We start from the raw sequence: 72,089 nt of genomic DNA, 5'->3' as shown, positions 1-72,089 counted from the left end.
ACTCTTAGGTCATTGGTTCACTGTTTAATTTGCATGGCATAATACCATCCTTTCAAGCATACAAAATAGGGAACCCTTAGTCCCATTATAGATATACAACCAAGTGCAGTTTTCTTACCTTTAGTCTCCGAGTTCACTGATTACGAGCGACGCTCCTCGAGCATGATCGGTTCTCAAGCCCTAGTTTTTATCACCTAGTCACAACCAAGATATTGGGTTCCATTAATATTCAGATATAGGTTTTCGGGTACAAAACTAACTTCCGGGAAACCGAATTCCACCAAGCACGGTGGTGAAATCAATCCCGAGCACTCTAGGCTAGATTCCCGTGCTTTAAAACCCTAAATGTTCAAGTACACACCCAAGGGCTGCGGACCTTGAAGCTTAGCCTCGGCCCTGCCCTAAAACAGAACCAAGGCCACCCTTGAAAGAAGACACGCGCGGCGGCCCTTGCTTTGGGCGCCGCGGCGCTTACCCCTAGCCGAGCCTCCCTGGTTCCTTTGCATCCTAGGGCCACATCGCTCTAGAACAAAGCTGCGACCCTTCCATTTGTGCCCAGAAAACCCACCATTTCCAACATCTAAACCTCATCCAAAGCCATCCCAAAGCTCCCTAATTCAAAACCCATTAATCACAACACTTTTATCATGACTCTAACAACATATCCCAACAGAAATCCAGCTCAAAAACCTACTAGAATCCCATTTTCAATTTCTGAAACTCAAGAACCTCAAATACTAAAACCAGCCATACAAACTCAGATTGAAACCGCTAAATCATGAATTAGAGCTTACCTCTTCTGTTGAACCACTTCTCTAAGGAAAATCCAAGTCAATTCCCAAGTTTTTCCACCTTAATTCTACCTTTAACATCAAAACCACAACTATCTCATTACTCAGCCATAACTCAGAATTTCTAACCAAAAAGAAAGGAATTCAATGCTTACCTTAGTACTGATCAAGTTTCCTGGATGATTATTGAGCTAAGCCTCTAAATCACTCCTTCAATCCACTGAATTCCAGCTGAATTCCTCTAAAATTTTCAGTGTTTTTCTTGTGTTTTCCTTGAGAGAGAAGAAAGAGATAAGGGCAAAGAAAGAGAGTCGGTCTTATTTTTGTTCTACTGTTTTCCTTTAATTCAGGTTACCCTTATCCCGTTAATTCAATCCCGAGGCTCGGGGTGCCGGAACCGTCCCCGAGGGCAAAACGGTAAAATTCCCCAATATTCCCGCCTAGACTTCCTAACCTCAAATATATCTCCATATATTTATTTTCAAAACCCTATAGTCTAAATAATTACCCAATACCTAAAAAACCCCTGACTTATCCAAAGTCAACTGCTAAGCCCCGTTGTGACTTTTCCCGCTATCTAGCCCTAGGATCGCCTCGAGTCGTGCTCTGCCAACCTATCCACATAATAATGTGGTTCTCACAAATACCACATATATATCACATTAACATCACTATAATCATACAAGCATTATTAATCATATAATTATGCATTTAAATCAATAAAGTCATTCAAATCACATTTAACTCAATTATGCCATCCCGACATGCTAATCAAGGCCCTTAAGCCTCATTATCGAATTTGGGTCGTTACAACTATCCCCTCCTAATGAGAATTTCGTCCTCGAAATTTACATGAATAACTCTGGATACTGATCTCGCATTGCTGATTCAAGCTCCCAGGTCGCTTCTTCGACCTTGTTGTTTCTCCACAACACCTTAACTAACGGAATTGTCTTATTCCGTAAAACTTTGTCCTTCCGATCCAAAATCTGAACTGGTTGCTTTTCATAGGACAAATCTGTCTGTAGCTCTAAGTCCTCTTACTTTAGTACATGTGTTGTATCAGAAACATATTTCCGTAACATGGAGACATGAAAAACATCATGAACTCCTGACAGTGACGGTGACAATGCCAACCTATAAGCCACCTGTCCAATCCTCTCTAGGATCTCGAAAGGCCCAACAAACCGAGGGCTCAGCTTGCCCTTTACTCCAAATCTCCTCACCCCTCTCAATGGTGAAACTCGCAGAAACACGTGGTCCCCAACCCGGAACTCCACGTCCCTACACTTAGGATCAGCGTAGCTTTTCTGTCTACTCTGCGAAGCAAGCATTCTGGCTCGGATTTTCTCAATAGCCTCATTAGTCCTCTGAACCATATCTAGCCCTAAATATCTCCTCTCACCCATCTCATCCCAATGTATGGGTGATCTACATTTTCTCCCATATAACATCTCATAAGGGGCCACCCCAATCGTGGACTAATAACTGTTGTTATACGATAATTCAATCAACGGTAAATACTTACCCCAAGACCCCTCTAAATCAATCACACACACCTTAAGCATGTCCTCCAATACTTGAATCGTCCTCTCAGACTGTCCATCAGTCTGAGGATGAAAAGCTGTGCTAAACTTCAACTGAGTCCCATAGCTCTCTGCAGAGCTCCCCAAAACTTGGAGGTAAAGATGGGATCTCGGTCTGACACAATGGACTTTCGAACCCCATGGAGACAAACTATCTCCCTCACATACAACTCTGCATACTATTCCACTGTAAAGGTCGACCTTACTGGCAAAAAATGAGCTGACTTGGTGTATCTGTCCACTATCACCCACACCGAGTCACAAAGTCCCACTGTTCTGGGTAATCCCCTACAAAATCCATGGTGATGTCCTCCCACTTCCATTCTGGGATACACAAAGGCTAAAGCAATCTCGCTGGTCGCTGATGCTCAGCCTTTACTTGCTGCAATGTCAAACATCTAGACACATACTCTACCACATCCTTCTTCATCCCGGGCCACCAATATAATGTCCGTAGATCCTGATACGTCTTCGTGGTACTCGAATGAAGCGAGTATGGCGTAGTGTGTGACTCATCCAGTATCTCTCGTCTGACCCCCTCATCTGCTGGAACACAAATCCGCTCCTGATATTGAAGCATACCAGTCTCAGAGACAGAATAATCCTTAGCTGTCCCCGCGAAAACATGCTGCCCGATTTCCTGCAACTGCGCATCCACCAATTGTCCCTCCTTAATCCTCTCTAGCAGGGTCAACTGCAGGGTAATATTAGCTAACTGGCCCACCACCAATTCTATACTTGCTCTGGACATTTCATCAGCTAACTCCCTCAAGATCTGGGTGGAGCTATACAACTGCCCTGGGCCCCTCCAGCTCAATGCATCAGCCACCACGTTGGCTTTCCCTGGGTGGTAAAGGATATCACAATCATAATCCTTAACTAGCTCTAACCAACGCCTCTGTCTCATGTTCAGATCCTTTTGAGTGAAGAAATATTTCAAACTCTTGTGATCAGTGTATATCTCGCACTTCTCCCCATATAGATAATGCCGCCAAACCTTTAGTACAAATACCACTGCCGCCAGTTCCAAATCATGAGTAGGATACCGCTACTCGTACTCCTTTAGCTGCCGAGATGCATAGGCTATAACTTTCTCATTCTACATCAGCACACAGCCTAAACCCATCCTTGATGCATCACAATAGACCACAAACTTTCCTTCCTTCGAAGGAAGACTTAGCACAGGTGCAGAAATAAGTCGTCGCTTCAACTCTTAAAAATTGTTCTCACACTTCTCTGACCAAACGAACTTCTGATTCTTTCTCATCAACTCTGTCATTGGTGAAGAAATCTTCGAGAACCCTTCTACGAACCATCTGTAATAACCTGCCAATCCAAGGTAACTCCGCACCTCTGAGGCATTCCTTGGCCTCGACCAATCCCTTACTTCTTCTACCTTGGACGGATCCACCTTAATCCCTTCTGCACCAACTATATGCCCAAGGAAAGTCACCTCTGGCAACCAAAACTCACACTTCTTAAACTTGGCATACAACTGATGCTCTCTCAACCTCTGTAAAACCTGTCAAAGATGAAACTCATGCTCTGCCTATGAACTGGAGTACACTAGAATGTCGTCGATGAAGACAATGACGAACTGATCTAAGAAGTCCTTGAACACCCTGTTCATCAAATCCATAAAACCTGTTGGGGCATTGGTCAAACCGAAAGACATGACCAAGAACTCATAGTGCCCATATCGCGTCCGGAAGGCCGTATTTGGTATATCCTCATCTTTGATCCTCAGCTGGTGATAACCAGATCGTAGATCAATCTTTGAGAACACCGTCTTTCCCTGCAGCTGATTGAACAAGTCATCAATCCTTGGTAGAGGGTACTTATTCTTTATGGTTAGCTTGTTCAATTCTCTATAGTCTATACACATCCTCAGAGTCCCGTCCTTCTTCTTAACAAACAACACTGGTGCGCCCCATGGTGAATAACTAGGTCTGATGAAACCCAGATCTAGAAGTTCCTGCAACTGTATCTTTAATTCCTTCAACTCAGCTGGAGCCATCCTGTATGGTGTCCGTGATACTGGTTCTATCCCCGGTGCTAACTCAATCCCAAACTGAATCTCCCTGCGCGGTGGCAACCCTGGCAGATCCTCAGGAAATACAACCAAAAACTCACACACCAATCTGGTCTCTCCCGACCCTGCCGGCATAACTCTAGTAGTATCCACTACACTGGCCAGAAAACCCATGCATCCTCCCTGCAACAAGTCTCTGGCTCTCAATGCTGAAATCATGGGTACGCGGGGTCCACATACCGCACCCACAAAAACAAAAGGGTCCTCGCCCTCAGGCTCAAAAGTCACCATCTTCTTCCTCCAGTCAATAGTAACCCCATATCTGACCAACCAGAGTCCCAAACCCTACAGTCCGATATTCACTAGGTTTACACAATCTATCAATCACTCTACTAGAAACAAAGGAATGTGTAGCACCAGAATCAATCAATACTGTAAAAGGAGAGCCATCGCTAGAAAGCTGACCTGTCACTACCGGGGAACTAGCCTCGACCTCTGCCTGAGTCAAGGTGAAACTCAAGCTGGAGTCAAGCTATCCACCTTTCCTGCTTCACCTTTCTTCACTGTTGGGCAGTCTTTCCTAAGATGCCCCACTGTTCCGCACACAAAGCAAGCCTTGGCCTGACACTCGCCCAGATGGCATCTTCTACATCTTGGGCACTCCGGATAGGTCCGCCATGCCTCGCCGCCACCCTGACAGCCACCCTGACAGCCACCCTGACCACCCCGACCCCTCCTATCAGGACCAGCAGTGGTCGAAGTGTCAGGAGCCTTTCTCTTGAAGTCACTGGGACCTCCGCCCCTGCCTGTCCCTGAATAAAGAGGCACCACTCTGCGGCCTTCATGCCTCACCGCACTTTCCCTCCATATTTTGTTCTCCGCTTCCTCAGCGGTAAGAGCCTTCTCAACGGCCTGGGCATAAGTTGTTCCTCCAGGTACCGTTGTGATCTTGACATCCCGAGCTATCATAGCATTAAGCCCCCTGATAAATCGATCTTGCCTAGCAGCATCAGTAGGCACAAGATCTAGTGCAAACTTCGCAAGCCTATCAAATTTTAGGGCATATTCTGTAACAGTTATATTGCCCTGAACCAAACCCACGAACTCATTGACTTTTGCTGCCTTGACGGCAACATTGTAATATTTCTGACTGAAAAAATCTCTAAAACCTTCCCAACTCAAAGTGGTAACATCCCTTGTAACGACCCAAAATTGCTAATAAGGCTTAAGGGCCTTGATTAGTGTGCCAGGAGGGCATTGATGGAATAATTGTGATTTAAATGAGTAATTATATGTTTAGTAATGTTTATATGATAATTGATGATATTATGTGGTAATGTGATATGTATATATATGTGATAAATGTGAGAACCACTTTATTATGTGGTAGGTTTGTAGGGCACGACACAAGACGATCCTAGGGTCAGATAGCGGGGGAAAAGTCACAACGGGGCTTAAGATGTGACTTTTGACAAGTCAGGGGTATTTTAGGTATCAGGTAGTGAATTGGACTATTGGGTCATGAAAATAAATATATGGAGATATATTTGAGGTTAGGATGTCTAGGCGGGAATATTGGGGGATTTTTCCATTTTGGCCTCAGGGACGGTTCCGGCACCCCGAGCCTCGAGATTAACTTAACGAGTAAGATAGACATAAGGAAGCCTTTAGAAAATATAAACCGACCTTATTTTCTCAGCCTTACCTCTCTATTCTCTCTCAAGGAAAACAAGGGGAAGAAACACAGAAACTTAAAGAGAATTTGCTAGAATTCAGCTGGAGTTTGGAGGATTGAAGGGGGGTGATTTGGAGGCTTAGCTCAGGAGTAAATCAAGAATTAAAATAGGGTTAAGGTAAGCTTTTAATCTTCTTCTCTGTGATTAGAATTTTGGGTTTTGGTTAAGTGTTGAAGCAAACATGGTTTTGATGTCTTAAGGCAGAATTGAGGAGGAAACTTGGGGACTTAGCTTGGTTTTGGCTTGGTGAAGTGGTTCATCAGAATAGGTAAGTTTCAACTCATGGTTTAGAAGTTTTAAACTGTATTTGAATGGCTGGTTTGAGTGTTTATAGCTCTTAAGTTTCAGAAATTGAAAAGAGAAGATTAGTGTGTGTGTGGCTGTGTTTTTTGTGGAATTATGTTGTTTAAGTCATGCTAAAGGTGTTGGGATTAATTGGTTATGAGTTGGGGAGCTTTGGGATGGTTTAGGGTGAGGTTTCAATCTTAGGAATGATGGTTTTTCTGGGCACGAAGGGGAGGGCCGCGGCTCTGTTCTAGAGCACTGCAGCCCTAGGATGAAAAAGGGCCAAGGAGGCTCGGCCATGGGAGAGCGCCGCGGTGCCCAAGGCAAGGGTCGTGGCGCATGTCTTGTTCAAGATGGGCTTGGTTCTATTTTGAGGCTAGGGCCGTGGCTAAGCTTCAAGGATCGCAGCCCTTGGTTGCACACATGAGTTTTTGAGGGTTTTAGGCACAGGGAAATGGTCTAGTATGCTCGGGATTGGTTTCACCACCGTGCTTGGTGGAATTTGGATTCTCGGGAGTTAGTTTTGTAACTGGAAACCTATATCTAAGTATTAATGGAACCCTATACTTTGATTGTGACTAGGTAATAAAGGCTTAGGCTCGGGAACGGATCGTGCTTGAGGGGTGTTGCTCGTAATTCAATAGCTGTACAGACTAAAGGTAAGAAAACTACACCTGGTTGGATATATGTGACGGGACTAAGGGCTCCCTATTGTAAACGCTTGAAAAGATGGTATTACACCATGCAAGCCATTTAGTGAACCAACGGCCTAAGGGTGCCAAGGGTTTCACTAGCGCACAGGGCGCGGCTCGGCCACTGGTAGCCGAGGACAGCTTATTATGCACTGAGCTCGGTTTAAGCGGGCCGGAGTCAGTGGGTTAGACAGAGGGTGCGGCCTAAGTCGTCGGCTCTGAATATTATGTGATATGAGGGTAATATGTGATAGATTGTATCTTGAATCTGAATGTATGTGATGAATATATGTTGTGGATTATCTTATGGGAATACATGCTTAATGAGTTAATTGTCTGTTATCATTGATTGAGTTGTATAAGATGTTTTCTTGCTGGGCCTTGGCTCACGGGTGCTACGTGGTGCAGGTAAAGGCAAGGGCAAGTTAGATCAGCCTTGATTGGAGAGCTCAGTGAGCAGAATGTACATAGCCAGGTGCCCGGCCGCGGACCTTGAATTCTATCAATCCGGGTGATAAAATCCATCCTGAGCCTTAACCATTAAGTTCCCAAGCTTAAACACCCTTAAAAACACAAACTGGCACTAAGAGTCACGGCCCCACCCTCAAGTGTCGTGGCTAGCCTCAAAACAGAGGCTAGCACCCCCCTGCAGCGCACACGGGCCGCGGCGCGCCCCTCCTAGGGCCGTGGCCCTCACCTCCAAACCCAGAATTCTTCACCAATTTTCTACATTTTCCTCAAGCCAATTCACCCTAAAACTTATCTAACAATCCCAGATAATCAACACAATCATTCTAGCTCAATATCAACATCAAAACCCCATTAAAACCTGCTCCAAAGCCCAACTAAATACTCAAGACAGATCAAACTTAACCAACATGCAAACTCTTAACAAATCAGCAGAAATTTTAAACATAATCCTTATAATTAAAGCTTACCTTTGCAGAGCTTAGTCCCTGTGTTTGATCCTTAATCCTCAAGCTTTTAGCTCCTAAGTTTTCTCAGCCCAATTCCTTGCTTTATCTAGCTTACACCAGAATTTCCCTTTGATATGCCTTTGAGAAAGAGAGAGATATGAGAAGCTATCCTTAGCTGAAAAGAGAAGTATGTGTCGGTTTCCCAAATTTTCTAAATAATTCCCCCTTTTTGTTTTACTTAACTTAAGTCTATAGGGTTACCTCAAGGCTCGGGGTACCCAAAACGTCCCCGAGGGCAAAATGGTAAATTTCCCCAATATTCCCCCCTAGACATTCTATCCTTAGATATATCTCCAAATATTTATTTCCATAACTCGATAATCCCATAACACCTAGTACCCAAACTACCCCTCGACTCGCCCCGAGTTGGATTCTTAACCCCGTTGTGACTTTCTGGCTAACCGCTCCCCAGGACTGTCTCGGATCGTGCTGCACAGATATATCACTTATATATAACATTGATCACATCTATCACATTTATACCCCTAATATCCAGATGGGGCCCACATGCACATATAACTCAACTAAACATGCATCGTTATCATATATTCACATAAATCCACATATTAACATATTAAATCATTTATTTCCCTCTAGGCACACTAATCAAGGCCCTAAGCCCGATTAGAAAATTCGGGTCGTTACAAATTACCTGTCTGTGAATCTTGTCTTGAAGGCAAACTGACCAAGCGCCCATTCTCTGCAAAGGGTGATAGGACCAAGGAACCACTTGGACTTGTTCATTCAGTTGTTTGTGGACCTTTGAATGTACAAGCTAGGAGTGGTTTTGAGTATTTCATCACTTTCATTGACGATTACTCTAGATACTCATGTCTTTAACTAATGCATAGGAAATAAGAAACATTTTCAAAGTTAATGAGATTTCCTAGCTATTGCTCAGAACCAATTAGGTAAAATGTTAAAGATCTTGCGATCTGATAGGGGTGGAGAATATTTGGATATGTAGTTCCAATATCATTTAACTAAACTTGGGATTTTATCACAACTTACTGCCCCAGGTACTCCGCAACAAAATGGTGTAGCAGAATGCCAGAACAGAATTTTATTGGAAATGGTTAGATGCATGGTTAGTTACTCAACTCTACAAAATTCATTCTGGGGACATGCAATTGAAACTGCGAACAACATTCTCAATGTCGTTCCATCCAAATCAATCCCCAAAACACCTTTAGAAAGCTAGAGTGGTCGTGAACCTAGTTTACACCATTATAGAATCTGGGGGTGTCCCGCCCATGTCCTAAGGAAAAAGGAGGGAAAGATAGAAACGTGAACTGAAGTTTTCATGTTAGTTGACTATCCTAAAGGCACTCAAGGTGGACTTTTCTATAGTCATTCAGAAAAGAAAGTGTTTACTTCTACGAATGCTACTTTTTTAGAAAATGACTATGTCCAAAACTTCAAACCGCGCAACAAAGTAGTTTTAAAGGAGATGGTTGAAGAATTGACTCCAACCAATGTTCCATCGTCATCAATGCAAGTTGATGATGAAATTCCCACTCTTCATGTCCAACCGACGCAAGTCGATTTAAATGAAGAAAGTGTCATTGTTCCTAAGCAAACAGTCACAGAGCCTCGTCGTGGTGTGAGGGTTTCTAGGAACCCAGTTCGCTATGGTTTGGATGGTGAAACAAATATGGTTGTTGGCGACACTGGTGATGATGATCCATTTTCCTTCACACAGGTAATGGCTAGCCTTGAAAAGGAACTATGGCTCGAAGCCATGAAACAAGAAATTAAGTCTATGTACTGGGACCTTGTGGAAGCACCTAGTGACTTTAGGGCCATTGGGTGCAAGTGGATCTACAAGAAGAAACGAGGTGTTAATGGAAATATTGAAACCTATAAAGCTCAATTAGTGGAAAAGGGTTATATCCAAAGAGAAGGCGTGGACTATGAGGAAACTTTTAGTCTTGTAGCCATGCTCAAGTCCATTCACATCCTCTTATCCATAACATCCGCTCTCGACTATGAGATCTGGAAAATGGACGTCAAGACAACTTTTCTTAATGGGAAGCTTGACGAAGTCATTTATATGGATCAGCCAGAAGGATTTAAAGTAACTGGACAAGAAGGAAAAGTTTGCAAGTTGAATAGGTCCATTTATGGACTTAAGTGGGCTTCTTGTTCTTGGAACCTTAGGTTTGATGAAATAATCGAAACCTATGGCTTTGAACAAAATATTAATGAGCCTTGTGTTTACCAACTGAAGGCAAAACAAATAGTGGTATTCCTAGTTTTTTATGTAGATGATATCTTACTCATTGGAAACAATGTTAAGAAATTGTCAGATGTGAAGAATTGGCTGAGCACTCAATTCCAGATGAAGGATTTGGGTGAATGTAATGCCCCGGATTCCCTAATATGGTTTAATGGCTGGATTAGTAGGCCGGGAGTGTAACGCCCCAACTCCTGGGACCGTTACGGTGTGCCTTGTAAATAGTGCTAAACTCGCTAACCGAGTCATTTGGCCAAAACGTGATCTAAGTATGATTAGCGGTTTAGGGTTTAAACACTCTGGTTATGATGTAACGTTTCATTAGAACGTTTAATATATATACTGGGATCCCAAAAATATAAATTTCAGAGTTTATTACAGAAAATATTTACAACAAGCCGTTCTAAGCGGCAAAACAGGGTTCAACCCTAGTTCCACTTTAAACCTCGGCCGTGGCGAACGAGCAGCTGCATATGTACACGTCATCACCCAAGCTCTCCAACTCAAGGATGGTCCAGCTTCCTCTTGCCTTTACCTACACCACATAGCACCCGTGAGCCGAAGCCCAGCAAGAAAACATAACACTTTTCATAAACATTATCAAATGATTATCATTATAATCACACTGAACATAAAGCTTTCAAACCAATGGGTGATCATCACATGATTCTAGCGGGAGAGTGGCTGTTAAGTAAGCCACCAGCCTCCAAGCTCTGCTTTCTAGCGGGAGAGTGGCTGTTAGGTAAGCCACCAGCCTCCAAGCTCTGTTTTGTAGCGGGAGAGTGGCTGTTAGGTAAGCCACTGGCCTCCAAGCTCTGTTTTCTAGCGGGAGAGTGGCTGTTAGGTAAGCCACCAGCCTCCAAGCTCTGTTTTCTCATCGACCCTCAGGGTCGGTCAGGCATTAATGCTCCTTGAGTCATTCAATGCTAGTAGTCAATTAGATCTAATCTCCGTTGGCTTGCGTGATACACGCTAAGGCCGTTCTGGCTAATAAGTCAGCGCTATGTGACCAGTGTCCAGTATCACTGCCGAACCTGACTCATAAGTCACAGCTTCACAGCTGATACCAACACCTTTGCCAATTCTGACTGATGAGTCAGTGCAACGTGACCAGTGCCCAGTACCACTACCGAACCTGACTCATAAGTCACAGCTTCACAGCTGATACTAGCCCCTTTGCCAAATCTGACTAATTAGTCAGTACCATGCACAAGTAAGCAATGCTATCAATATGTATCATATGCCAGTTATCCAAGAATAGGGCATTCAACATGCTTACTAAACAGTTGCTAGCATAATCATGATCATGCACAAACTCAGAGACTCAAGCTCTGGCCAATCTCATATTCATCACTCATGGCATGCCCTAATCATATGTTTCTCGTGCATCACATGCATCACACTTAATCATCCAGCATGCCTCAACAATAATCATATGCAAATGGGAAAGTTTGTCAAGCATTCATTATGCTATCAATGTTTACATTTAAACATCCACACATGCAGCAATCATAGCCATGCATGTCATACTCAATAGCCCACCAACATGCATCATAATAGCCATGCATGTCATGCTCAACAATCAACCAACATGCATCCATAATAGCCATGCTTTTCACATACACACAAGGTGCAGTTTTCTTACCTCATATTCGAGCTAGTACCAATATAAGAACGATCCTTGAGAACGATCAACCTTTAAGTCCTTAGCGGTCACCTTCGATTGGGTTGTTTCTCATCAAATCCTTTGGTTAAGAAGCTTTTAATCTTTCCTAGGATCGCTATGCCTCGACCCTCGCTTGATTCCGACTCCTAGAACTCAAGATTCCCTCATAAAGGCTCAAACGATAAAACGGACTGTTTTGAGAGAGAACGAGAAGTTTCTAACGTACGCTCTTATCTGTCAAGCTACTTCAAACTTAAGTAACCTCAAATAAAACCTAGTGCTCGGGGTCCCGAAATCACCCCCGGGGACATTATAGTCAAAACTTCCAGAATTTCACTCTGATCTCAAATATTCCCAATCTATCACCAAATAAACATTCCTATTACCCCAAATTTGACCCCGTTATGGTAAAACCGCTAACTCATAACCTATGATCGTCTCATGCCAAATAGCTCGAATATATCCCCATAATAATAAAATCTCATTCACAGATTTCGATATGAACCCAATAGGCCAAATTACCAAAATGCCCTTATCATTATAAGTACACCCATATGCATGCATTTATCATCATATAATAATATAATTCACATCAACATGCATATATTCATTTTATAACATATTAAATCAATTATGGCCCTCCCGGCCTCCTAATCAAGGTCCTAAACCTTATTAGGAAATTTGGGGCATTACAAGGAGGACCATAACTGTTTAATTATGCCACTAAATGTGTTTATGCATGTCTATGGGAATTATATTATAATATGATGTTAAATGCATGCATGTGGGTCCACATTTGTTTATAGGGGTGTTTTGGTAATTTGGCCCATTGAGGGCATAATTGTATACTTGTTTGCATGTCAATGATATATTGTGAGACCACATTATAATGTGGATTGGTTTGAGTATCTCGGCATGAGACGATCTTTAAATATGATTTATCGGTTTGGTCATAGCAGGTTTGAGCTCAGGGCTCGGGGTGAGTCTCAGGGCGATTTTAATGACTAGGGCGTTACCGGGGATTTTAGGGTAACGGGATATGAATTATTGGTGTTTGAGAATATTGAGATTAGCGGGAATTGGGAAGTGTTAATTATGGTTAACGATGTAAGTGGAAAGTACCAATTTTACCCTTGGAATGGTTTTAGAAGCCTTAAATGACTTAAGGGTATTTTAGTCATTTGGATGGATTTATATAACCCTTTTAGTTGGCTGTAGAAGGATATAGAATAAACAGAGCCAAAACAGGGTCTTTCTTCTCCAACCCGTACACTATCCTTCACCATTTCTGTAATGCCCCGAATTCTCCGTTGTGTTTAACGGTGTGAATAGTAGGCCGGGAGGGCCATACTTGCTTAATTATGATATTAATTGATAAAATGCATGTATATGTTGATTATATTATGATATGATGTGAAATGCATGCATGTGAGTCCATATTTTTAATTACAGGGGTGTGATGGTAATTTGGCTCGATGAGGGTAAATTGTTTATTTAGATGCATGTTGGTGATATATTTTGAGACCACATTATGATGTGGGTTTGTTCAAGCCATTCGGCATGAGACGATCAAGGAATGTTAATTATCGGTTTGGTCATAACAGGCTTAAGCTCGGGGCTCGGGGTGAGTCTCGGGGTGTTTTAATGATTAGAGTGTTACCGGGCATTAAAGGGTAACAGGATGTGAATTATTGGTGTTTGAGAATATTGAGATTAGCGGGAATCGGGAAGCGTTAATTATGATTAACGGTGTTAGTGGAAAGTGCCAAAATTACCCTTGAAATGGTTTTAGAAGCCTTAAATGACCTAGGGGTATTTAGGTCATTTGGCTAGGATATATGTGAGGTTTAGATGGCTGTAGAAACAGAATAGAAACACAACAAAAACAGAGACATTTCCTTCTCCTTCCCGTACGTTCTTGTCCCTCATTTTCTTCTTTGGAGTTTTGAGCTCAAAGGGTGGAATTAAGCTAGGAGATCAAGGGGCTAAGGTTGTAGACTTAGTTCAGCCATTGAAGAGGGTTTGGTTTCGAATTTGAGGTGAGTTTTATCCATCAATTTTCTAGTTATACTCTGTTTTCGTTTTAAGTTTTCAGCTCTAGAATTTGGTGAGGAAAGTTGGAATCAAGGAGAGTATTTGTGGTGTTTTACTTGGGTTATGATGAGGGAGAGTTATGGGTGATGTCTAGGGGTTTAAATGGGTGTTTGGAGGAGGTTTTGAGTTGATTTGAAGGGCTGAGTTGAGAGGAAAAACGCAGGAGGAGGTTGCTGGTGCGTGCTGATTTCTGGGCTGTTAGGCATAATGAGCCGCGTCCTGGCATAGGTGAGCCGCGGCCCATGGTGCCTGTCAGGAGGGTGGCCACCTCTGTTTGGAGGCACGCCGCGGCACGGCTAGGGCGGGCCGCGGTCCAACAGGGCATTTTGGTCAGAATAGTGTTTTTAGCATGGGGATTCAAACCTAAGGCCTCGGGGTTGAACCTACTACCCGGTTGAGTAGTGTTTGATGTTCCGGAGGTTAGGTTTTGGTTTGGAAACCTTTTATTGTTCATTTTATTGATGGAATCCCATAATTGGTTATGATCAGGTAACCGCTAAAGGACCAAAAGGTTGATCGTTCTCAGGGTCGTTCTTTTATTCACTCTAGCTCGAACCAGAGGTAAGAAAACTGCACCCCAAGTGTGACATGCATGGACATTCATGAGGCATGTTGGTTGTGTAAATATGGACTTGGATTGAATATGGAATGTTTAGCATATGTTGCTCACTTGTGCATGGTACTGACTCATTAGTTAGATTTGGCAAAGGTGCTAGTATTAACTGTGAAACTATGACTTATTAGTCAGGTTCGGCAGTGGTACTGGGCACTGGTCACATTGAGCTGACTCATTAGTCAGGACGGCCTTAGCGTGTTAACGCAAGCCAATAAGGATTAGATCTAATCGACCATCAGCGTTGAATGACTCAAAGAACATTAATGCCAGACCGACCCCGAGGGTCGATGAATGAAATAAGCGCTTGGAGGCTAGTGGCTTACCTAGCAGCCACTCTCCCACTTGAAACAGTGACATGCTTGACAGTCACTCAGTATGGTTTACCAAAACCTGTTGAAGGCTAGTGGCTTACCTAACAGCCACTCTTCCATCTGAATTAGTGACTTGCTAGTCAGTCACTCAGTATGGTTTATCAGGACCTCGCGTGATGTTTACTCACTTGCTTGAAAGCTTTATGCTCAGTGTGGTTATAATGACAATCATTTGATAATGTTTATGAAAAGTGTTATGTTTTCTTGCTGGGCTTTGGCTCATGGGTGCTATGTGGTGCAGGTAAAGGAAAAGAAAAGCTCACCTAGCCTTGAGTGGAGAGCTGATGTGGTGATGTGTACATATGCGGCCGCTTGACCACCACGGCCAAGGTGTTCTCAGAGGAACTAGGGGGTTTACCCTATTTTTGCCGCTTAGGTCGGCAGGATTGTAACTTTAAAACAGTAGTGATCGTTTTGTACTGAGAACAGCTTGTAAATGTTTTGGTTAGCTCTGCAGAGCAGTTTGTAATGAAAATCTCCATATCCTTTTTATTGGTTTTATACCTTAACTTGTTAAGTACACTTAGAGCACGTTTTTGACCAAAGGACTCGGGTAGCGGGTCAAATTTCCGGTCCACCATTCACCGTAACTGTTATGGGGTAGCCAGGGCGTTACAATTTCTTCTTTGGAGTTTTTGAGCTCAAAGTGGGGTTTCAAGCTAGGAAATCCAAGGGCTGGGTTTGTGGACTTGGTTCAGCCATTGAAGAGGGTTCAAATTTGGATTTGAGGTGAGTTTTAGTCATTGGTTTCTGGTTGTGCTCTGTTTTTCCTTTAGTTTTTCAGCTTATGGATTCTTGTTGATAGTTTGGATTTGAAGAGGTTTTGATTGAAGCCTAGCTTGGGTTTTGATGAGGGTGAGTTATGGGTGATGTTTAGAGGTTAAATTGAGTGTTTGGAGGAGGTTTGGAGCTGGTTAGAGGGCTTCATTCCAAGGGAAAACGCAGGGGAAAATTTGGTGTTGTGTGCTGTCATTTTGGCTGGTCTGGGCTGGGCGTCGCGGCATGGCTGTGGTGCGCCGCGGCTCATGGCGTCTGTCAGGGAAGGCCCCCTCTGTTTGAGGGGTGTGGCACGGCGCGGCTAGGGCGAGGCACGACCCTTAGGGTCATTTTAGCCAGAATGGAGTTTTTAGCTTGGGGATTCAAGCCTTAGGCCTCGGGGTTGAACCTACCACCCGGTTGGGTAGTGTTTGATGTCTCGGAGGCTGGGTTTTGGTTTGGGAATCCTCTGTTATCATTTTTATTGATGAATCCTATATTTTGGTTATGACCAGGTGACCGTCAAGGAATTTAAATATTGATCGTTCTCAGAGGTCATTCTCATAATAACTTTCACTTGAACCAGAGGTAAGAAAACAATGTATGGATACAGATGCACCCTGTATATGTATATGACATGCATGGTTTTTTATTGAAGCATGTTGGTTGGTATATGTGGACATGGATTGCATATTAAATGCTAGTGAACGCTGATTACTTGCTTATGGCACTGACTAATCAGGGACCGACCCTAAAGTCGATGAACATGTATTGAATGGCTCTATGGCATTAATGCTGGGCCGACCCTAAGGTCAATGAACTTATAAGCGCTTTCCTGGTCTAAGACCAGATGTTCATAGCCAGGGCATATGGCCCCGGTGATTGTTTGTCACATGGCTAGGGGACGCTGTCCATAGTTACAACCCTAGAGTCGAGAGGAAGGTTATGTTGGTGACCAATCACCATGCACCTATCCTGATCAAACCTATGAAAGAATCACTTATCAGTTAAGCCCTGGTGACCCTATCGTCACATGGCTAAAGGGAGCTGTACCCACTCTTGTGACTTTTGGCTATTGTCACCTATCTGTTTTGGACTGTTACTCCTGAATGATTATTATGATCATTGTTGATATTATATCATGTTTTATTGTGTTTTCTAGTTGGGCCTTGGCTCATGGGTGCTATGTGGTGCAAGTAAAGGGAAAGAGAAGCTCGCCCAACCTTGAGTGGAGAGCCTTGGCGGTGTTGTGTACATATTTGGCCGCTTGACCACCACAGTCAGGGAGTTCTCAGAGCGACTAGGGGCTTACCCTATTTTTGCCGCTTAGGTCGGTGGGGTTTGTAAATTTGAAACAGTAGCGACCCTTTTGTATTGTGAACAACTTGTAAACGTTATGAAAGGCTCATGAGCAGTTTTTACACTTAACGCGAAATATTCTTTCCTTTTTACTGGTTTTTCACCTTAGCCTGTTAATAACACTTAGATCACGTTTTTAACCAAAGGACTTGGGTAGCGAGTCAAATTTCCGGTTCACTGTTCACCGTAACTGTTCTGGGGTAACCAGGGTGTTACAGTGAAGCAAGTTATGTTCTAGGTATCCAGATCATTAGGGATAGAAAGAACAGACTCTTAACTCTATCTCAAGCATCTTACATTGATAAAGTGCTTGAATGTTTCTCAATGACAAATTCCAATAAAGGACGTCTACCATCCCGCCCTGGAATTTGTCTTTCAAAGAAGCAATCTCCCCAGACTCCTGAATAGGAAGATGCAATGAGAAAAGTTCCTTACGCATTTGCAGTTGGAAGTCTGATGTATGTTATGTTGTGTACTAGACCAAATATCTGCTATGCAATGGGAGTAGTGAGCAGGTATCAGTCAAACCCAGGACCGAAACATTGGATAGTAGTTAAGCATATCCTGAAGTATTTACGACAGACTAGGGAATATATGTTAGTCTACAAGGGTGGTGTTCTGAACCATGTAGGCTACACCGATTCAGATTTTCAGACTGATGTCGATGACAGGAAGTCTACTTCTGGAATGGTGTTTACTCTTGGGGGTGGAGCTGTGATATGGAGAAGCGTAAAGCAGTCTGCAATCTCATATTCCACCATGGAGGCTGAGTACATAGCCGCGTCAGAAGCAGCTAAGGAAATAGTTTGGCGAAAGAAGTTTTATTCAGATCTTGGTGTTATTCCAGAAATGAGTAAACTGCTTGTGTTGTTTTGTGACAGCACATGAGCGATTGCCAGCTCAAAAGAACCTCGAAGTCACAAGAGGAGTAAGCATATAGAAAGGAAGTATCACATAATTTGAGAATATGTGGCCAAGGGAGATGTGAAGGTTATGAAGATTGCATCTGAAGACAATCTTGCGGATCCGTTTACAAAGACACTGCCATAAGCTACATTTGATAAGCATATCAAGGAAATGAGATTAGTAGAATTAAGGCATTAGTTTCAATTAGTGCAAGTGGGAGTTTGTTGGGGGGTTTTATGCCTTAATTAAAACTCAATTGATTTGTAATCTCATTTTATTATCAATAAAAGAATAGAAATCAATTTTTTGACTTGGTCAATCACTTTGCTCACATGTGTTTATTTTCATTATTATTTGTTTAATATAAACCCTTATTAAATCCCGAGCATATAGCTAATCATATTTATAGTGATGTAATCACATTGGAATATAAATATGATTATATGTTCAAAAATAAGTTAGTCCTAAGATTAGTCAATGCACAGGATTTACACTGACTTGCCAATCTACGATATGATCTACTTACACATCGCAATGTTATGTTCTTTCCAGAACATTAGCAAAGTAGATAAGATCAAATGTATTTGTTACATCAAACTGGACCGATATTGACAGTAGATAGGATAAGTAAACATACCGTTATTATCTATTCTAGTCATATCATATAGTTGACCATAAGTCAATTCAATCTCAATTCTGAGTGGTTAGTATTCTAACTGGTTGTATTATTTGAGTTCTTTGACTTGTTAGTTACCAACTTACCCTATGGACAAGCCCATACTTACATCTTGGGAACTCGGTAGTATAATTGAGTGGGAGTGTTAATCATAGATATGAACATCTATAACTTCTAATGAAAAAGTAAAATGATGGTTTCCTTTTAGTTTGGTTCAATGTGCTAATTAAATGATAGAGATCTCATTTCAGTAATTAATATTAGTTTACTGAAATATCATTTACAAGGAACTAAGTGTTTTAATGATAAAATACAATGAGGGGTAAAACGGTATTTTAGTCACATCTCATTATAGATCGTCTATAGATGATTGACTGACAATTATGGTTGTAACAATGGATAATTAATAACGTATTTATATTTGTTATAGTGCGTTCTATGAATCCGAGAGTGCAATTATAAGTCTTTAGTGGAGTCACAATGAATTAATAAGTTAGTAAATTTATTTGTTAGATTTATGATCACTTATTGGAGCTTGATTTCATAGGCCCATGGTCCCCACTATACCTTGGATAAAATCATCTAGATAATCTCAATTAATTGATTTAATTATCAATTAGAATTATCAAAGTTGACCAGATCAATCTTGGATGGTTTCACAGAGTTATACAATTTAGAGAAGAAAATAGATTTTTGGGGCAGATTTATTAATTAAGACAAATTGGTGTATATTAATAAATAAGTTTAAATCAAGGTTCAAGTTATAAATAATTAATTTGATAAATGATTTAAATAATTATTTAATTAATTAATCAATAGAAAATAATACATGTATTGTTTTTAAGTCTAGCGAGCTTATAATTAAATGAGAAATTTCACGGGCCTAAAACTCAGTATAATTTCGACCATTAGGGTAATATTATCTGTTATTTTATTGATTTTTTAATTAAAATAATTGACCCAATTGGGCCTATAAAAGGAATGCTAAGTGAGAGTTGAAATCAGTTTTATGAGAGACTTGCTTTTGAGAAGATCAGAAGATCTAGTCTTGATGCTCTAGGTTTTAGATTCTTTCTACAGCATAAGTCATTTTCTAAGCCTCAAATTTTCTCTTCTATTCTTCTTCTCTTTGTATCTATCTCATGTGTTGAGAATTGCCCACTCTAGTCTAGGTGATTCTAAGGATACTTTGGAAGGCTGTGAAGAAAATTGAAGATCGATTCAGTTTCTTGGTGATACCCTGCGACATAAATGATACAAGGGTTAGAGAAACTAAAGAATGACTGCACAATAATGTAAGTGTTCTTATCATTATCTCTGTATGAATTCAATTTTAGAAACATGTTCTAATTTTTCTTATATTAATATATTTAATATATGATTTACATGAAAATAAATAAGATCATGAATCAGAAGAAGGAAACAGAAAAAGGACTGAAGGTGGCTGGTGGTTTAGATAATGCATTAGAAGAGGAAACAGAAAAAGGAGAAGAGGCCATCACAGTGGCAGTGACAGATGAACAAATTTAGAGAAAATGTGTTTGATGATAAAAGACTGTTATTTTCACTATATTCCAATGAATGGTACAACACATGTATATATAGGAACTAGGGGTGGCAATTTGGGTCACGACACGATGACATGATACGACACGACATGATTAAGGTAAACACGAACACGACACGTTTAATAATCGTGTCATGTTCGTGTTTGAGTTTTTGACACGTTTAATAATTGTGTCGTGTTCGTGTTTACCTTAATCGTGTCGTGTCATAATCGTATTGACCCATTTAATAATCATGTCGTGTCATAATCGTATCAGACACGATAACACGAATAATTTGCATAAGTTTTATGATTTTTTTCATATAGTTATGATTAATCGTGTCATAATTGTGTTATCGTGTTCGTGTCGTGTTGACCCGTTTAATAATCGTGTCGTGTTCGTGTTTACCTAATTGTGTTGTCGTGTCATAATCGTGTCGACACGAATCTGACACGTTTACACGAATTGCCAGCCCTAATAGGAACTCCTTATATCACATAATTATAAAGGGTATAAAAAGCATGACTCGTAAGGCATAACTATCTAACTAATCTATATAATTAGCTAACACTAATTACAATTGAGTAATATTCATCTTAATTAACACTGGATAACAATATTATTTAGTTTGAATCAAAATGCATTTAAAATATTTAACATTATTATTAATAAATGATAGATATTTCTCTATTGGTTTCGTATCCATTAGTTTCTGCCCCCACCAATGAGTGATAACAGCAAGACTGAAATAATAGATTTTATAGGGCTTTGTTACGTATGATTTGAGTGGTAGATATATATCTGTGACGGTGTACAATGAGCACCCGATAGCTATAATGCATTAAGAAACACATGTAGTGTTTGGTCTAAGGGCAATGAAATGCTATTTTATTCCATTTCATTGGTCGGTAAATTCAAATAAGAAAGGATTTTTCAATGAAATTGTCATTATAAATTTTGATGGAGTTGTTATTGCATTCAAAATTAGGTGGAAAGACCATTCTATTTTATTATTTATATTATTATATTATTAAAAATATGTGATTCTTATATTAATTACATTATAACTTTTTATTTATTTTTACAATATTTTTATTATATTTGAAATAAATCATTCTTTCATATATATATTATATTATCATTTTTGTAATAAAATGTGACAATAAAATTATGTATTGATTAAGCTTGAAATGATATTATTTCTTTTTTTTCTACAAATTTGTGTTTATGTATAATTTATGAATTTATATATTTCAAACAAGAAAAATAATATATATATATATTATATGTTCAAATTATATATGTGTATATAATATAAATAATATTTTTGTAAGATGTCATGTTAAAATTTTAAATTATTTAAAATATAACATCAATTTTAAATTGTTAAAATTAATATATATATATATATCTTACTAAGATTTAAAATACAATTAGATTTCACCAATTTTTTAATAAAATAAAAACTATCTTTCAATTAAGTACAATTTTAAGTATTAATAATATTTTATTGTACTTTTTTTCTATAAAATATTTTTCTTATAAGAATAATTCAATAAAAAATAATAATTTAGTATATAATAAAAACTAATATTAAAAGATAATAATAATTTGATTAAAAATTATTTATTAAAATAAATATATTTTTAATCAAAATAATATACATTTTATTCCAATTCTTTTTGATTCTGTAGCAAATATAATAATCATTATTATGTTAATATACCAAAATCTCAATTAAAATTACATTCATTTCTATCCCTATTATCATTACGGTTACATTTGCCGTTATCATTTTGCAAACAAAGAGCACCATAATGTATGATTTGTTTTATGTCCATCCGTCACAAACACAACACCACCCGGTATTCAAACTAAACAACTATCCGTTATTCTAAAACCGGAAACTAAAAGAACATTCTGGACTTTCTCCACCCTTCTCTTCTATTGTCTTCTCTTCTTAAAATATCCAGGAATGGTCCGGTAACAACGCTTATTTGCCCCACAATTCACCTTTTTCTTTTTCTTTTTCTATTTCATTAAAGAAAATTCAAAACAACGATTGAAACAAGAAATAGTTGAAACCGATCACTGTTGAAATCGAAATAGTTCGAAATTAGATTTGTAATAGTAATGTCGGAGAAAGCACGAGGAATTGCAATGAATTTTCCCGCGGAAGATGAAGAAAAGGGGTCGCCAATGTCTCCTCCTAAGTCTCTCTCTCCAAAGCTTCCTCCAAGGCTTAGAAGCCGTCTTATGGTCTCCAAATCGCCCATTACTGCTGAACACATTGAATCCAAACTCAATCAAGCTCATCAAAGACGACATGTCTCTGTCTCTCTCTCGCTTTCTCTCCCTCAATTCACTACTGATTCCAAACTCAGTAAAAGATTTGAATTTGAATAAATGCTGTTCTTCTTTCTTCCATTCAATTCAAATTTATTTGTTGAACTGTGCAGCAATTCTATGAGCTGTTGTAAAAAAAGGCTGTGCCAAAGTCGACAGATTCGTCTCCCTCATCTACAGACGAAGATCTGGGTAAGCGGCTTGAGCCAAATCTTAAAGGTGCTGATCAGAAAAGGTAAACACTTATATATATATATATATATGTACATACATATTTATGTTTATAAAAGTTGTATAAAATAATGCAATTCTCTATATTTGAACCTAGTGATGCTTCTCGGGTCCTTTCAATCATTAAACAAATGGATGGTTTAGCTATAGTGCAATTTTCCTGCTGTATATTTGAACATATTTAGATCATGTTAAGAAAGAAGGGGGGAGTATGGAACGGATAGTGGTGTACTAACTTATGTTTTGCAACTTATTACTCTTTGCTAATTGACAGATGCAACGCTAGTACACAATGGGAGCAACATTTTTGGTCAACTATACCATCCTTAACTAATATCAGCGTCTTATCTCTACTAGAATGGTCAGCTAGACCTTGTAAGATGCTACGAGTCCTAGAAAAAAGTACCTAGGGCATATAAATAAGTGTTTCTAAGGATTTGGTATGCAACATTTCATCGTCTAGAAATTTTTTCAGTGTGGGTTTCATCAAATTTGAGAATCAGAAATTGCGTATGAAAGTTAACATGACATGGATCATAAGGGTAGGGGCAGGCATTAGTCATATTTCAATGCATTACCCATCGTTCATGCAGTCCCTTTTGAGTTTTGAGATTTTAATGCAGTCTTTCACTCATCTTTGAGTCAAAGCTAACTAGAATTTGGTTTTGTCAGGACATTTGGTTTTTTGGAAGTTCCCTTGTAGAGTATTTCTTATGTCATGTATGTTTTGTAGAGCTCAAATCGGGAGTGTTTGTCAAGTGGCGTCCTCTTCAACTGTTATTTGTTTTTATTATGAATTTACGGTTCTATTGAAATCTTTGCATGAGAGAGAGGTGAATTTAATTAAATAAGTTGAGATATCTTATAATCATCCGTATTTTTCATATAAAGCTTTTAACAAAGCCCGTTTCAAGACTCTAATGCTACCTATGTGTACCATATAAAAAACTCGGATTCCTACTAAAGTGCTGGAATGTTTTTGGGTTTCGCTTATAGAAACATTAACACCACCTAATAATTCAGAAGGAAAATCCTTCCATTTTTATTTCACTTTACTCAGTTTTTGGGTGTAAATGCCAAATACTAGCCACCTCTTTTTTCTTAATAATAGTTCCGACTTTCTTGGTTGTCTTTGAATCTTATTTTACTTTCCTGATTGTAATTATATCTCTTGTAAGCTGTAACTTGGCCACGTAATCAATTCGAACAATGTTAATGTAAATAAGTTAACTTTCCTAGAATAGGTGTATAGCTTACCTATGTATGCACCATGTTTCAATCCTTGAATCATTTCACTATTATTTATCCTTCTGAGAGTTTATCTTCAGAAAAAAAAGAAATACTTTAAATGATCAAATGTCATGCCAGATGTCTCACTAGCTGTCCTACAAAATGAAAAGAAAATTTAGCTTGGAAATTGTGGAATGGAAGATAAAAAATAAATTTTTGCACTGGTAATTTCAGAGTTGAAGGAAAGAGAGAATCATTGCAATTCTAAATTCTTACAAAAAAACTGTAATATAATCAACCTAGACAGTCAACGCTTATATTACAAGTAGAAATTTCTTATTTTTCCACGGGAAACTAGATGTGAGCATATTAATTTGCACCAAATTCTGAAAGAATTAAATCTAGGATATTAAAATGAAGTGATCTTCGATTGTGACAGAAATTGTCTAAGTACTCAAGTTTAGGATATTAAAATGAATGTGATGGAAGCTGTCTAAATACTTTTCATGTTGATCATTCTTTTGCATTTCCAGGTCTGTGAGACGGTTTTTGCATTTGAGGAGAACTACTTTTGCCCTAGCGAAAGCTTTTGAGGCTCTAGCAATTAGTGAAGAATCTGTTAAGTCAATGTCATTTGAGCAGCTTGCCCTTAAAATTGAATCAGCTACAACTATTAGAAGCACAAAAGCATTACTTGATCGTCAAGAGAGTCGATATTTGATCTCGCAAGCAGCTACTGGTAGCAGTCTTCCTAGTTTGGAGAACATTGATTACCTTCTGCAGCGTGTTGCTTCACCAGTCAGAAAGGAAAACATTAAAATCAAGAAGGTTTCTAAGAACATTCTTTCTAATAATGAAGCCTCTTTAAGTTCAGTTGCATTGCCTAGGTATCCAGTTAGAGTTTTTCTTTGTGCATATATGATACTGGGACACCCAAATGCAGTTTTTAATGGGAGAAGAGAGAGTGAGAATGATCTGGCTCAGTCGGCAACTAATTTTATTGGTGAATTTGAGCTATTACTTGAGATTATATTACATGGGTCAAATAAGACTGCCCAGAAAGATACAACTCCTGCACCCAGCATAATTACTTTCACATCCCAGCTAGAAACCTTTGATAAGGCATGGCACTCGTACCTGTTGCAATTTGTTGCATGGAAAGATACTGATGCTAAGTTGTGAGAGCATGATCTGGTGAGAGCGGCTTGCCAACTTGAGATTTCTATGCAATCCTGTAAGCTGACTCCCGAACTTGACATGAAGGCTATCCAAAATAAGGTATTGTTATTTTGTAAATTGTTTGTTAATTCATTATTTTTCCCTATTAGGAAGTCCCACTGTTATACACTTATTCTTATTTTTCTTTTAATTTTACTGGTTGATGGTAGATTACAGAAAATCAGAAATTATTAAGGGAAAAATTGCAGCAGCTAAGTGGTAATCCAGGACTTGAAAACTTGGAAGCTGCTCTCTCTGAGGTACGGTCCAGATATGTTGGATTAAAGGAATCTGCTCAATTATCTTCCTCTCAGCCTGCTTCATTGGGTGATTCTTTAGTACCTGCATCTGCTGAAACAAGTGGTCTTGCAGACACCCATAAAAGTTATAGTCAAACGAATCATATTGTCTTTGACAAAGATGAATCTGACCTTGCCAAAGAAGCGGGTTCTTCTTTGTCTTTCAGAAGTGGTGCAGATGGTCATTTGAACCCTACTACCTTAGTAGTTGGTGAGAATGAGCTGCTTGTAAATGAAATTCTCCATGATCAACACCTTGGTATTGCTGATAGTTTGACAGTCAGCAATGATGGTCAGAACAGTCTTAAGGTTGGTGTATAAACTTCTTTGTATTAAGCAATCAGTGTATAGATTATGATGTATGCATAAAAAAAATACCTTTTCCTGTGCAGGCAAATGTGAGAGAGACTATTGAAAAAGCTTTTTGGGATGGTGTCATGGAGTCCATGAAAGACAATGAGTCCGACTTCAGCTGGATTCTTAAACTTGTCACAGAAGTAAGAGACGAACTATGTCATATATCTCCTAAAAGTTGGAAACAAGAAATTATGGAAAGTATCAATATTGAAATTCTCGCACAGGTAAATAACTAACTAATAATTTCATTTAATTGACATTGGTGGAGTTTTTAAAATTTCTAATATAAATATATTCTTGACTTCCATTTCCTTTTTGTTTTTTCTATTTTCAATTTTACGAAGATGCTGAGACCAGGTGATTTAGATGTGGATTATCTTGGAAAGGTTCTAGAGTTTGCATTAGGGACTTCAAGGAAACTTTCTGCGTCAGCTAAGGAAGATGATATGAAGACTACACATTACCAGTTTTTAAAAGAACTGGGAGAAATTTTACAGTCTGAAGACAAATCAAAAGCTTCATGTGCCCTTGCTATAACCAAGGGTCTGCGCTTTGTTTTGCAGCAGATTCAGGTGTGTATTTGATATCAAGGGCTCACATTTATTCTTGCCTTTCTTTTTAGTAAAAACCTGTGCTTTTTTTTTTTTTACTTCAATGCTTGTAATTGTATGACATGGTCTGAAACGAGTGTGGGTCCTGCTAAGTAATTATTATTACAAAATATTAAACATATTTTGTAGAAATATCATTGTAAATATATTTTGTACAACTAATTTTAGGTTGTAATTGACAGCTAAGTTTAGGTTGTATTTTTTTCTTATATATTGTCTAGCTCTTTGTATTCAGCCTATATATAGGCCATACTATTCATCAATAAAATCAGATTAGAAGTATTATTCACACAAAACTACATATTTCTTTTTGGGTGTTCAGATCTTTAGCTTGAAACATGAAGTTGTTGTAGATTATTATTATTCCCGGTTTTGAACATATCATAGTTCAAACCATTTCTATATCTTCCAATCGGTTCAAATGTGGAGATGATTGTTACCAAATGAGATATTCTTTCGAATTATCCTTTTTTTGATGTTGATGATACTTAAGGGAGTTCATGTATTTTGATACCACAGTAAAAATTTATTTGATATTGTGGAAAATATTGTATATTAAGCATTTACTCAGTATCTTTCCAATAAGAAAACCAAGTTGAATTATTAGAAGGGTTTATAACTTTTTAGACCCTGTGTTTTTTTCCATTACCTGTGTTGGACCCTGTGTTTTGACAAATTACTTTTTGGACCTTATGTTTTGTAAAATTGTTAAAATAAAACCCTAAACTCAATTTTGATGAAGAAAAAATTGAATATAACAACACAGTTTTTAAGCAGAATGATTTTATTTTTGTTCTGAATTGTTAGTTTGGTAAATTATTTGTGATTTTAGTTGAGAAAACATTGACCAAATTCGGGTTTAACCATTTTACAAAACATAGGGTCCAAAAAGTAATTTATCAAAACACAGTATCCAAAAAGGTAATGGAAAAAAACACAGGGTCGAAAAAGGTATAAACCCTTATTAGAAAGTTACTACAATTAGATTATATAGTTTAGGCTAATTGATTTACTCTAGAATATTTAGTATTAAATACCAGTTTTGTTTATACCTGTATAGTGCCTATTTACAGGCCTTATTCTCTATCAATAAAGATTATCAAAGGCTAATTTTTCACATGGTATCAGAAATTTCCCTCTAACCTAGAAATTTCGAAGCCTTTTTTTTTTCCTCTCAGCCTTCGTCTCTTTCCTTATGGCCACTCTCAACAAAATCTCTTATGATGGATGCCTCGCTCCGTTGATAACTTAGCCTGTTGATTGGAAGCCTTGCTCCTCTGCTTGTGCCCCTTCGGAAGGCCAACCCTTCATTGCCGCTCCATTTGAACCTTTCCCATTCACTCCAACTCAGATTACCCAACTCCATCAGTTTCTTTATACCTCCAAGAATGCTACTGCATCTGCTCCATCATCCTCTTCACATCTAGGTACCTCCGGTGCCTTCAATGTTCAAAACTCTGTTTGGATTGTGGATTCAGGAGCCTCGGATCACATGACTGGTCAGTCCCATTAGTTTACCACATAACCCTTGTCCAAGTACTCAAAAAATTAAGATTGTTGATGGTTTCCTCTCCTCTGTGGCTGGTAAAGGGTCTATATTTATCCCCTTCTATTACTCTTTATGATGTCCTTCATGTCCCAAATTTATCATGTAATCTGTTCTCTGCTAGTAAAATCACTCGAGATCAGCAATGTTGTCTTTCTCACCACTCTGTTGTACTTTCTGGGATATGTCCTTGGGGGAATTGATTGGGAGTACAAAGGCATGTAGTGGGTTGTATTACATTGATCTGTTTCTTCCTGCTCAAGTAAATAAAACTTTTGTTTATGGTTGTATTACTTCTCGTAATAATGATATTATGCAGTGACATTATAGGCTGTGCCACCCTTGTTTTTCCCATTTAAATATCTCTTTCCTAAGTTGTTTCAAAATAAAATTTAAGCTCTTTTAAGTGACATTTGTCAGTTTGCTAAATGAAGATTTTTCAGAATAATGCTTTCTTATTAATTGTATCTCAAGGGTTTACAAGACTATAGCTTTATACAGATAGAAAAAGAATTGATCCTATAATTCTGCTGTGAACTGAATTCCCTAAAAGCCAGGAAAATAAATAATAAAATAACTTTACAAGGAAAGAAATAAATATTCAATATTTATACACTAATGTCAAAACCTAACAAATATTATTTCTATACTGATATCTTTACACTCCCCCTCAAGCTGAGTTCCCCCTCAAGCTGAGTTGTATATATTGTACAAACCCAGCTTGAAATTGAATTCTTCAAAGCTTGGTCTTGGTAGGGCCTTTGTTAGGATGTTTGCAATCTAGTTCCTTGTAGGAATGTAGCTGAGTACAATCTTTGAATTCACCTTTTTAGAAATGAAGTGTCTGTCTATTTCAACATGTTTAGTTCTATGATGGTGAACCGGACTTTTAGCAATGCTAATAGCAGCTTGACTATCACTTGCATTTTAAAACCCTCGGAAGAGTCAATTCTTAATTCATTCATCAGCCTTTTAATCCACTTCCCTTCACATATACCTAGGGCCAATGCTCGATATTCTGACTCTACACTACTCCTTGAAACGATAGATTGCTTTTTGCTGTGCCAGGTAATGAGATTACCCCATACATAGGTGTAGTAACTACTGGTTGATCGTCTGTTTGAATTTTGTGTAAATCTTAAGTCTCGATTGTTGTGCCTTTTGAAATGCAAACCAAGACCTGGTGCCATCTTTAGATACCTTAGAATGCGATAAATGACTTCTAAGTGTTCCTCATAAGGACTGCGCATATGTTGACTAACCACACTGACAGAGAAGGTGATATCAGGTCTAGTATGAGAAAGATAGATCAGTTTTCCTACTAATCTTTGATAACTCCCCCTCTCTACTGGAACTGATTCCCCACTTTAGTTGGTTCTCAAATTCGGGTTCATTGGAGTGTCTGCAAGCTTGCTCCCAATCATTCCAAGTTTCTTTTAGAAGATCTAGAAAATAATTTCGTTGAAAAAAAATTCCTTCCTTAGATCAAGAAAGTAGTTTAGATGTCCTAGATCTTTGATCTCAAATTCTCATGCAAGAAGCCTTTTGATATTCAAAGTTTCATCCGAGTCATTTCCAGTTAGAATTATGTCATCTACATAGATGATGAGGATTGCCGGCTTTCCTGTTGAAGAAAACTTTACAAACAAGGTATGATCAACATGGCATTGAGTATATCCAACCTTCACAATTGACTTTGCAAATCTATCAAACCATGCCCGAGGTGACTGTTTCAAGCCATAGAGGGATTTGAGAAGTTTGCATATTATTCGTCCACTAGAGTGCTTCTCCAGTCTTGGTGGAACCTCCATATAGACTTCTTCTAGCTCTCCATTTAGAAAAGCATCTTTTTTACATCTAATTGATATAAAGGCTAGTCACAATTTACAACAAGTGATAAATAACTCTTACTGTGTTAAGTTTAGCAACGGGAGTAAAAGTTTCCTGATAGTCAACACCGTATGATTGAGTAAAACCCTTGGAAACCAATCGAGCCTTGAATTTGTTGATACTTCCATCTAAATTATATTTGACTGTAAAAATCCACTTAAACCCAACTGCCTGTTTTTCACGAGGCAACTTAGTTAGAACCCATGTACCATTTTTCTCAAGTGCATTAATCTCCTAATCAACTGTAATCTTCCATTTTGGATCTTTTAATGCCTTATAGATGCTTGTAGGAATCTGAACATGATCAAGAGAGACAAAAGCTCGGTACATTGGAGTTAGTTTTCCATAAGCAACATATCTTTCTATGGGATGACTAGTGCAAGTTCTAACCTGGTGAGCAATTGGTAAATCAAGATCAGAATCAATAGGAGGAACTAACTCATCAGTCATGGAATCCGTACCTTTAGAATTTTCAAGGTCAGGAGAGCTCGGATGTATGTCTGAATAGTCCTAGCTTTGCATGGTGACCTCTATATTCCCATCTTTTTCCCTTTTATAAACACGAAGTTCTTTGTTTTTTACATCAGGTTGTGCTTGAATTTGAAGAGGTGATGAAGTAGGAAGAGTGTTTGTATTTTCCGAAGGAGGACTGGCTGATGGATGGTTGGTCGATGGACTATTTACGAAAGGAGAATAGAATTGTGCTATTAGGACCCAAATTTGGTTGAATGGACAAAGAAGAACCAGCTGATTTTGATAAAACACGTTGAGTTGGAACAATAAGATGCTGAGATATCACGATATGAGACTCCAGGAATGCAACTTGATTATCTTGAAGAGTTTCCCAAAGCTGATATTCCCTCGAATGTTCCCCCTAAATATCAGGAGTTGGGAAAAAAGACTGGTGTTAAAAATAAGTGACATCCATAGTGTTGTACACTCTTTTTGTAATCGGAGAGTAACATTTATATCCCTTTTGAGTGCTAGAATAGCCAATGAAAATACATTTATGAGACTTTGGATCAAGTTTTGATCTTATGTGACCATAGATATGGACAAATGCAAGACCGCCGAAGACTAAGTGGTAGCTCTGAGGAGAATGCCAAGATATGGGGGTATGATGACAGCAATAGATTGTGTGGGGTGTTGAATTGTAACACTCGGCTAGGTATATGATTAATTAGGTAGGTAACAGTAAGCAAGGCTTTCCCCCAAAACTGTTTAGGGACATTTTTTTAAAACATAATAGCTCGTGAAACATCAAGAAGATGTCTATTTTTTCTCTCAGCTACGCCATTTTGCTGAGGAGTATCAACACATGAACTAACATGAACAATGCATTGATCCAACGAGTATGAACCAAGAATGGAGTTAAAATATTCCTTCCCATTATCAATTTTCAAAATTTTAATTTTTTGTTTGAATTGATTTTAAATCATGGAATTGAATGTTTTAAAAATGGATGCAGTTTCTGATTTTTCTTTCATGAGAAAAGTCCATGTTCTTCGAGTGTGATCATCAATGAAGGATACAAACTATCTAGAGCCATTAATATTTTTGACCGTTGAGTGGCCCCAAATATCACTATGTATCATTGAAATAGGTTGTGAAAATTTGTAAGAAGTGCTGGAATAAATATTTCTAGTATGTTTTGCAATTGGCACACTTCACAATGAAAAAAAATTTGAACTTTTTATTGACAAATAAGTGATGAAATAATTTTTGAAGGTAACCAAAGTTTGGATGTCCAAGACGGAAATGCCATAACATAACAAGATTTTCACTAGGAATAGAAACAAAATTGAAAACTGACTTAAAACAAGAATTAGAAACACAATTGAACTATTGAACTTCTTTATTTGTAGGAGTGTCCTTGAGAATATATAGACCATCATGCATTTCAGCACTGCCAATCACCTTCCCCGAGCTCCCAACTTGAAATTCACAAATAGTAGGATAGAATTTAGTCACACATTTAAGATCTCTACTGAGTTTGCTAATGGATAGAAGATTGCAATGTAATTTAGGGACAGAGAACAAATGAAAGAAGAAGATCATTTGATATTTTTACAGATCCGATCCCTAATACTTTGGAAAGAGATCCATCAACAATTCTGATTGTGTGGGAATGAATGACTTCACGGTTTGAAGGTAGTGAAGGCTTGTAAATCACTTGTCATTTGGTCAGGTGTGCCCTAGAATCCACTATCCCAGGACCTGAGTTTGAGTGAGTAGCAAATGCATGAGAGGTTGTACCTTGTGGACTCATTGAACTTACATTAGCCATTGCTGAAGGAAGAACATGTTGCTGTTATTGATTCATCTGTCCAAGAAGCTTTTGCAATGCATCAATTTGATCTTTTAAGGTCGAACCGACCTCACTGGATGCTTCTTCAGTAGTGGTAGCCACATTAGCACGCTCTTGATTAGGTCGGGATCGAGGTTTCCAGTCCGTAGGCTTGCCATGAATCTTCCAGCAGTATTACGAACATGACCATGTTGTTTGCAGTGGTCACACCATGGTATGCCCTTCTGGGTTTTGTCATCTTGAGAGGAGGAATGAGTGAGCATGGCATATTTCACTGTTGAGTCCTGCATCTTCAACTTCATGCGGCTTTCCTCCTTTCTAACTTCAGAGAAAACTTCACGGATGGGAGGGAAAGGTTTGAGACTCGTTATTTTCCCCATGACCTGGTGAAGGTCCTTATTCAACTCCAATAAAAATATGTAACTCCTTTTTTTCTCAGTAATTTCTTTGTATTGGGCAACATCATTTGGACACGAAGGATGCACTTCAAACATATCAAGTTGTTGCCAGAGCCTTGTGATTGTGTTATAATACTGTGTGACGTTGGATTCTATTCAAACAGTTTTGTTTCTATTTCAAAAAGTTCCGAAGAGTTTTTAGAACTTGAGTAGGTATCACTAGCTGCCTCCCAAATATCTTGGGTAGTCCGATAGAGAAGAAAGTTCTCTCAAATCTCATGAAGCATAGAGTTTATTAACCACGACATTACCATATTGTTCTATGTTTTCCATTGAAGATAGGTAGGATCAACTTCCTTGGGCTCCATTGTGATATTCTTCCTTCCCTCTATTGGAGATGTACATGATGATAGATTGAGACCATTGAAGGTAATTTTTGCTGTTGAGTTTATGACATGTAATAGGGAGAGGTGAACTATCAAGGACATGGGGAGGATTTGGATTTGGATTGGAAGAGATGATAATAGGATCCGTCGACTTGGATTGACTTTGAGGATAAGGAGCCATCAGGAGTGGGGTTGCCTGGAAGATTTTCTGTTGGCTTGGACATGGTGGCTGTTATGATTGATGAGGGATGACAATTTTTTTTTAATAGGGTTTAGAGTGTCGGCACTGATACCGTGCAGATTTTTCTGAATAATTCTTTCTTATTAATCGTATCTCAAGGGTTTACAAAACTATAACTTTATACAGAAAGAAAAAGAACCTATCCTATAATTTTGTTATGAACAAAATTCCCTAAAAACTAGGAAAATAAATAATAAAATAACTATACATGGAAAGAAATATGTTAGAATATATTAGCTGTATATTAGTTGTAGACAATGTTTAAAAAAACGGTTTTGAGGCGCGCCTCAGTGTGAGGCGGAAAAAAAACGCACTGAGTCGTGCGCCTTGCTTAGCAGAGGTGAGGCGTACGCCTCACTACAGTGAGGCGCTGAGTTGAGGCGGTTGAGGCGGAATTTGACTGAGGCGTGCGCCTCACGGGTAATGGGCTGTTTTATGCCCAAAAAGACAACCCAAAATAAAAATCTTGTATAAATAGGCCCAAAAAAACTTATTAAAACTTATTTTAAACTTATGATTTGTCAAACAATGATGAATTGGAATATGATTTCTAAATCATCGTCCCATTACTACTCAAGTTTGTTCTAGGATAGTAGAATCTAGGATTCTAGTTCTAGAAACAAAAGTTAACTTTATTTTAGAAATTTAGATAATTTATGAGATTTTTATGTTTGAGTTTTATGATACATTTTATGGTATGTTTGAGTTTTATGATATTTTTTATTCTATGTTTGAGTTTTATAAGACACATTGATCTTACTTTATATCTTTAGATGTTATGAAAATATTTCTTTAATTAAATATTTGAGGCGTACGCCTCAATGCGCCTTGAGGCATACGCCTCGTCTCACAAAAACAAAACGCCTTGAGGCGTAAAAGCGGTATTTTAAACATTGGTTGTAGAAATTAGAGTTAATTGTATTTAGTGAGTTTTCTATTTAGTCTCTAATTTTGTATATAAATATATACTATTCTATTGAATAAAACATCACAATTCATTCACCATATTTTACATGGTATCAGAGAAGGTTTTGGGATTGGGAATTCGAAATTCGAAATTAGGGTTCATTACAAATTGGGATTTTCAATTAGGGTTCATCACAAATTTGGGTTTTTCAATTAGGGTTCTTTTTTTTACGGAAACCATCTTTAGAGTGATCATTTGTTCTCACTGCCCACTCAGAAAGATTGCCCAGCCGTCGATCTGCCAAATTCCAAAGTCCGGTCGCCGGATTCCTCGCGCGAGTGGCTCACGCGCCGCTTGTTCCTTCTGCCACCTACCCCACGCGCCGGCGCGTGGAGGCGCGTGTGACGGGGATTTCGACGGCGAATCATCTCCGATTCGTTTCTCGGCACCTCTTGAGCCTACTCGCATTTGTCGCAGGTTGTAGTTTGGTATTTCTCACTTCTTTGTATCTAGGTGTTCTTTACTAGTTCTTCGTTGTTCGATTCTGTCTTGTCTCTTCCGATATTTGTTTTTGAGGTTATGGCAGAGATGAAATCAGATCCAAAACCACTAGTTATTTCTGATGTGGTTCCCGTGATGTCTAAAATCACGGACCATAAATTGATTGGTTCGAATTATTTGGAATGGAGTAAGACGATTCGACTTTATCTAAGGAGTATTGACAAAGATGATCACTTGACTGATGATCCTCCCAAAGAAAAAGATGATTCAAGAAAAGTGTGGCTACGTGAGGATGCTCGCTTGTTTCTTCAAATTCGAAATTCTATTGATAATGAGGTAATTAGTTTAATTGGTTAAAGAACTAATGAATTACTTGGAGTTTTTGTATTCTGGAAAAAACAATCTATCGCGTATGTATGATGTTTGCAAAGCCTTTTATCGCGCGGAGAAACAAGATCAGTCTCTTATGAACTACTTTATGACATTTAAGAGGACATACGAAGAGCTGAATGTGTTGTTGCCATTTAGTCCTGATGTGAAGGTTCAACAGCGCCAGCGAGAGCAGATGGCTATCATGAGCTTTCTAGCAGGACTCTCATCTGACTTTGACTCTGCAAAGTCACAGGTTCTTTCTGGGTCTGATGTCTCCTCTTTACAAGATGTCTTTAGCTGTGTTCTTCGTACAGAAACTACTACATCTGTTTCTCTTAATAGTGCTTTGGTTGGTCATAATAATCATGCACCATGGAGAAACTCTACTCCAAATGGTTCCAAAGGAGTCAATTCACAAAGGCCTGACAATCGAACACCGGAATCCGGGAGCATTATGTGCAACTATTGTAAGAAACCAGGTCATACCAAATTCGAGTGTAAGAAGCTACAGTTTAAAAATCAGCAAAAACACTATGCTAATGTTACAAGCACTAGTGATGCATCTGACAAATCGGTCATTATTTCTGCAGATGAATTTGCCAAGTTCTCAAGGTACCAGGAATCACTCAAGTCATCTCCTTTTGTCACTGCAATTGCTGATTCAGGTAAATCTAATGCATGCCTTCTTTCCACATCCTCAAAATGGGTCATTGATTCTGGTGCCACAGATCACATGACAGGTAATTCCAGTCTCTTTTCCACTCTTCAGTCTTATAGTCCCACTTCTTCTGTTACCTTAGCTGATGGATCACTATCTTCTGTTCTTGGATCTGGCACTGTTACTCCTACACCTTTGCTTACCTTGTCATCAGTCTTACATTTACCTAATTTATCCTTTAATTTGCTTTCTGTTAATCAACTCACTCGTAATTTGAATTGTTGCATCTCTTTCTTTCCAGATCATTGTTTATTTCAAGATCTTATGACGAAGAAAATTATTGGTAAAGGACATGAATCTGGCGACCTGTATGTTCTTGATCCACTGTCCTCAACTCCTATTGCTTGTCCGAGTGTCGCTTCCGCTTTTGAGGCTCATTGTCGTTTGGGCCATCCATCCCTTTGCTCAAGAAGTTTTGTCCCCAATATAGTAAGGTGTCTTCATTAGATTGTGAGTCATGTCAGTTTGCCTAACATCATCGTGTTAGTTTGAGTCATCGAGTCAATAAACGTGCTAGTGTTCCTTTTGAGTTAGTTCATTCTGATGTTTGGGGTCCTTCTCCTATTTTGTCTAAACCTGGATTCAGGTATTTTGTAACTTTTGTGGATGATTATTCTCGTGTAACTTGCTTATATTTAATGAAAAATCGTTCTGAGTTGTTTTCTATATTTTATGCTTTTTGTGCTGAGATTCAAAATCAATTTAATGTGTCTGTCCGTACTTTGCGAAGTGATAATGCCAAGGAATACACATATGTTCAATTTCAATCTTATATGATCTCTAATGGCATGCTTCATGAAACTTCTTGCGTTGATACTGCACCCCAAAATGGTGTAGCAGAACGTAAAAACAGACATCTTCTTGAAACTGCACGTGCCCTCTTGTTTCAAATGAAAGTTCCTAAACCTTTTTGGGCCGATGCAGTTTCCACAGCATGCTTTCTTATTAATCGCATGCCATCCTTTTAAAATTCTTTTTCCTGGTAAGTCATTATTTCCAGTTGCTCCTCGGGTATTTGGCAGTATTTGTTTTGCTCGAGATGTCCGTCAACATGTCACCAAATTAGATCCTAAGTCATTAAAGTGTGTATTTCTTGGTTACTCTCGTCTTCAGAAAGGGTATAGGTGTTATTGTCCCGATCTTAACAAATATCTTGTGTCTATTGATGTTACTTTTGTGGAAAATACACTTTATTTTTCATCTTCACCTAATCCTACACATCAGGGGGAGGATGATGATTTGTTGGTATATTCAGTCACATCCTCTGCGTCTGATACATGTTCTGACGAGTCTTGTTCCTTCACCTGCCTCTGTCATAGCTCCCGCAATGCCTACACCTCCACCACCTCCTAAGTCTCCTATTATAGTGTACTCCAGGCGTCCACCTCCTCCACCTCCCATTTCATGTCCTGCACCTGCATCTTCGTCATCAGATTCGGAACTCAACGATGATCTTCCCATTGCACTACGTAAAGGTAAACGCCAATGTACATATCCTATTTCTTCTTTTGTTTCTTATAATCATCTGTCCTCTTCTTCTTGCTCTTTTATTGCTTCTCTTGATTCCATCACTATTCCTAAAACTGTTCGTGAAACCATGTCTCATCCTGGTTGGCTTGCTGCAATGATAGAAGAGATGAATGCTTTAGTTGCGAATGGTACTTGGGACTTGGTTAATTTACCTTCAGGAAAACGGGCCATAGGGTTCAAATGGGTGTTTACGGTTAAAGTCAATCTAGATGGAACAATTGCTTGCTTAAAGGCCCGTCTTGTTGCCAAGGGTTATGCTCAAACCTATGGAGTGGACTATTGTGATACTTTTTCTCCTGTTGCTAAACTCACCTCTGTTCGACTGTTCATTTCCATGGCAGCTATTCATCATTGGCCTTTGCATCAGCTTGATGTTAAAAATGCTTTTCTTCATGGGGATCTTGAGGAAGAAGTGTATATGGAGCAACCTCCTGGGTGTGTTGCTCAGGAGGAGTTAGGGCGAGTTTGTCGTCTTCGCAAATCTTTATATGGGTTGAAACAAAGTTCTCGTGCTTGGTTTGGTAAATTTAGTCAGGCTGTTGAGAAATTTGGTTTGTTGAAAAGTAAGTCAGATCATTCTGTGTTCTATAAAAGATCAACTGCTGGTATCATGTTGTTAGTTGTGTATGTGGATGACATCATTATCACTGGAAATGATACTGGAGGCACTCATCCCTTAAATCTGTCATTCATACCCAGTTTCACACGAAGGATTTGGGGGTGCTCAAGTATTTCTTGGGAGTTGAAGTTACTTGGAGTAAACAAAGTATTTTTCTGTCTCAAAGGAAGTATGTACTTGATTTGTTAACTGAGACAGGAAAATTGGGAGCAAAATCTTGTAGTACTCCAATGAATCCAGCTGTGCATCTTACACGTGATGGGATACCATTTGAAGATCCTGAGAAATATCGTAGATTGGTTGGAAAGTTGAATTATCTAACTGTGACTCGTCCAAATATTGCATTCTCAGTTAGTGTTGTTAGTCAGTTCATGTCTTCTCCAACAATTCATCATTGGGCAGCATTAGAGCAAATTTTGTGTTACTTGAAAGGAGCACCAAGACGAGGTATTGTTTACAAGGGTCATAGACACACCCAGATTGAATGTTTCTCTGATGCAGATTGGGCAGGCTCCAAGGTATATAGACGATTCACTTCAGGTTATTGTGTCTTTGTTGGGGGTAATCTAATCTCTTGGAAGAGTAAGAAGCAAAACGTTGTGTCTAGATCCAGTGCAGAATCAGAATATAGAGTATGGCACTGTCTGTGTGTGAGATAATATGGATTTATCAGCTTTTGACTGAATTCGGGTTTAAGACTTCAGTTCCAGCAAAATTATGGTGTGATAATCAAGCTGCTCTTCATATTTGCCTCAAATCCTGTGTTCCACGAGCGAACTAAGCATATTGAGATTGATTGTCATTTTGTTCGTGAGAAAATTCAACAAGGCCTGGTCTCCACAAGATATGTGAAGACTGGAGAAAAATTAGGAGATATTTTTACAAAGGCTTTGAATGGGGGTGCGGGTTGATTATCTTTGTAACAAGCTGGGCATGATTAACATTTATGCTCCAGCTTGAAGGGGAGTGTTAGAATATATTAGCTCTATATTAGTTAATTGTATTTAGTTAGTTTCCTATTTAGTCTCTAATTTTGTATATAAATACATACTATTCTATTGAATAAAATATCACAATTCATTCACCATATTTTACAAAATAAATATTCAATATTTATACACTAATTTCAGATCCTAACAAATATTATTTCTATACTAATATTTCTACACTAAACATACACGTTATTTTTCTGTATCTTACAAATCAACTCAGCCCTTTACTCTTTTTCATTGTGATATATGGGGACCATCTAGAATAACTAATGCCACAAATACTAGATAGTTTATCACTTTCATTGATGAGTAGAAATAATTTGATTTATTAGTTAGTGTTACAGCTAAGGTGTAATTAATGTAAATTAGTTTATACCTAGAATATACCTTTTGTATTCAGCCTATTTAAAGGCTATTTCTTTAGAAATGAAAATAACAATCAAGAGTATGTTTTTCTATATGGTATCAGAGATTTAGAAGCAAAAAAATTAGGATTTTTTTTTTTTCATTTTTTCTCAACCCTTTCTTAGAAAAAGTTAGGTTTTGGTATTCTTGAGGTTCAAATCTTAGAAAACTATTTTGGAGTGGTTTTCTATTCTCACCTCCGACCCAGGGAGTTTGCCCAGCCTCCAATCGGCGTACCCCCAAAATCCGGTGCCCAATAAAGTCGCGCATGAGCCCCACGCGCCGCCTCCAACCGCTGCCCTCTCTGCCACGCGCCGGTGCGTGCAGCCTCCGACAGCCATTTTTTTTGGCGTCCTCTTCCTTGGCTTCCTTCATCTGTGGTTCTCCTACTCACCTCGGCGTGTTCTTGCCCTTGCTGTCCTTTTTTGGTTTGTTCAGTTTTTTTTATTCGGACCATTGAAAATCAACCATGGTCCCTTCTCGAACTGACCCCAACCTCACTTGGTACGCTATAATGGGTGCTCAACGTGACACATTCCCTTTCACCACAGATCAGATTGCTCAACTCCATAGGTTGCTCAAGTCGACTTTCGCACCAGATCTGCACTCTCCAGGATTTTTCTCCACTCCAAACATTTCTGATGTGTTTTAATGCTCAAACTTCATCATGGATCATCGAATTTGGCGTAACTGACCACATGATTGGTCAATCTCATCAGTTCATTACTTATAGTCCTTGTCTAGGTACTAGTAAAATAAAAATTGTTGATGGCTCTCTCTCAATTGTGGCTAGTAAAGATTCCATTTATCTATCTCCTCTCCTTACTCTTAAAGATGTCCTCCATGTGCCAAATCTTTCTTGTAATCTCCTCTCCATTAGCAAACTTACCTTTAATCAAGGTTGTATTGCAAAATTCTCACCCTTACATTGTGATTTCCAGGAATTTTCCTCAGGGAAGACGATTGAAACTGCAAGAGAATGTAGTGGGCTGTACTACTTTGATGGTGACCCTTCATCTGCTCAAGGTAATAAAAGGTTGCATTCTGGTTGTACTGCTTCTAATATTGATATTATGAGATGGCATTGCCGATTAGGACATCCTAGTTTTCCCTATCTGAAACATTTGTATCTTAGTCTGTTTAAAAACAAACACTTGAACATGTTCAAATGTGAAGCGTGTCAATTTGCAAAACATACTCGAAGTGTTTTTCGTTCTTGCCCCTATAAGGCATCTCATCCTTTCACTCTCATTCATAGTGACATGTGGGGGGCATCTCGCGTTACAAATATCCCTAATACCTACTAGTTTATCTCCTTTATAGATGATCATACTCGTTTAACTTAGGTATTTTTTTTAAAAGACAAATCTGATGCCGCCGGCACCTTCAAAAAATTCCATTCATTGATTAAAAATCAATTTCAAGCTAATCTCTAAGTTTTGCTCACTAATAATGGTACAAAATATTTTAATTCAATCTTAGGTGATTATCTTATCTCCAATGGCATTTTCCATCAGAGTTCATGTGTTTGTACTCCCCAGCAAAATGGGATTGCTGAAAAGAAAAACCGACATCTATTAGAAGTTGCTAGGGCTCTCATGTTTAATACTTCTTTTCCTAAGATTTTTTAACTTATTTAATCAATAGAATGCCTTCTCGTGTCTTACAATATCAAACTCCCATTTCTTCTCTTCTTAAGATTTATTCTCAGACTCACCTACTCAGATATTCCACTAAAAATGTTTGGTTGTATAACCTATGTTCATGTTTTAGGACCTAATCATACCAAACTTGATCCTCGTTCTCAAAAGTGTATTTTCCTTGGGTGTTCTTCCACCAAAAAGGACTACAAATGTTACAACCCTCTCACTCGTCGCCTTAGTGTCTCATCAGATGTCACATTCAATGAAGAGAAACCTTTTTATCCTAACACTTCGCTTCAGGGAGGGATTGTTAGGGATACTCAGTGCTGGGATACCTGTTTACCAATGATAAGACCCAAAATTCAGTCCACCCATTGAGTCTAATCCGCCAATTGAGTCCAACTCTGTGCTAAATTTTGAACAAAACACTTTTGAAATGGAAAAGAGAGACTGAATAAATGCAGAAAAAGAGTTGGTTTATACTAGACGATGTGACAAACATCAACTAATATAGCCTGCTACGGATCTCGTCTCCCATGAGTCTGAACCAATGACAAATCCCAATATAAGTGATTCTTTGAGTCCAATTTCATTTGATTCTAATCCTAGTTCGAGTGTGATAGGATCAGATTTGCCTATTGCAAAAAGGAAGGGAGTGAGGAATTGTACTCTACATCCTATATCTAAGTATGTGTGCTACAACAGAATCACACCAAAATTCAGAGTCTTTACTGCCAAAATTGAGGAGACAATTATTCCAAAGAATATTGATGAAGCCTTGTCCATTCCTGAGTAGACGAAAGTGGTTGAAGAGGAAATAGGGGCGTTGGAAAAAAATGCTACCTGGAAAATAGTTGTTGAGCCAAAAGACAAGCATGTGATAGGATGCAAGTGGGTATTCACAGTGAAATACAAAGCTGATGGTACTATAGAAAGATACAAGGCGAGACTGGTTGCAAAGGGGTTCACTCAAACTTACGGGGTGGACTACACAGAGACATTTGCACCTGTGGCAAAGCTAAACACAGTAAGAATTCTCCTATCAATAGCTGCTAATCTTGATTGGCCATTGCAACAACTTGATATTAAGAACGCCTTTCTAAATGAAAATTTAGAGGGAGACTATATGAAGATTCCTCCTGGCTTCAAAGGAAAATATGGAAAAGAAATAATATGTCACTTAATCTCTCTATGGCTTGAAGCAGTCGCCATGAGCATGTTTTGAGAGGTTCAATCAAGAAATCAAGAAGCATGGGTTTAACAAGGTTAGTCGGATCATACTCTATTCTTCAAACATTCACAAGATGGTAAAATTGTAATTCTTATTATCTATGTCGATGATATGATTTTAATTGGAAATGACCTTAATGCAATGGAGGAGCTTAAAAGACTAGCCCAAGAATTTAAGGTAAAAGATCTTGGTCATATGAGATACTTTCTGGGTATGGAGTTTGCAAGAACCAAGCAAGGGATTTCAGTATCTCAACGTAAGTATGTTATTGACCTACTCAAAGAGACCGGTATGCTCGGATGTAAACCAGCAGCAACACCAGTGGAACTCAAGGGGAAGTACAAGAAGAAAGAAAAGGAGAAACGTGTAGACAAAGGGATGTATCAACGACTAGTGGGAAAATTGATCTATTTGTCTCACACCAGACTTGACATTGCCTTGGCAGTTAGCTTGGTCAGTATGCACAACCCTTTAGAAGAACACTTGGAGGTAGTTTACAGGATATTACAGTATCTAAAGAAGACACCTGGAAAATGTCTGTTCAGAAAAAATGGAGAAAGAAGCATAGAAGCTTTCACTGATGCAGACTGGGTAGGTTCAATTGAGGGCAGAAAATCAACATCTGGATATTGTATCAATTGAGGGCAGAAAATCAAGGTATGGGGAAACCTTGTTACTTGGAGAAGCAAGAAACAACCTGTTGTCGCAAGAAGCTGTGCTAAAGCTGAGCTTAGAGCTCTTGCTCAAGGAGTATGTGAATTGATTTGGATCAAACGAGTTCTTGAAGAACTACAACTTCAAAGAGTGAATCCTTTGAAAATATATAGCGACAATAAATTAGCTATTAATATAGCACACAATCCGGTTCATCATGATAGAACCAAACATGTGGAGGTAGACCGTCATTTCATAAAAGAAAAAATTGAAGAAAATGAACCGTGTCGTTTATGTGCCAAGCAAACAACAAACTGCTGATTTCCTAACAAAAGGTTATTAAAAGACAATTTTGATGAGCAAGTGTGCAAGCTGGGCATGTGGGACTTGTATGCACCAGCTTGAGAGAGGGTGTAGAAATAATTTGAATTTTGGGCTACTCTTCTACCAAAAAGGGGTATAAATGCTATATAATCCTTCTACTTGACGTATGTATGTCTCCATAGACGTCACATTCAATGAAGAACAACCTTTTTATCCCAACATTTCAATTCAGGAAAGGACAGTGAGTGAAGTTTCTAGTTGGGATACTTGCCTACCTAGAGCTATCCCAGAAATCGATCAAACTATTCACATCAATCCCTCTCATCTCCTTCTCTATCTACCATAGGAACATTTGAGCAACAATCTCAGCCCCAAACTAAAGAACTTTTAGTTTACTCTCGGTGACCAAATGACCATCAGGTAATACAACCAACTGCTGCTCCAACATCTCATGAGTCTGACCCACAGACTGTTCCAGATGTAAGTGATCCTTCTCTCAATCCCATCATCTTGCCTAATGATATTCCTAATGTTGACCCTTCTAGTATGGTGGAACCCGAGTCTGAGTTACCTATTGCCAAAAGGAAGGGAGTCCGAAGTTATACTCTACCTCCAATGTCCAGATATGTCTGTTATAGTATACTAACTCCAAAATATAAAGTTTTCCTAGCAGAAGTCGAGCAAGTGGTAGTTTCTAAGGACATAACTGAGGCCCTCTCATAGAAAGAATGGAAGAAAGCAATCTACGAGGAAATTGAGGCACTAGAAACCAACACAACATGGACAATAGTCAATCGACCTAGAGATAAACATGTGGTTGGGTGTAAGTGGGTATTTACGGGTAAACATGAGACTGATGGAACAATAGACCCATACAAAGTGAGACTCGTTGCAAAAGGATTCACCCAAACATATGGAGTGGATTGCAACGAGACGTTTGCACCTGTTGGCAAGTTAAACACGAGCTCTGCTATCAGTAGTTGCAAATCTTGATTGGCCCCTACAACAATTAGACATAAAAAATGCCTTCCTCAATGGGCATTTGGAAGAGGAAGTTTTCATGAGAATCTCTCTAGGGTTTGAGGAAAGATATCGAAAAGAAAATGTCTGTCACCTGAAAAAAAATCTCTCTACGACTTAAAACAATCTCCATAGGCATGGTTTGAAAGATTTAATTGGGTGGTGAAACAATATTGGTATAAACAGGCTCAATCGGATCACACCTTGTTCTTCAAACACTCACAAGAGGGTAAGATATCTATTCTCATTGTCTATGTTGATGACATGATACTCACCAGTGATGATTATGGAGAGCAAGAAAGACTTAAAGACTTACTAGTTCGAGAATTCGAGATAAAAGATCTTGGACCAATGAAGTATTTTTTAAGAATGGAGGTTGCAAGAACAAAACAAGGAATTGTTGTGTTCTAAGAAAATATGTCCTAAATCTACTCAAGGAAACAGGAATGAGTGGTTGTAAACCTATGACGACACCAGTTGAACCAAAAGGCAAGTATAAACCAACAAAAAAAAACCAATTGACAAGGGAATGTACCAGCGGTTTGTGAGAAAATTGATCGACTTATCCCATATAAGGCAACACTTGGAAGCCGTGTACAAAATTTTATGCAATCTGAAGAAAACTCCAAGATATGAATTAATATTAAAAAAGAATGAGGAAAGAGATGTTGAGGCCTTCACAGATGCAGATTGGGCAGGGTCACTTGAAGATAGGAGATCAACAATTGGATATTGAACTAAAGTATGAGGGAACTTGGTTACGTGGAGGAGTAAGAAGCAACCAGTGGTAGCCCGAAGTAGTGTCGAAGCATAACTCAAAGCTCTTGCTCAAGGAGTGCGAATTAATTTAGATCAAACGCATACTTGAAGAATTAAAACTTCGAAGGACCGAGCCTATAAAGTTGTACAACGACAGCAAGTCAGCAATCAACAGCACACAACCTAGTCCATCACTATAGAACCAAGCATGTTGAAGTGGTTCATTAAAGAAAAAATTATGGAAAAGAACTGTGTTGTATATATTCCTAGCAAGCAACAACAGCTGACTTATTGACTAAAGGACTATTAATAGAAAGTTTCAACGAGTTAGTTTGCAAGCTGGGTATGTGGAATCTCTATGCACCAGCTTGAGGGAGGGTGTAGAAAATATTGTATATTAAGCATTTACTCAGTACCTTTCCAATAAGAAAACCAAGCTGAATTATTAGAAAGTTACTATAATTAGATTATATAATTTTAGGCTAATTGATTTACTCTAGAATATCTGTAATTACTCTAGAATATTTGGTATTAAATACCAGATTTATTTATATTGTACAAAGTGCCTATTTAAAGATCAAATTCTCTATCAATAAAGACTATCAAAGGCTAATTTTCCACATACACACAAATGTACTTTGCTACTTTAGTGCTACTAGTATCCACTTTCCATTACCCTCTTTATGATTTTGTGTTTCATCTCCTACCTTCTATATCTCCTTACTCTTGTGAGTAGTAGAATCCTTATAAAAAAATGGCATTTTCATTTTTGCATCCCATGTTATAAAGTTAACTTGATATTTTGTTCGCAGACTCTTAAGAGGGAGATTGGCAGAGCACGTTTGAGAATGGTAGAACCACTCATTAAGGGCAATGCTGGTATAAAGTATCTGAGAAAAGCTTTCTCTGATAGGCATGGTTCTCCTGCACTAGCCTCTACTTCTTTGCCAATTACAAGGCAATGGGTTTCATCTGCGAAAATGATGGTAGAGCAGGAGTGGCATGAATACAATAATTCTTTATCTGTTGTTACTAATAGTGGACCTTCCTCTGTACTTCCCCCCACCACTCTCCGGACTGGAGGCAACATTTTTGGAACAAAATTCAGCTCCCAAACCTCTTCAACAGACACTATTGGTAACTCAACTTGTTTACTTATTTATTTATTCTCTTGTGGAAAATTATAAATATGACGGTTTTGCTCATCTATTTATTTATTTTGCACAGATACACCTTTTCCAGGAAAACAATTACCGGAGTGTGTGGGTGAAGAAATTGATTTGTTGATTAGATTTGGTTTATTAAAGCTAGTACATGAAGTAGGCGGCCTGAGCCTAGAAGTTTTGCCTGAAACTCTTAAGATGAATCTTCCCAGGCTAAGGGGTGTTCAATCTCAATTTCAGAAGATTATAGTAATGTCTACCTGGTAAGTGAACTCATCATATGCGACGTCTCCTGATTTCCTCAACTTGCTATTTGATATATTAAGTATGGAAATTTGGTAAAACATTGCTACCTTAAGTATGCTTCATCCTTGAGACTTTTAGTATAGGACTTGTGCATTGTAGAAGACTTTGACTAATTTTTGGTATATAAACTGTGCTGACTACAAATTGAGACATCATGTACAATCTTTCCACTCTCCCACCTCTCTCTCACCCACACAATATGATTTTCGCATGCATCACCCTCACACAATATGATTTTTGCATGCATATATGCATGGTTCATGTTGATGTTTCAGCCTCTCTCATTTATGATTTACACACTAGATTGCACGGCTTATTTCTGCCTTTTCTATATGAAAACTAACTCATTCTCAGCCAATGTATACAAGCATGTATATATTCCCATTGCCAATGGGAATGTGAATAATAAAATTGTTATTGTGTTTCACAGTTGTTTGGTTCTTCGTCAAACCCTGTTGAACGAGAACTTAGTGACTAATGCTCTGGACATGGAGGCAATAGCATTAAGATGCGTAAATCAGCTCTCTAGCCAACTGGAAACTGGCGAGGACATTGGTATACCAGACATTGTTAAAACAATAAGTGGGTGTGCAGAAAATAATGACCATCATTCATGCCCAGAGAAACTCGAGGCGAGGAAGCAGATTATGGCAAGCATGTTGGGGAAAAGCCTTCAAGCTGGTGATGCCATTTTCAAACGGGTTTCTCATGCTGTTTATCTAGCTGCAAGAGGGGTTGTCTTTGGAGGAAATGGAATCAAGGGAAGAGAACTTGCTGAGGCATCTCTTCGGCCAATTGGTGCCACTCTTCATGCGGATAATTTGGTCAAGGCTGCAGAAGTACTAATTGTTGTGGCAGCTGTAACATGCAATGTTCACAGGCCATGGTATGAGGAACTGCTCAAGACCCAGTGATTTGCCCAACAGGAAAACATGTCCTACATATATATAATATATTTATATGAATGTATATTATTTTATTGTAAACAACCATTTGTTTGTATAATTGTGGCAATCTTTAAATGCAAGTTGTATGGTGGATGAATGAGTTTTGGTGTAGTTATTAAACTTATCAAGATTGTAAAATATCGAATTTCATATTTTCTGTGTAAAGATTGGGTGTTGGAAATTGCACAAGTTTTGTTGAATCAAGCCTTGTTATCACAAATTTTTCAGTGAAGACGTGTCACCAATAAAAGGTGCTTATGTGGATACACGCGTCAACTTACAATGGTGGTGTGAACCTATATCGTAGTTGGAATCAACAAGTACATGGTAGTTCTTGGTCAAGTATCTAGTAGGGCATCTTAGGAGGAACATCTTGATAGAGTAAAATGGAGCATGAGCAAGACCCTTGTGTAGAGCTATAAATATTGGGTTATTTCAAGCATGAGTACGGTATAGAAAAAAATAAAATATAAGTTTGGGTTAGACACAACATAATTGTCATGGCACGACACAGAAAATATAGGCTTGGGCATAACACGACACCATAAATCTAGGCGCATGACAAGTAAGCACGAATATGCTTGCCTGAAAGCATAAATGTTGAAAAGTCCAAACTAAGCTCAATAATTGACATTAATAACAATAATAAATATTTATTTTTGTTAAAATGATAATAAAAGTTTAATATAACTTAGAGTATTTATAATTCTATAACTAAAATAAAACTATAATAATTTATTTTAAGATTTGTGACTTAAAAATATGAGTATTTATTAGTAAGTAATCAAATTCTAATAATTATAATTATCTTTAATATAAGGGTAGGTAATCATTTGGTACCCTGTGTTTTTGCAAAGTATCATTTTGGTACCCTCTATTTTCAATAATGCTCATATGGTACCCTGTATTTTAAAATCGTACATATTTAGTACCCTAAACTCAAATTTAATTAATAAAATTTTACCAATTTAATCAAACTGATGTCAATTATGTAAGTTCTAAATTTAAATTTAATTACTTAATTACATATAACTGATGACAGTTTGATCATATTGACAAAATTTTATCTAGCAAATCTGAGTCTAGGGTATCAAATATGTATAGTTTCAAAATACAGGGTACCATATGAGCATTATTGAAAACAGAGGGTACCAAAATAATACTTTGCAAAAACATAGGGTACCAAATGAGTAAATTCCCTTAATATAATTGTGTATAAAATCTTGTTGAAAAATATATATGTTGTATTAATTTCTTGGAGGGTAACAACACGTCAATTCTTAGGAGACACGTGGCAGAATGCTTGTTGGATGTTACAGACACTTCTCAGAAATTGATGCCACGCCAGTTATCCTAGACACATAGTTGGTAACCGTCTGAGTACCCACCTCTCTGAAGATTGGTGTCGGAAAGGAAACTGAGAATTCGCGAGCGATGATTCCTTAGGAGGGTTCCCCATTGCATGTGTAGAGTTCTCAGAGGGCTTGGAGAACTTCCTAGGAAACACATCAGCAAATTTTTCGGGAGACTGGGGACCAAAAAAGATACGGCTACTGGCATCGCGTGCTCATCTACCTCTGCCATTTCAACGAACCATCATCCTGTACATGGAGCGCCAAGCTCTGGCATCGCCCTCTTTGTTAGGATACGGGGACCACACCTTTTTCTCAAAGGAATATTCTAGAGGCCATTGCCACCCAGCCGACCTCACCTCTTGTCAACGTGTGTCGAGCATCTTATGCATAACCACCCACTTAATTGGCATGTTAATGTATATGTTACTTAATTACCCAATCTTAATCCCTTTAGGCTACCTATAAATAGGGCATGGAAGGGCTTTTGTAAAGGATCCAGAACCCTAATTTGTGACTCCCATTTTTACCTGAGTAAGACCCATCCTCTACCTAAGCTATAAAACCTACAAAAACGATTGTGATTCTGGCACACCTTACTCAATACAAGTGACTCATGGACTAGGCCTCATTAACGGCTGAACCACGTAAAAATCCTTACGATTTGTTTACTATTTTTTGCAAGATTTTCCTTATTTTGTAGTTGACGGAAACTTGGGTCAACATTTTGATATTGTCATTGAGAGCTGTAGAAAGCTGTGGAAACCTCGACCATGGTGGACACTAGAAATCGGTCTCGAGTACAAACTGATCCCCCTTTACGTGATGAGCAGTGCGAGGATCTCCCACCTATCAGAGATCCCTCGGTCGCGGAGGAGAATGAAAAGCCACAAGGCGAGGATTACTACCCAAACGATGGTATGATAGTTACAAGTCAGAAGACCGTTTCAACAACGATGAGGGTTACCTCCCAAAGGATGACATCTTTAGCACGACTCATCCCCAATAGTCCAAAAATACAGAGGTAATCGACCTCTGAAACCAGGTAGCTTTCCAACAAGCTAAGTTGGAGGCCCAAAGGACCAATATACTTTGATGGAGGCAATGAATGCCATGAGAACTGCACTTGCGGCCCAGGGGCTCCCACTAGATGCGCTAGCATCAAGAGCGCCCCAGGGACAACATATACCCCCAGAGGTTCCTCCAGTCCCAAGCGCGGGGGGAAGTAGAGCCATGACAAATCGACAGGCTCCTCAACAACAGGAGCGAGTTCCCAGGAATCCAACTTCTCCTCCAAGACCTCCACAAGGGGCACGAAAGGCTATTAGTGTGTGGAAAAAAGCTCGGACACCTTCTGTACATGACTCTTAATTGCCTAGGGGAAACCCAGGACTAGGGGCCCTCAGAAATAGCCGAGCACCACTGCCCTACCCAAACATCAAGATCTTCATCAACAATGACTACATGCATGACAAGAACCTTGACAAAGGGAGCAATATGCTCCCGATAACCCATATCTCTGAGACAACTTAAATTACCGACGAGGAGGGGCTTAGCTGCGAAACGCGCCCAAGAACGGGTATGAGCAACCTGATTTGCGTGACAACTTGAACAAGCGTAGACACCGGGCCATACCCAAGGCCAACCATGGTTTCAGGTGTGAGTAGCTCGGCCTCCGTGATGGCTTGAACGCTTGGAGACACTTGAACAAACCCAAAGTCCTCGGGTGGCCCGACCACTTGGCCAATGATCCAGTAGTTGCTAGGCTTGTGTGAATGCGACAACATATGGATCATTTCTTGAGACGACAAGGGCATGATTCAATTTCGACGAGGAAGGGAGAGATCCCCCCGCGCGCAACTTGGTTGAGGCACCTATGCCATTTGGCTTTAGGAAGTCAGTCATGGATTGTTATGATGGAACCACTGATCCCACCGATCATCTTGCCAGATTTAACAGGCAGATGAGTATATGAGTGTTCTTACACAAGCTAGGTGTAAAACAGTAAATGGTTTCACATAGTGAAGATGTGAAATTTGAGTTTCTATTGTAGGCATTTAAAAATTGTGTTTTTGGGCTCAAGTGATACATTGAGGCATCTAAGGATGCCCAAAAAGTTTGGGAGCATTTGGAGGTGTTTAAGGTCAATTTTGAGAGTTTTAACCTCCTTGGCGGCGTTGCGTCGCCACCTTAAAGGCGTTGCGTCCCTTAAAACCCTAGGGTTTTGGCGATGCCCAGCAGGCGACGCATCACCCGACGCATCACCTGACATGTCCGTACAAACACGTATTTTAAGCTCCAAATAGTGTGTTTAAAAGCTCTAATCCTATTGGCTAGACCTAATGATGGTGCCTACACTATAAAAGGATTCTATTAGAGTTTTGATAGATTTGATCACTCTCTCAAATCTCTTTCTAACATTTCTCTCTCTAGCTCTCATTATCACAAGTTGTCTCCAAGAAATTCATAAAGAAAGTGCTTGTCTTTGTGAATTTTAAGGCTTTTTCAATCCTAATTCCCATTTCCTACAAGAGAAAGCCTCAAGCATCCATTAAGAGCTAGGAAATAGAGAATTTGGACAATGATAATCCTCATGTATAAGCCTTGTTTTTAATTCTTATCAAGGAAGAAGAAGTTTCAAGTGGTGTTCTAACAAGAGTCTGAAGCTTTCAAGAAGATCCAAGAGTTTTGGTCTAAAACTAGGGTTTGCATTTCTCCATCTCAATCTTTTATTGGACTCTTTCAAGGATAATTATGTGTAGACTCTTATTATTATGGTGGTGTAATTTCACTCTCTCCCAACATTCAAATTCTCTATTATCTGAGATACATCATCATGGAAGAATCATCTTCGATTTCAGCTTTGAAAATTATGACACAAGACTTTGTTAGATTGGATAGATTTTTTGGAACTAACTTTGTTCATTGGAAAGACAAGATTAGGTTTTTGCTAACTACTCCCAAGGTGTTGTACATAGTAGACAAGGATCTAAATGCCATAAAACTTGCTAAGGAGGATGACACTCAAGAAGTCATCAAAGAATGGAAGAAAAGTGAAGAAGGTGAACTTATATGTAGGGGTCACATTCTCAATGCTCTCTCAGACCGGTTGTATGATCTCTACACCAACACAAAGACCGCTAAGAAGATTTGGGAAGCATTGGAAAATAATTACAAATTGGAAGAAGATATAAAGAAATTATTTATTACTCAATATATGGAATTTATGTTTTATGATATGAAACTCCTTCTACCACAAATTCATGAATTACAAATTATTATGAATAAACTATCTACCCTAAATATTGTATTGCCGGAACAATCCATTGTTGGCGATTATAGCCAAGTTGCCTTCATCTTGGAGGGGATATGGAAAGAAAATCCTCCACAAGAATGAGGAAATTCTCAAACACTTAAGGATTGAGGAGGAATCTCATTCTAGAGATAAGAACGTGGAAAAGTCTAATGGAGAGACTTCCAAGGCCAATATGGTGGCCAAACCTCCCAACAAAAAAAAGGCAAAGGAATTGGGAAGAATAAAGACAAGTGTTAGAAACCCTTGGGGCCTAAGAAGAATAAAGGTCAATTCAAGAGTTTCGAAGGATCTTGCTTTGTGTGTGGCAAGAGTGGTCAATTTTCAAGGGATTGTAGGTTCAAGAGGAACCACAATAATGAGTAAAGTGTTTCAACCGAAGAAGAGTTAGTTGCAACACCAAGTGAGATTAATTCCATACATGGAAAGGTAAATGGATGGTGGTATGATACTTGTGCTACCATCCATGTTACTTATGATAGATCTTTATTCAAGATCTTTGAGACTTCAAAGGAAGGGCATGAAATCCAAATGGCCAATGAGAAAAGGTCCAAGGTTGAACGAAATGGAACTATTGATGTATTCTTCACTTCCTGAAAGAAGGTTCTACTGACCAATATTTTGTATGTACCATAAATGAGTAGAAACCTTGAAAATGACAATTTTCTTGGCAAATGGGGAATCAAAGTTGTGTTGGATTCTGGAAAGCTTACTTTGTCAAAAGGGAATATTTTTGTGGGGGAAGGGATATGCTTGTGATGAGAAGTTTAAACTTTGTACCTCAATTGATGACATGAACAATACAACTTCTAGTTCTTTTTGTTATATGTTTGACTAAAATTTTATTACTTTATGGCATGTTAGACTTGCACATATATGATTTAGCACAATTAAACGAACAATTAAATGTGAATTGATTAATTTTGATAATGTTGAGCATGTGTGAGCTATGTGCAAAATATAAAATGTTTAAGAAACTTTTTCCAAGTGTTGATAGAAATTTTAAATTGTTAGTCTTGATACATAGTGATTTATGTGAACTAAATGACATGTTGACTAGAGGAGGAAGTAGATATCTTATTACTTTCATAGATGATTGCTCTAGGTTCACATATGTATATTTGCTTAAGAACAAAGATGAAACATTTAATGTGTTTAAAGCTTATAAAGCGAAAATTAAAAATCAATTAGAAAGGAAAATAAAAGTGCTTAGAAGTGATAGGGGTGGTGAATATTTTTCAAATGATTTCAACTTGTTTTGTGAAGAGTATGGAATAATACATGAATGTACCGCCCCATATACTCCACAACAAAATGGTATAACGGAAAGGAAAAATAGAACATTTCTTGATATAATTAATGCTATGCTATTACATTCAAAATTGAGTTTTAATTTGTCGGGTGAAGCCTTGTTATGCGCATGTCATATTTTAAATCATATTCCCATGAAGAAAACAATATATGTCCATATGAGTTATGGAAAGGAAAGAAACCAAATAGTGATTATCTAAAAGTGTGGGGATGTCTTGCTTATTGCAAGAGCATAGATCCTAAAAGGACCAAGTTAGGTCCAAGGGCTATGAGATGTGCATATGTGGGCTATGCCTCAAATAAAAAATCAATAGAACCTATTCAAATTAGAGAGCCTCAAGAGGAGGCTCCTAAAATGGTTGGCGAGCAACCTTTATTGCCTAGAAGAAGCCAAAGGCTCAAAGATTTTGGATCAAGTGAGAAGTGCTGTCAAGTAGAGACACTATATCTCATAGAAGGAAATAATGAGGAATTTACATGGAAATACCCAATAATACTTCAATTAGAAGATGATCCAAACACTTTCAAAGAAATTATGTCCTCAAGAGACTCCACTTTTTGGAAGGAGGCAATAAATGATTAAATTGATTCAATTATGTCTAACCACACTTGAGAATTTGTTGACCTTCCAAAATGGTCCAAACCAATTGGGTGCAAAATGGTATTTAGAAGAAAATATCATACCGATGACACCATACAAACAGTCAAAGCTAGACTAGTAGCCAAGGGATTCAGGCAAAATTAGGAAATAGATTACTTTGACACATATGCACCGATAGCAAGAACAACTTCAATTATATTTTATTTGCCTTATCATCAATATATAACCTCTATGTTCACCAAATGGATGTCAAAATGACATTCTTAAATGGAGATGTCGAGGAGGAGGTCTATATGGAACAACCAGAGGGTTTTGTTATTCAAGGATAAAGTGTGTAGACTTGTCAAATCATTATATAGTTTGAAACAAGCTCTAAAACAATGACATTATAAGTTTTATAAAGTCTTTGTTTCATATGGGTTTAGACACAACACAAACAAGTGCTTATACTCTAAGACTTGTGATGACTATGTCATATAAGTGTGTCTTTATGTAGATGATATGTTGATTTTGAGTAATGAAATGAGAGGAATAATAAAAACAAAGAGGTTTCTTTCTTCTAACTTCAAGATGAAGGACCTCGGAGAGGTCGATATCATTTTCGGTATCAAAGTTAGAAGAAATAGAGGGGATTTTATATTGAGTCAAACCCATTATGTCGTGAAAGTGCTTGACAAGTTTAGTCATCTCAAAATCAAAGAGGCAAATACACCATCCGATTCAAACATGAAGCTTGAAAAGAATAAAGGAAGAGTGGTGTCTCAATTGGAATATGCAACTGCAATAGGGAGCCAAATGTACGTCGCTCATTATACTAGAGTAGACATTGCATGTGCGGTTAGTAAACTTAGTAGGATTACTAGCAATCCAAGTATTAAGCATTAGAAGGCTATTAAAATGATTCTAGGATACCTCAAGTGTACCAAGGAATATAGGCTTCACTACTCAAATTTTCATAGGATACTTGAAGGATATTCCGATGCTAGTTGGATATCGGGAGTGGGAGACAATATCTCCACCACTGGTTGGGTGTTTACTCCTGGAGGAGGTACTATCTCTTGGGGTTCCAAGAAAAAAACTTGTATATCACACTCAACCATGGAAGCGGAGTTTATAGCTCTAGCGGCAACCGAAAAAGAGATCGAGTGGGTTTGAGATCTCATGTTGGATATCCCATTTACTGTGGATATGGTATCAACAATATCAATACATTGTGATAGTCAAGCTACTTTTGCTAGAGCATATAATAGTGTGTACAATGGGAAGTCTAGACATATAAGTCTAAGAAATTAATATGTGAGACAATTGATTCAAGATGGAATCATATCATTCTCAAATGTTAAGACAAGTGAGAACTTAGCGGATCCATTTGTAAAGCCTCTTGTGAGAAGTTTAGTAAGTTCCACTTCAAAAGGGATGAGACTTAAAATCCTAGAATAAGAGATTCACCAATGATGGCAACCTAACTCCAACCTTGTTAATATCAAGGGAAAATGTTCGATGGGTAAGAACAAGTCATTGATAAGTGGATGGTTTCAACACTGAAACTAATGTGAGTTCCATCCAAGATGGTTAATGTTGGTTTCTACCGAGTGAGGGTTAAACCAAGGATTTTTAATGAAGTTTAGTTGAGTACAACAGACATCTATAAAAGTAGCAAAGATGTTGTTTTGAACTTCACCTATGTGAACTTAGAGGTGGTTCCGCCTCTCATGGGAGTTATAGTTTCTCCTCGGAAAGTTCATGAAAGGATGAGCACATGGCCATATGCATGCTAAGCAAGAAAAGTGGAAAAAAGAATGACCAAGTGGAGGTGTGTGAGGTATCATCGATTTTATCATAAGGAATACTTGGTTCAAGCTTTTAAGAAACAAATGATTTCAATAAGACTTTGTGATATTTTCACTAAGGTAAAGTTCAAGTCAAAAGACACTTTATTTTAGGCACCAATACTATTTTGAGCTAGAGGAAGAAGTTTGTATTTAACCAAGTGGGGGAATGTTAGGATTGGTTCAAATACAATGTCCAAGTGCTCTTGCACAAGCTAGGTGTAAAACAATAAATGGTTTCACAGAGTGAAAATGTAAAACTTGAGTTTCTATTGTAGGCATTTAAAAATTGTGTTTTTGGGTCCAAAGTGATACATTGAGGTATCTAAGGATGCCTAAAGAATTTGGGAGCATTTGGAGGTGTTTAAGGTCAATTTTGATAGTTTTAACCTTCCTAGGTGGTGTTGCGTATCCACCTTAAAGTCGTTGCATCACCTATAGGCAGGTGACACATTGCCTGATGTGTCTGTACAGACATGTGCTTTAAACTCTAAATAATGTGTTTAAAAGCTCTAATCTTATTGGTTAGACCTAATGATAGTGCCTGTACTTTAAAAGGGTTCTCTAAGAGTTGTGATAGACTCGATCACTCTCTCCAAACTCTCTCTAGCCATCAAGATCACAAGTTTTCTCCATGAAATTCATAAAGGAAGTGCTTGTGTTTGTGAATTTCAATGCTTGTTCAATCCCAATTCCCACTTCCTACTAGAGAAAGCCTCAAGTGTAACGCCTCAAATTCGCTAATAAGGCTCGGTGCCTTGATTAGCGTGCCAGGAGGGCAATAGTTGATTTAATTGTATTACTATGTGATTAATTGTGATATATGTGTATAAATACTTAATTACTTGAGTTATATTATAATGCGAATATATATGCATGTTTAGGTGAATTAAATATGCATGTGGGTTTGTTCTTGTTAATAAGGGTATGTTTGCAATTTTTGGCTCGTTGAGGGTATAAATGAAATTATGTGTTATGTATGCAATATGAGTAAGAACACAATATTGTGGAGATATGATTGGGATGTGTGGTCCGAGGCGGTCCTAGGGAGCAGATTAGCGAAATAGTCACAACGGGGTCAAATACCCAGCTCGGGGTGAGCTTAGGGGTATTTGAGGGAGTTAGTGCATGTTCGGGATTTACCAGGTAACGGGCACGTAACGCCCTACTTCCTCAGAGCCATTACTAAGAGAGTTTTAAACGTGCAATTAACTCGCTAATCGAGGTTTTAGGTCAAAAGTGTGGCTAAACTGTAATAAAAGTCATATAATTTGAAAATGTAATCATTCATTAAAATTATAAAGTGTTATACATTTGGGATCCCAAAATATTGTTTAGAAATATTTACAACTCAAAAATATGATTAAAGTCGACTAAACAACAAAATTTGGATTAATACATAACATCTCCCAAAAATACCCCTGGCCGTGACAGCTAGGCAGGCCGAACATGTACACGTTGCTTCACGCTCTCTGTACTCATGGTTGGTCGACCTTTCCCTTGACCTTACCTGCACCATAGAGCACCCTTGAGCTGATGCCCAGCAAGAAAACTCTACACAAACAATCAACATATGCATAACTATCAATCAACATATAACAAGGCAGCCAACAGGCTAAACACATAGCAGCCATCCGTCCCAGGCACTTTACCAGGCCCTGGGTTCGCGCTCTACACCGTGTGGATGACTCAGGCATCCAAGAAGGGTCTCACCCTAGGGACTTGCCCTCCGCGTGCTCAACGCCGCTCCCGGCCCTTGCCGTGCTCGGCCTTGCACTCCATGTGCTTAACGTCGTTCCCGACCCCTTGCCGTACTCGGCTTCCTTCCGTTCTCGGCCTTCGCCGGGAAGCCTCCGCCGTTCATTCACAAATATGCAACACATAGCATACATTCAACAAATCCTTAAACAAATACAAACATAAACATTAAGGCCATACCCTGCAACATAATCACATAGGGTCATGCCCTATAATACAAACTATAGGGCCACACCCTGCTCTACGGGTACAACAGTTTTCTTACTTGTGTCACAAGCTTCTCGAGCACCGATATCTAGAGCATAGTCCCCTAGTCCGAGCCTCGCTGAAAACCTAGTCACAACGCATCAACAACATCCATCCATCAAGTTCTAATCCATTAAGTAACTTTGGGTTATAATTCTAGTCTCCGGGACCTTGAATTCTATCAATCTAGGTGATAAAATCCATCCCGTGCCTTAACTTTTAGGTTCCCGAGCCCAAAACCTTCTCGGGGTCCAAATACCCCCTAAGAGCCGCGGCCTGCCTTAACCAGAGGCTCAGCCTCCCCACTCAGCAGACACATGTCGCGGCCCAACCAAAGGGGTGCCGCAGCCCGCCATTCATCCTGGCCTCCCATCTGCTCTAGAGGGCCGTGGCTCACAGAGAACAGTACCGCAGCCCGACCCCTTTGAACCCAGAAAATCCCCCATTCCAACAACCAAAACCCAGCCAATTTAACTCAAAATCAATCCCACAACTCAATTTAATTATCACAGTAGTTCTAGAGTGGTCCCAGCAACAAAACCTAACAAAAAGCTAGCTTAAAACCTCATCAAATCCCCAATTCAATATTTAACTTCAAAGACCCAAGAAAACTAAAACTCAGCCAAGAACTACAGAATTTATTGGCTAAAATCATAATTCAAAGCTAACCTCAACCTCTGTTAGAATCCATAAACTAGTACTGAGCTAATCTTCAAGTCTAGAGCTCCAATTCCTTGCTTTAGCTTCAATGGTTCCCTTGGAAAAGTCTAGAGAAAACAAGAGGGAGAGAAAATGGAGATAGGTTCGGTTTTGGGAAAATTCTAAGTGTTTCTATGTTTTATCTTATCTAATTTAAGTCAGTTAAGCTAATCCCAAGGCTCGGGGTACCAAAAACGTCCCCGAGGGAAAAATGGTAAATTTCCTCGATATTCCCTCCTAAACGTTCTAACTTCAAACATATCTCCAAATATTTATTTTCATAACCCGATAACTCAATCAAATGTCTTTCACTCCAAATACCCCTTGACTGGCCCCGAGTCGGGTATCGGGTCGCGTTGTGACTTCCTTTCTAAACCGCTCCCTAGGTCTGTCTTGGATCGTGCATCACAAAAATGTCACAACTCACACGTGGTAAGGATCACAATATTCACAAATATTTCATTTATGCCCTCAACGGGCTAAAATTATAAACATGCCCCTAATAACCAAATGGGGCCCACATGCATATTTACTTCACCTAAACATGCATTTCTAATCACATACTCATCAAATTCACACATAAATATAATAAATCACTTATTGCCCTCCAGGCACGTTAATCAAGGTCCCAAGCCTTATTAGCAAATTTGGGATGCTACAACTATCCCCTCCTTACAGAAATTTCGTCCTCAGAATTACCTGAATAATTCGAGATACCGCTCCCGCATATCTGACTCAAGTTCCCATGTCGCCTCCTCAACCTTGTTGTTTCTCCACAGCACTTTCACCAAGGCGATGGTCTTGCTCCGCAAGACTTTACCCTTCCGGTCGAGAATCTGAACCGGTTTCTCCTCATATGATAAAACCTGGTCTAGCTCCAAGTTCTCATAACTCAGTACATGCATAGAATCTGATACGTACTTCTGGAGCATGGACACGTGAAAAACATCATGAACCCCTGATAGAGCTGGAGGCATTGCCAATCTGTAAGCTACCTCTCCAACTCGTTCCAGAATCTCAAAGGGGCCAACAAACCTAGGGCTCAGCTTGCCTCGAACACCAAACTGTTTCACTCCTCTCAAGGCAGAAACCCTAAGAAACACATGGTCATCGACTTGAAACTCTTTGCTCCTACGTTTCAAGTCCGAGTAACTCTTCTGGCGACTCTGGGAGGCGAGCATTCAAGCTCTAATCTTTTCAATCGCCTCATTGGTCCTCTGAACCATCTCAAGACCCAAATATTTCCTCTCACCCGTCTCATCCCAATGGATATGTAACGCCCTACTACCTTAGAGCCGTTACTAAGTGAGTTTAAAATGTGCAACTAACTCGCTAATCGAGGTTTTAGGACAAAAGTGTAATTAAATCATAATCAGAGTCATAAATTTGAAAATAAATCTTTCATTGAAAAATTATAAAGTGTTTAACATTTGGGATCCCAAAAACATTGTTTATAAATATTTACAACTCAAAATATAATCAAAGTCGACTAAACGAGAAAATTCAAGTTTAGTACAATCATCTCCCCAAAACACCCCTGGCCGTGGCAGCCAGGTAGACCAGACATGTACGCGCCGCTCATCACGCTCACCATACTCAAGGTTGGTCGACTTTCCCCTTGCCTTTACCTGCACCATAGAGCACCTGTGAGCCGAAGCCCAGCAAGAAAACCCTCACAAGCAGATAACATATGCATAACAACACTTAACATATAAACATGCCATCATCAGGCTATACATATACGACCATGCTGTCCCAGGCGCTTTACCAGGCCCTGGGTTCGCGGTCTATACTGTAAGGATATCCCAGGTATCCCTTGGGGTCTCGCCCTGGAAACTCGCACTCCGCATGCTAAACGCTACTCCTGGCCCCTTGCCGTTCTCGGCCTTCACCGTTCCCGGCCTTCGCCATTCCCGGCCTTCGCCATTCCATCATTTACATACACATATGGTAAAGCTAAGTAGAAATCTAAACAAATATAAATTCAATCAAAGGGCCATGCCCCACAACACAGTCATATAGGGTCGAGCCCTGCAACTCAATCATATAGGGCTAAGCCCTGCAGCACAAGCTCTATGGAAACAGTTGTTTTCTTACTTGTGTCCCGAGCTTTCTAAGCACCGATATCCCGAGCACAGTTCCCTAGTCCGAGCCTCGCCGAAGCCCTAATCACAACGCGTTAACAATATCCACCCATCAAGCTCTAATCCATTAAATAACTTCAAGTCATAATTATAATCTCCGGGACATTGAATTCTATCAATCCGTGTGATAAAATCCATCCCGAGCCTTAACTAGTGAATTCCCGAGCCTAAAACCTCTTAAAAACCCAAAAATACATTTAGCGCCGCGGCTCTAGGGACTCATACTGCGGCCCCCAACTCAACCCGAGGCCTTGCCTCAAAATAGCCCAGATGCGCCGCGGCCCTTCCTGAAGGGCACCGCGGCGCGCCTTCATTTCCAGGCACCCCAAGTTCTAAGGGGCGCGGCTCAGTAAGAACAGCGCTGCGGCCCGACCCCTCGAGCCCAGAAAAACTCAACATTTTCACCTCAAAACCCAATCCAATTATCCCCAGAATCAAGCCAACATTCCAAACTAATTATCACAGAGGTTCTAACCCAGTCTCAGCATCAAAACCTAACAAAGACTAGCCCCAAAACTCAGCCATGTATTCAAGAGCAAATTTAAACTTAGCTCACATGCATACCCTGAAACATCAGCAGAAATTCAATATAACTCATCAACTTAAGAGCTTACCTTTGCTTGATTGCACCTCCAAGTGATGCTGAACAATTCTCCAAGCTTAAAGCTCAAATCCTAGCTTAATTTGCAAAGCTTCCCCTTGGAATGGTTGAGAGAAAATAAGAGAGAGGAAGGAAAGGTTTGGGTCGGTTCTTAGTGTTCTGAAAACTTCTAATGTTTTGTTTTATTAAACTTAGTCTCTAAGGTTACCTCAAGGCTCGGGGTACCAAAAACGTCCCCGAGGGCAAAATGGTAAATTTCCCCAATATTCCCTCCTAGGCATTCTAACCTCAAATATATCTCCGAATATTTATTTCCATAGCCCGATAACCCCAAAAATGACTAACACCCGAAATATCCCTCGACTCGCCCCGAGTCGGATTTTCGACCCCGTTGTGACTTTCTAGCTAACCGCTCCCTAGGACTGTCTCGGGTTGTGCATCACAGATATATCACAATTATTAAGTTTATACCCTGAACGGGCTAAAATTACAATCATGCCCCTAATAACCAGACGGGGCCCACATGCATATTTAATTTACATAAACATGCATCACTAATCACATATTCACACAAATCCACATTTTAAACAATAATTCACATATTGCCCTCCAGGCACGCTAATCAAGGCCCTAAGCCTTATTAGCAAATTTGGGTCGTTACAGGATAGGTGATCTGCACTTCCTCCCGTATAACATCTCATATGGAGCCACTCCGATGGTCGCCTGATAACTGTTGTTGTACAAAAACTCAATCAAAGGGAGATACTTACTCCAAGATCCCCCAAAATCCAGCACACAAGCTCGTAACATATCTTCCAGTATCTGAATTGTCCTCTCAGATTGTCCTTCTGTCTGAGGATGATAAGCGGTACTCAACCACAACTGCGTGTCCATAGCCTTCTGCAGGCTCTCCCAAAACTTAGAGGTGAAGGTGGGGTCCCTGTCGGATACTATCGACCTCGGAGCCCCATGAAGTCGAACAATTTTCTTTCACATACAACTCAGCATACTGCTCCACAGTATAAGTCATCCTAACAGGAAAAAAGTGGGTAGACTTGGTATACCTATCCATAATCACCCACACTGAATCATGTTTTTCCACGATCTTCGGAAAACCTACCACGAAGTCCATGGTGATATCTTCTCATTTCCACTCTGGAATCCCTAGAGGCTGCAATAACCATGCTGGCCTCTGATGTTCAGCCTTTACCTGCTGACAAGTTAAGCACTTGGTCACGTAGTCCACCACGTCCCTCTTCATTCCTGACCACCAATACAAGGTTCTCAAATCTTGGTACATATTCGTTGTTCCTGGATGTAAAGAATAAGGAGTGGTATGAGATTCATCCAAGATCTCTCACTGGATATCAGAATCCATCAAAACACAGATCCGACCCTTGTACTTCAATAGTCCCATCTTCGAGATAGAGAAGTCCTTAGCCGCTCTGACTAAGACACTCTCTTTGTGCCCTCTCAACTGGGGATCCCCCCTGCGCTTCCTTGATCCTCTCAAGAATTGTAGACTGAAGAGTGATATGGGCTAACTGATCAACCACCAACTCTATACCCGCTCTAGTCATCTCCTCAGCTAACTTATCAGATATCTGCCTCGAACTGAACAATTGTCCTGGGCCCTTCCGACTCAATGCATTAGCCACCACATTAGCCTTCCCAGGATGGTATAGGATATCATAATCATAATCCTTTACCAGTTCTAACCATCGTCTCTGGTGCATATTCAAATCCCTCTGAGTAAAGAAGCAATTCATACTCTTATGGTTGGTGTATATTTTGCACTTCTCACCATATAAATAATGTCTCCAAACCTTAAGTGCAAAAATCACCGCTGCCAACTCCAGATCATGCATGGGATATCTCTTCTCATACTCCTTTAGCTGTCTCGATGCATATGCTATCACTTTCTAGCTTGCATTAGCAGAAACCCTAAACCCTGTTTGGAAGCATCACAATAAACCACAACCACAAACTTCTCATTGTCTGACGGCAGACTCAATACTGGAGCAGTGATCAGTCGCCGCTTCAATTCCTTGAAATTATTCTCACACCTATTTGTCCACACATACTTCGTCTTCTTTCACGTCAATTCAGTCAACGGTGTGGCTATCCTGGAGAACCCCTCAACGAACCGCCGATAATACCCTGCCAATCTCAGAAAATTCCTAACTTCCGATACACTGCTCGCCCTAGGCCAATCTCTCACTACTTCAATCTTACTTGGGTCAACCAGAATCCCCTCCTTACTGACAATATGACCCAGAAACGTGACTTGCGGTAGCCAAAACTCGTACTTGCTGAAATTAGCATATAATCTATGCTTTCTCAACCGCTGCAATACCAGGCGTAAACGCTGCTCATGCTTTATCTCTGACTGAGAGTACACCAATATGTCGTCAATAAACATAATCACAAACTTGTCCAAATAGACCTTGAAAGCCCTATTCATCAAATCCATGAAAGTTGCTGGGGCGTTGGTTAAGCCAAAGGACATAACCAGGACTTCATAGTGTCCATATCTTGTGCGGAAAGCGGTCTTTGGTATAACCTCCTCTTTAATCCTTAACGAATGGTAACTTGACCGGAGGTCAATCTTAGTAAACATTGTCTTCCCTTGTAACTGGTCAAACAAGTCATCGATCCTAGGTAGTGGGTACTTGTTCTTAATGGTCAACTTATTCAGCCCCCTATAGTCAATACACATCCTTAATGACCCATCCTTCTTCTTGAAGAACAACACTGGAGCACCCCATGGCGAGAAACTCATCTGATGAAACCCAAATCCAGTAACTCCTACAACTGAATCTTCAACTTTGCTGGAACCATTCTATAAGGTGTCCTAGATATTGGCTTCGCCCTGGCGCCAACTCTATAACAAAACTCGATCTCCCGTTGTGGCGGCAACACTGGCAAGTCTGCTGGAAATAAATCTGGAAACTCACATACCAACCTGGTCTCACTCGGTCCAACCGACACAACTCTAGAGGTATCCAGAATGCTCGCTAGGAATCTTATGCAGCCTTCCTACATCAGGTCTCTAGCCTTCAGTGCCGAAATCATAGGTACCCACGGTTCACTAACTGTCCCCACAAATACAAAGGGTACCTCCCCTTCTGGTTCCAAAGTCACCATCCAACGCTTGCTGTCAATCATCGCCCCATACTTTGATAACCAATCCATCCCTAGAATCATATCAAAGTCATCCACTGCTAACTCAATCGGATCAATAGACAACTCTTTTACCGTCTATCTCTACTGGCATTGGTCTAATCCATCTCCTAGAGACTACCAGTTCCCCAGTCGGCAACAAAGTCTAAAATACCCTAGCATACAAATCACTAGGTCTACATAGCTGGCCTATCACTCTAGTAGACACAAATGAATGAGTAGCCCCCGAATCGATCAATGCAGTAAAATAAGAACCAGCACTAGAAATCTGACCTGTCATGACCGAGGGGCTAGCCTCAGCCTCAGTCTGGGTCAAGGTGAATACTCTGGCAGGAGCGAGACTGTCGCTTTACTTTGGCTCCTCTTTCCTGGCTTGTGGGAAGTCCTTCTTCAAATGGTTGACACTCCCACAAATAAAGCAGGCCCTGATCCTGCACTCTCCCTAATGTTGTCGTCTGCACCGAGGACACACTGGGAAACTCCTCCAGTTGTCACCCTCGCCATGAAGACCACTAAAAGCACCTCATGCCCTCCTATCCGAGCTAGGAGGAAGAAAAGAATCTGGGTCCTTTCTCTTCTGTTCACTGGAGCCACTACCCCGACTGGATCTAGTAAAAGGAGGCACCGTCCTCCTAGCATCGCGCCTAACAACGCTCTCTCTCCATTTCTGGTCCTCCACCCCCTCAGCTGGATCCAAGGTAATCTTTCCATCACGAGCGATCATAACATTCAACCCCCGCACAAACCGATCCCTTCGTGCCGCATCAATCGGCACCAAATCCGGTGCGAATTTCACCAACCGGTCAAATCTCAAGGCGTACTCAGCAACTATCATCCGGTTCTGAGTCAGGTTGATAAACTCGTCAACCTTCACAGCTCAGACTGCAATACTGTAATACTTCTCATTGAAAATGTTTCTAAACTCTTTCCAGGTCATAACTGCGACATTTATTCTCTGAGTTACCACATCCCACCAGATGCGGGCATCCTCTCTGAACATGTAACTAGCACAAGCTACCCTCTCATTCCCTTCCACCCTCATGAAGTGCAGAATGGAAGAAATCATATTCATCCACTGCTCTACCCGCAGTGGGCCTGGTCCACCCTCGAAGGTGGGAGGAAGCTACTTCTTGAACCTCTCATACAAAGGTTCCCACCTATTCTCCATAACAGGCTGAATTGGCACTGGCGCCATAGCCTGCTGAACCTGCAACCCAATGCCCTAAGGAGGGGCCTGTTGCCTCAGCTGTCGAAGCTCTTCTTCTGTTCGGTGCAGTCTGGCTTCCATTTAAGAAAATAACTGTTGCCAATTCTATGTGGCAGGTGGAGGGTCCTGACCCTGGTTGTCATCCTCGGCCCTATTTCCGCGGAGTCTCGTTGATCACTGAGGCATTTCAACAATATGCCAGCAATCAATGACGCCGCTCATCAGGCAAGATAACAACATCCAAAACACCTCCCAATTCATGTCAACCAACCATAAACAGTAGTCCACATAACACAAATAACATACAACACTCAAAGAGGCCATGCCCTAGCATCATGCATATGTTAACACATTCATCATGCATATGTTAACACATTCATCATGCTCTATATAAAATAATCAGGCATACAGGGAACTCAAGCACATAATCAAGCATATAATTTAATCGTCACCAACCAACCTTGAGTCGAGCTTGTCACTGGCAACGAGCATACATGTTCGGTCAATCTCTAGGAACCATAAACCTTGGTACGCTCTGATACCAAGTTGTAATGCCCTACTTTCTTAGAGCCGTTACTAAGTGAGTTTTAAACGTGCAATTAACTCCCTAATCGAGGTTTTACTTCAAAAGTGTGGCTAAACTGTAATAAAAGTCATATAATTTGAAAATGTAATCATTCATTGAAATTATAAAGAGTTATACATTTGGGATCCCAAAATATTGTTTAGAAATATTTACAACTCAAAACTATGATTAAAGTCGACTAAACGACAAAATTTGGATTAATACATAGCATCTCCCAAAAATATCCCTGGCTATGACAGCCAGGTAGGCCGAACATGTACATGTCACTTCACGCTCTCCGTACTCATGGTTGGTCGACCTTTCCCTTGCCCTTACCTGCACCATAGAGCACCCGTGAGCCGAAGTCCAGCAAGAAAACTCTACACAAACAATCAACAAATGCATAACTATCAATCAGAATATAACAAGTCAGCCAACAGGCTAAACACATAGCGGCCATGCTGTCCCAGGCGCTTTACCAGGCCCTGGGTTCGCGCTCTACACCGTGTGGATGACTCAAGCATTCGAGAAGGGTCTCACCCTAGGGACTTGCACTCTGCGTGCTCAACGCCGCTCTCGACCCTTACCGTACTCAGCCTTGCACTCCACATGCTTAACACGATTCCCGACCCCTTGCCGTACTCGGCTTTCTGCCGTTCCTGGCCTTCGCTGTTCATTCACAAATACGCAACACATAGCATACATTCAACAAATACTTAAACAAATACAAACATAAACATTAAGGCTACACCCTACAACATAATCACATAGGGTCGTGCCCTGCAATACAAACTATTGGGCCATGCCCTGCTCTACGGGTACAACAGTTTTCTTACTTGTGTCCCAAGATTCTCAAGCATCGATATCCAGAGCATAGCCCCTAGTCCGAGCCTCACTAAAAACCTAGTCACAACGGATCAACAACATCCATCCATCAAGTTCTAATCCATTAAAAAACTTTGGGTTATAATTCTAGTCTCTGGGACCTTGAATTCTATCAATCTGGGTGATAAAATCCATCCCGTGCCTTAACTTTTGGGTTCCCGAGCCAAAATCCTTCTCGGGGTCCAAAAGCCCCCTAAGAGCTGCGGGCTCATGGCCTTGTGCCACGACCGACCTCTACCAAAGTCTCAGCCTCCCCACTTAGCAGACACGTGCCGCAGCCCAACCAAAGGGGTGCTGCGGCCCGCCCTTCATCTTGGCCTCCCATTTGCTCTAAAGGGTCGTGGCTCACCAAGAATAGTGCCACGGCCCGACCTCTTCAAACCCAGAAAATCCCCCATTCCAACAACCAAACCCAGCCAATTTAACTCAAAATTAATCCCACAACTCAATTTAATTATCACACTAGTTCTAGAATAGTCCCAGCAACAAAACCTAACAAAAAGCTAGCTTAAAACCTCATCAAATCCCCAATTCAATATTTAACTTCAAAGACCCAAGAAAACTAAAACTCAGCCAAGAACTACAGAATTTATTGGCTAAAATCATAATTCAAAGCTTACCTCAACCTCTGTTAGAATCCACAAACTAGTACTTAGCTAATCTTCAAGTCTAGAGCTCCAATTCCTTACTTTGGCTTCAATGGTTCCCTTGGAAAAGTCTAGAGAAAACAAGAGGGAGAGAAAAGGGAGATACGGTCGGTTTTGGGAAAATTCTAAGTGTTTCTATGTTTTATCTTATCTAATTTAAGTCAGTTAAGGTAATCCCAAGGCTCGAGGTACCAAAAACGTCCCCGAAGGAAAAATGGTAAATTTCCCACATATTTCCTCCTAAACGTTATAACTTTAAACATATCTCCAAATATTTATTTTCATAACCTGATAATTCAATCAAATGTCTTTCACTCAAAATACCCCTTGACTCGCCCCGAGTCGGGTATCGGGTCCTGTTGTGACTTTCTAGTTAACGCTCCCTAGGACTGTCTCGGATTGTGCATTACAAAAATGTCACCACTCACACGTGGTAAGGATCACAATATTCACAAATATTGCATTTATGCCCTCAATGGGCTAAAATTACAAACATGCCTCTAATAACCAAATGGGGCCCACATGCATATTTAATTCACCTAAACATGCAATTCTAATCACATACTCATCAAATTCACACATAAATATAATAAATCACTTATTTCCCTCCAGGCACGCTAATCAAGGCCCTAATCCTTATTAGGAAATTTGGGACGCTACAGGGTAGCTATTTATCGATTATTTGGGTATGCCGAGATTAATTGGGGATTCATAGGATCACTTGAGGGTTAGCAAGAAATGTGGTAAATGACGAGTTTGCCCTTAAAGACATTAAGATGCTAAGGATAAGTCTAGGGGCATTTTGATCATTCCCTAGGCTTAGGATAGACTTAGTATAGGAAATACATATTTCAGGACCTTTATTTTATTTTCATGTAATTTACATATTATCAAACAAACATGTAAATTCCTAGAACATGCTCCTATGAAATTGATACATATACAGAGTAAAGTAAAAACTTACACTACGCAGCGGAACTAGAACAACTCATTCCTTCAATCTCTATAACCCTTGATTCCTTTATGTAGTAGAGTATTATCAAGAGATTGAACTAGATCAGCAATATAGTCTTCCTCACCAAGCCTTTGATCAACCTAGAACTAGTGTGGGACATTTCTCAACACATGAGATAGAGATTTAGAAAGAGAAGAAGAGATTGTGGCTAAGAAAGGATTAGATTGTCTAGGTTTTCACGTACCCAATAAATCAACTGAGGCTTACTTCCTTATGAAAACCCTAGATATCATATTCCTTATATAGGCAACTTAATTGGCTTTATTTAAATTAATTAAAATAATTAACAAAAAGATAAAATCTTTAAGCTCCCACAAATGAACTTGGGCCCAATTTCTTTGTTTTGAATTTAAATCCCAATTGGGCCTATATTCAAAACCTTTTATTTATTTTATTTTTAATTAATTGTAATGATCCAACTATTTCTAAGACCTTAGACCATTAAAAACTACTAGACTTAACTACTACTTTTGAAGGAAACAAAAGAAATAATCATAACTTTATTAAAACTCCAAAATAAATATTGTATCAATAACATAAAATTATAAGTTTAAAATGTAATATGGCATGGGTACCCATTGTTTGTAAAACATAAAACCTAACTTTAAATCAATTGTTCAAAAACTAAATGCGGAATTACAAAAGAAACATAATTCAAAAGACTAAATAAACGCCATCCTCGATTGACACGCAGTCCACTCAGTCCATTCATCCTTAACACACAAGCCAAGCTACCAAGAATCCTTCCACATCCATAATCACTTTCCTGCATCACACTAAAAATAAAGGAGTGAGCCTAATGCCCAGCAAGGAAAAATCTACTAACAATCATAGATCATAAACATAAGGCTATAAACATATGACTAATAAAACATATATTGTAACGCCCTACTACCTTAGAGCCGTTACCAAGTGAGTTTTAAGACAAAATAGTGCAATTAACTCGCTAACCGAGGTTTTTAAAACAAAAGCGTGACTAATAAAAAGTTAAGGCTGTAATCTTTGAAAATGCGTCGTTTCATTAAAACTTCTAGTATTAAACATTTGGGATCCCAAAATAAGGTTTGAAAACTATTTACATCTTAAAATAAGTTTACAGTTGACTGGTTATAAAAATCATAGGTTATTACAGCCATTTCTCGTATAAACCCCCAACCAAAGCAGTCGGGTAGGCCAAACATGTACGCGTCGCTTCACGCTCTCCGTACTCATGGTTGGTTGACTCAGTCTTTGCCCTTACCTGCAACACAGAGCACCCGTGAGCCGAAGCCCAGCAAGAAAACTCATGCAGTTCATAACATATGCAAAATATACAGTTAATCATATCAGATAGTCCACAGATAAACAAGTCAACCATTAGACTAAGCAAACACGGCCATGTCGCCCCAGAAGCCTTACCAAAGCCTGGGGTCTCGGTCCTCACCGTAAGGATATCACACGTATCCACTGGGTCCTACCCTGACCATAAGCATCCCATGTGCTAAGTGTTACTACCGGCCCCACTGCCGTTCTCGGCCTTTCGCCGTTCTCGGCTCCATTGCCGTTCTTGGCTCCGCGCCGTATCATTCCACTATAATCACATATAGTATATCTCAAACAACATTCAAACAAATATCAATTCATTTAAGTCTAAGCCCTAACATGTAATGCAATATAGGGCCGTGCCCTGCAATCATCTCATCATGCAATATAGGGCCGTGCCCCTCAATCACACTATGGGCCCATGCCCTATCCTACGGGTGTTATAGTTTTCTTACCTGTCGATTTGATAGCTTAGATCACCTGACTCCTTGAGCACGATCCCATTCGAGCCTTAGCGCACACCTAGGCACAAACATAGGTCAAAGTCAACACCGAACCCCAAGTCCGAATACCTAGCCTCGGGACCACTCCCGAGCCCCCGGGAAGTCCTAGATCCCCAAAACAAAGTGGCAGAATCGAGCCTCGAACCCTAGGTCAAAATCCCTCATAAAAAACCCAAAAATCCCCTTCTGTGAACAGTGCAGCGCTACAGCGATCTAAAGAGGGCGCTGTAGTGCTACAAGCAGAAACACTCCCCCCAGAACAGGGGCTAGCGCTACAGCGCCCACTGACTAGCGCTGTAGCTAGTTGCAGCCCAGCAGAACCCAAAAATTGCTTCTTGCGATTTCCTTCAACCATTTCAACCCCAAACTTGTCCAAACCTTTTCCAAACCCAAAAACAAACTTATCAACACCTCACACTCATCCCAAACATCCCAAGAACTCAAAACCCAAGCACATTCAACCCAAATCTCAAAATTCACCATGATCAACCCTAAACCCAAAAATTCAGTTTACAACAAAGTTAAAGGCTTAGAATTCTTACCATTGCTGCAAATTTCGACCTTGATTCAACCCTAGACCTCCTTATCTTGTTCATCCTCAAAGCTTGCCCAGAAATTCCCTAAAATTCCCATCAACTCGGCTCAAAACACAGCTCAAACCAGCAAAACCCTTAAAACTGAAATCTCTAAAAACTTACCTCAAAAGTTGATGTGTTCTTGCTAATCCTTGCCAAATCTTCAAGTGTAACCTTAAGATCCTTGATGCTCAGCCTATCCTAGCTCCCCACTGAGCTTTGCTCCAAGAAAAATGGAGAGGAATGGTGCAAGAATGCACAAACCGCCCCATTAGGAAAACCCTCTGATTTCTCTCTTTTCTTTTCTTTCTTTTCCACAGCCATTCACTCTCTCTACCAATCCCACTAAGTATATAAAGCCTCATAAATCAATCTCTAAAGGCCAAATGACCAAAATGCCCTCCCTATTAACTCTAAGCCCCTTTTGTCCAAGTAGGGCCATTTTAGTCATTTTACCCAATTCCCGCTAATCCTCAAGTGTCTCTAATATTTTCCCGTTGCTCCCCAATACCTGAAAAGTCACCAAATAAGTATTCCCCATCATCAATATAAATCTCAATCTAATCTCTGAATTCCTGCTTATACCCCCAGGCTCGCCCCGAGCCGGGTATAAGTTCCCGTCATGACTTACCGCTAGCCTGCTCACTGGGATCGCCTCGAGTCACAAATCACAGATACATCCACATCACAATGTGGTCTCAACAATCATCACATATCAATACAGTTATGCCCAACATGGCCAAAATTACAATTATGCCCTTCTAACACAATCCGGGCCTACATGCATACTAATATACATAGTCATGCATCTCAGATAAACAAATAGTCATATAACATGCTTTAAATCATAACCATGCATTTAACTCATAAAATCA

At 39.4% G+C, this 72,089-nt stretch overlaps 1 protein-coding gene across 2 annotated transcripts; it reads left to right on the top strand.

Annotated features, from left to right (window-relative positions):
- Nucleotides 1-22,218: 22,218 nt before the first annotated feature.
- On the top strand, nucleotides 22,219-47,678 carry LOC133777415 (uncharacterized). 2 transcript variants are annotated; one of them, XM_062216984.1, is made up of 9 exons: nucleotides 22,219-22,654; nucleotides 22,786-22,907; nucleotides 24,667-25,411; nucleotides 25,522-25,959; nucleotides 26,043-26,231; nucleotides 26,352-26,579; nucleotides 45,875-46,199; nucleotides 46,290-46,488; nucleotides 46,962-47,678. In XM_062216984.1, the coding sequence occupies exons 3-9, from the start codon at nucleotides 25,358-25,360 to the stop codon at nucleotides 47,443-47,445; spliced, it is 1,917 nt and encodes a 638-aa protein (XP_062072968.1). In that variant the 5' UTR covers nucleotides 22,219-22,654; nucleotides 22,786-22,907; nucleotides 24,667-25,357; the 3' UTR covers nucleotides 47,446-47,678. The 2 variants fall into 2 exon arrangements, with proteins under 2 accessions (XP_062072968.1, XP_062072969.1); XM_062216985.1 differs by having other exon boundaries at nucleotides 22,219-22,660.
- Nucleotides 47,679-72,089: the final 24,411 nt, after the last annotated feature.

This window comes from Humulus lupulus, chromosome 5 (assembly GCF_963169125.1).
Source record: "Humulus lupulus chromosome 5, drHumLupu1.1, whole genome shotgun sequence".
Classification (NCBI taxonomy): Eukaryota; Viridiplantae; Streptophyta; class Magnoliopsida; order Rosales; family Cannabaceae; genus Humulus; species Humulus lupulus.
Note: the sequence above shows the minus strand (reverse complement) of the source record. Positions and strands in the feature narration are given on the sequence as shown.

Excerpts from the sequence above, each read along its gene's own strand:
- LOC133777415 (XM_062216984.1), top strand. The coding sequence starts at position 25,358 with ATGCAATCCTGTAAGCTGACTCCCGAACTTGACATGAAGGCTATCCAA. Across the intron at positions 25,412-25,521 it reads TGAAGGCTATCCAAAATAAG|ATTACAGAAAATCAGAAATT; the intron begins GTATTGTTATTT and ends GGTTGATGGTAG. Across the intron at positions 46,489-46,961 it reads ATTATAGTAATGTCTACCTG|TTGTTTGGTTCTTCGTCAAA; the intron begins GTAAGTGAACTC and ends TGTGTTTCACAG.